This window comes from Fusarium falciforme, chromosome 10 (genome assembly GCF_026873545.1).
Source record: "Fusarium falciforme chromosome 10, complete sequence".
NCBI classification, from domain to species: domain Eukaryota; kingdom Fungi; phylum Ascomycota; class Sordariomycetes; order Hypocreales; family Nectriaceae; genus Fusarium; species Fusarium falciforme.
Window position 1 is genome coordinate 1,949,370 of NC_070553.1, and position 58,057 is coordinate 2,007,426.

At 52.4% G+C, this 58,057-nt stretch overlaps 16 protein-coding genes and 2 pseudogenes across 18 annotated transcripts, besides 2 other annotated features; 8 read left to right on the forward strand and 10 right to left on the reverse strand.

The window, feature by feature from the left end:
- Window positions 1–1,580: 1,580 nt before the first annotated feature.
- On the reverse strand, window positions 1,581–3,674 carry NCS54_01250900 (Hypothetical protein; the record flags this gene model as incomplete). The annotated part of the gene is made up of 1 exon (XM_053157741.1): window positions 1,581–3,674. The coding sequence occupies one exon, from the start codon at window positions 3,672–3,674 to the stop codon at window positions 1,581–1,583; it is 2,094 nt and encodes a 697-aa protein (XP_053013716.1).
- Window positions 3,675–5,129: 1,455 nt separating this feature from the next.
- NCS54_01251000 (J domain-containing protein) lies at window positions 5,130–6,803 on the reverse strand (the record flags this gene model as incomplete). Its single annotated transcript, XM_053157742.1, has 1 exon — window positions 5,130–6,803. One exon carries the CDS (start codon window positions 6,801–6,803, stop codon window positions 5,130–5,132), a length of 1,674 nt encoding a protein of 557 aa, XP_053013717.1.
- Window positions 6,804–14,327: 7,524 nt separating this feature from the next.
- Window positions 14,328–15,563, reverse strand: NCS54_01251100 (Hypothetical protein; the record flags this gene model as incomplete). The annotated part of the gene is made up of 3 exons (XM_053157743.1): window positions 14,328–15,247; window positions 15,299–15,359; window positions 15,429–15,563. The coding sequence occupies 3 exons, from the start codon at window positions 15,561–15,563 to the stop codon at window positions 14,328–14,330; spliced, it is 1,116 nt and encodes a 371-aa protein (XP_053013718.1).
- Window positions 15,564–17,989: 2,426 nt separating this feature from the next.
- Window positions 17,990–19,682, forward strand: NCS54_01251200 (Hypothetical protein; the record flags this gene model as incomplete). The annotated part of the gene is made up of 2 exons (XM_053157744.1): window positions 17,990–18,094; window positions 18,174–19,682. The coding sequence occupies 2 exons, from the start codon at window positions 17,990–17,992 to the stop codon at window positions 19,680–19,682; spliced, it is 1,614 nt and encodes a 537-aa protein (XP_053013719.1).
- Window positions 19,683–21,000: 1,318 nt separating this feature from the next.
- NCS54_01251300 (PSDC domain-containing protein) lies at window positions 21,001–22,537 on the forward strand (the record flags this gene model as incomplete). The annotated part of the gene is made up of 5 exons (XM_053157745.1): window positions 21,001–21,056; window positions 21,104–21,463; window positions 21,515–21,593; window positions 21,643–21,814; window positions 21,864–22,537. 5 exons carry the CDS (start codon window positions 21,001–21,003, stop codon window positions 22,535–22,537), a joined length of 1,341 nt encoding a protein of 446 aa, XP_053013720.1.
- Window positions 22,538–22,661: 124 nt separating this feature from the next.
- Window positions 22,662–23,621, reverse strand: NCS54_01251400 (Hypothetical protein; the record flags this gene model as incomplete). The annotated part of the gene is made up of 4 exons (XM_053157746.1): window positions 22,662–22,873; window positions 22,930–23,097; window positions 23,145–23,202; window positions 23,256–23,621. The coding sequence occupies 4 exons, from the start codon at window positions 23,619–23,621 to the stop codon at window positions 22,662–22,664; spliced, it is 804 nt and encodes a 267-aa protein (XP_053013721.1).
- A 1,635-nt stretch (window positions 23,622–25,256) lies between these two features.
- Window positions 25,257–26,540, forward strand: NCS54_01251500 (Hypothetical protein; the record flags this gene model as incomplete). Its single annotated transcript, XM_053157747.1, has 1 exon — window positions 25,257–26,540. The coding sequence occupies one exon, from the start codon at window positions 25,257–25,259 to the stop codon at window positions 26,538–26,540; it is 1,284 nt and encodes a 427-aa protein (XP_053013722.1).
- A 224-nt stretch (window positions 26,541–26,764) lies between these two features.
- Window positions 26,765–27,730, reverse strand: NCS54_01251600 (Fructose-bisphosphate aldolase; the record flags this gene model as incomplete). Its single annotated transcript, XM_053157748.1, has 3 exons — window positions 26,765–27,156; window positions 27,207–27,586; window positions 27,636–27,730. The coding sequence occupies 3 exons, from the start codon at window positions 27,728–27,730 to the stop codon at window positions 26,765–26,767; spliced, it is 867 nt and encodes a 288-aa protein (XP_053013723.1).
- A 3,210-nt stretch (window positions 27,731–30,940) lies between these two features.
- NCS54_01251700 lies at window positions 30,941–32,102 on the reverse strand (annotated as a pseudogene). Its single transcript has 2 exons — window positions 31,704–32,102; window positions 30,941–31,639 (listed from the first exon to the last, which is right to left on the reverse strand).
- Window positions 30,941–32,102: a sequence feature.
- Window positions 32,103–33,604: 1,502 nt separating this feature from the next.
- NCS54_01251800 lies at window positions 33,605–34,297 on the forward strand (annotated as a pseudogene). Its single transcript has 3 exons — window positions 33,605–33,800; window positions 33,873–34,096; window positions 34,148–34,297.
- Window positions 33,605–34,297: a sequence feature.
- Window positions 34,298–34,497: 200 nt separating this feature from the next.
- Window positions 34,498–36,359, reverse strand: NCS54_01251900 (MFS domain-containing protein; the record flags this gene model as incomplete). The annotated part of the gene is made up of 7 exons (XM_053157749.1): window positions 34,498–34,734; window positions 34,783–34,954; window positions 35,003–35,214; window positions 35,264–35,686; window positions 35,737–36,023; window positions 36,077–36,134; window positions 36,186–36,359. The coding sequence occupies 7 exons, from the start codon at window positions 36,357–36,359 to the stop codon at window positions 34,498–34,500; spliced, it is 1,563 nt and encodes a 520-aa protein (XP_053013724.1).
- A 1,084-nt stretch (window positions 36,360–37,443) lies between these two features.
- NCS54_01252000 (Zn(2)-C6 fungal-type domain-containing protein) lies at window positions 37,444–39,666 on the forward strand (the record flags this gene model as incomplete). Its single annotated transcript, XM_053157750.1, has 4 exons — window positions 37,444–37,692; window positions 37,758–38,122; window positions 38,169–39,127; window positions 39,176–39,666. Exons 1-4 carry the CDS (start codon window positions 37,528–37,530, stop codon window positions 39,664–39,666), a joined length of 1,980 nt encoding a protein of 659 aa, XP_053013725.1. The 5' UTR covers window positions 37,444–37,527.
- Window positions 39,667–40,129: 463 nt separating this feature from the next.
- Window positions 40,130–41,278, forward strand: NCS54_01252100 (Hypothetical protein; the record flags this gene model as incomplete). The annotated part of the gene is made up of 6 exons (XM_053157751.1): window positions 40,130–40,207; window positions 40,284–40,469; window positions 40,515–40,680; window positions 40,737–40,757; window positions 40,811–40,937; window positions 40,993–41,278. 6 exons carry the CDS (start codon window positions 40,130–40,132, stop codon window positions 41,276–41,278), a joined length of 864 nt encoding a protein of 287 aa, XP_053013726.1.
- Window positions 41,279–41,462: 184 nt separating this feature from the next.
- NCS54_01252200 (Na-H-Exchanger domain-containing protein) lies at window positions 41,463–43,273 on the reverse strand (the record flags this gene model as incomplete). The annotated part of the gene is made up of 3 exons (XM_053157752.1): window positions 41,463–42,119; window positions 42,167–42,984; window positions 43,033–43,273. The coding sequence occupies 3 exons, from the start codon at window positions 43,271–43,273 to the stop codon at window positions 41,463–41,465; spliced, it is 1,716 nt and encodes a 571-aa protein (XP_053013727.1).
- Window positions 43,274–46,053: 2,780 nt separating this feature from the next.
- NCS54_01252300 (Hypothetical protein) lies at window positions 46,054–47,364 on the reverse strand (the record flags this gene model as incomplete). Its single annotated transcript, XM_053157753.1, has 3 exons — window positions 46,054–46,794; window positions 46,845–47,094; window positions 47,144–47,364. The coding sequence occupies 3 exons, from the start codon at window positions 47,362–47,364 to the stop codon at window positions 46,054–46,056; spliced, it is 1,212 nt and encodes a 403-aa protein (XP_053013728.1).
- Window positions 47,365–48,870: 1,506 nt separating this feature from the next.
- NCS54_01252400 (Hypothetical protein) lies at window positions 48,871–50,208 on the forward strand (the record flags this gene model as incomplete). Its single annotated transcript, XM_053157754.1, has 3 exons — window positions 48,871–49,020; window positions 49,115–49,402; window positions 49,453–50,208. The coding sequence occupies 3 exons, from the start codon at window positions 48,871–48,873 to the stop codon at window positions 50,206–50,208; spliced, it is 1,194 nt and encodes a 397-aa protein (XP_053013729.1).
- Window positions 50,209–51,060: 852 nt separating this feature from the next.
- Window positions 51,061–52,985, reverse strand: NCS54_01252500 (Rhodanese domain-containing protein; the record flags this gene model as incomplete). The annotated part of the gene is made up of 7 exons (XM_053157755.1): window positions 51,061–51,660; window positions 51,707–52,067; window positions 52,118–52,178; window positions 52,225–52,315; window positions 52,364–52,487; window positions 52,553–52,745; window positions 52,793–52,985. The coding sequence occupies 7 exons, from the start codon at window positions 52,983–52,985 to the stop codon at window positions 51,061–51,063; spliced, it is 1,623 nt and encodes a 540-aa protein (XP_053013730.1).
- Window positions 52,986–54,176: 1,191 nt separating this feature from the next.
- Window positions 54,177–56,526, forward strand: NCS54_01252600 (MFS domain-containing protein; the record flags this gene model as incomplete). The annotated part of the gene is made up of 9 exons (XM_053157756.1): window positions 54,177–54,558; window positions 54,607–54,740; window positions 54,790–55,039; window positions 55,091–55,266; window positions 55,320–55,519; window positions 55,574–55,931; window positions 55,981–56,046; window positions 56,106–56,159; window positions 56,211–56,526. The coding sequence occupies exons 1-9, from the start codon at window positions 54,409–54,411 to the stop codon at window positions 56,524–56,526; spliced, it is 1,704 nt and encodes a 567-aa protein (XP_053013731.1). The 5' UTR covers window positions 54,177–54,408.
- Window positions 56,527–58,057: the final 1,531 nt, after the last annotated feature.

Genomic DNA, 58,057 nt, shown 5'->3' on the forward strand with positions numbered 1-58,057 from the left:
AGGGCAAAAGCCACAGGGCCAAGCAGAAGACGAGGAATTCGTCATCTTAGTGTACTAGTGCGTGGAGAAAGAAATCCCCATAACGAGTAAAGGTCATGGCCGGCCTTTCCGAGTTGTAACGCATGCTTCTGTCGTGTGCCAGATCTGGGCGGTGACTTGTCTCCAAGAGAAGCTTAAGTTTGGTGCGAAGCCCAGATCCAACGGACGACAGCCGAAGTTTGAAGTTGCTTTTGCTCCATGGGTCGAGTTCGAATCATGCAAGCCAGCACAGCGGTCAAACTTCCATGAGAGGGACCTGCGAGCAGGAGGGGGAAACACGCAGCGAAGATAAGGCGGGTTTTACGCTCCGGATCAAGGATTACGTCCAGGGCGTCAGAGCGATGGGCAAGTAGATGTGGTAGGGAGTGTGAGAGACTCGAGCTAGAGCCCAAGATGGGAAGTATGCCTGGGTGACACTTCCTGGTTCTTGCTTCTGGTATCAAGAAGACTGATCCCATCGAAAAGACGGCAGCCGAGCTTGAAGGAGAACAGAATGTCGGATGGAAAGGCACGCAAGCTTGCGCGATCCACTGAGTCCCAGACCAGCTTGTAAGTTGGAGTGCTCCCAAGTCGGATGGATAGATGTGACTGGGTAGGGGTGACAACAAGTCAATCCGGGACCCAAGAAGGGCTGAACAAGTCCGCGATGGTTGAGTCCGTGTGAGACAAGCCAGGGCGGCAGCCAAACTTGTCGGTTGGATGACTGCTAGGAGGAGGGGGAAACACGCGAGCTAATGAGGTCGCCTTGGTTGCCGAACCAAGAATTATAGGGAGCTGATGAGATGCCTCTGGTTGTTGAACCAAGAACTCGGGCGCCAGGAAGCAAAAGATGGATCAAAATCGCAAATGACGAGCAATGAGTGACCACGAGGTGGGCGTTGCCCCGGTACCATCTACCTAGGACCCGTGCAAAAGAGCCCTGTGACCTCGGCCAACCTCTTGGAGCCGAGCTCTTTCGAGTGATGGGTAAACTCAGATGGCAAGAAGTGTGTGAGAGACTCGACATATAGTTGGGGAGGTGGGATTGATGTTGATGAGATTTGTGATGCTCCTTGATCCGATCTCAGATCACTTGTGTTGGAGTTCTCTTCAGTGGGATGGGAGGGGTATCAACAAGTCAAGCTGAAGGGCAAGGGGCGGGCAAGGCTTTGAAGAGGAGCCAAAAGCGTGAAACCAAGTCTGGTAATGTGTATGTGGATGAATATATATAAGAGTGTGTGATGGTTGTGCTGGTTGATGAGGTTGAACTTGGAGGGGGAGGACTTGGGTCTTTTATGGACGATTCTCCCCCTCTCTCTTCTTCAATCTCTCCTCCTCCATCTCTCCCTCTTCAACTTCCTCTTCGCTTCCTCTCTCTCGATTCTCTCATCGTTGGTCATGACAGACCGCCTTTCCGTACGTTCCCGTCACGCTCCATCACGAGCTGCAACCAAGCATGCCGAGCCCCGTCCCGCTCAACATACACGTCAACTTTAGGATATTACATCAAACACGTCAACTCCCGTGCCGCGTTTCAAGATTCAAGATTGGAAATTAATTAATCACATGTAACGCCTATCGATCCCCTGCTTCCCCAACGGCACGGCCTTGTCCACCGTCGCCAGCGCCACGTATCCCTCCTCCGCGTCTGGCTTGACATCGCCTATGCATAACCTCATTTTTCTAAGCCTATACGTTCGATCTGCTCCATCCTCCATAGAATGCTCTCCCGTAGACGCACTTGAATATGGATTATCCCGTATAAATGTCGTTGCATAGTCCAAAATATCAGGTCCTCGTCTCTTCACACCCAAAGCTGCAGCAGCGAGGGCAGACAGAAACATGGTCAACGACGCAACGTACAGCATGGCCAGCCACGCTTTATTCACGGCGAGAACCCTCTCGTTATTCGTCTTGTGACCCGTTGCCGTCAGTCCCGCAGGCGCGGCTCCGTGCTTTGCGCCCAGGGCGGCAAACTTGTTAAACTGCGCCGCGCCGAGGGGCGTTAGGGAGGCGATCCAAAAAGTGTTGAGCAGCTGCGTAAAGCGCTTAGGAAACGCCTTGTAACCCCTCTCCCAGTCCTTTTTCGATCCCGAATTCCACGCGTTGTCCCATGTCGGCGTCACAGCGTATGGCTCATCGGAGCTGAAGAGGTACAGCTCCATGGGAGACGGCAGGTAAAAGCTCCCGTTCCGTCTCGGCTCCGTCATGTTGACAAACATCTGCAGAAAAGCATGATCCATCCTCTTCCCCTTTGCCGCGCCCTGCAAATCATCGACAAACGTCAAGTTGCTGGGCTTGGCGCCGGGAGTGTACCGGATGCGCACGGCACCGCACTGCGAGTGGTGGCACTCAATCTCGACCTCGACAAACGTCGTGTCCAGCTCGCAAAAGACGTTTGTGAGCTTTCCCGGCTGGTAGGACGTTACTTGAAACAGCCTTGCCTTGGTGCCTGACTTGTCGGGATTCGACGTCTCGATGATGAGCCCCTTTCCGTTGGAAAAGTCGCGGTGCTCGTCGACGTAATCCCCCCAACCATCCAGATCCATAGAGCGGTTGTTTGCCGTGCAACTTGTGGTTATGTACGACGTGTTAACTCTGAATGTGTAATTAAAGGCTGGGAGGAAGGGTTCCAGGGGTTTCACTGGCAGTCCAACCAACGACGAGTACACGTCAAACGAATCCTTCAAAGTGTACCACTTGTCAACGTCGACGCCAAGATACGGCTCAATCATGGGTATCTTGACGTTGCCCCAAATGTCCAGCTTACCCTCCTTGCTCTCGGGCGGAGTCGCAAGCGCGGCAGCAAACGTGGCAATGACGGTAGAGTTGGCAACCGACCCATCGGCCCCATAGACGGGAGGCAACTCAGGACGCACCTCGAGATAGCTGCAGTTCCACGGCTGCTTGTGCGCGTTGGGTACCGTGTCCAGTACCCGCAGCGCAGCCTGACCTCCCAACGGAGAGAGCGCCCAGAAAATGATGATGACGGGTGTAATCAAGTTGACCGACTTGAGGACCAGGGGCGAAGTGACGGCACTGAAGGTAGTACGGCTGCGGAGGAGGTACTCGAGGCTGAGGACAGAGATGCCGCGCTCGAGCTTCCACGCCGCGACGGCGGTCAAGAGGTTTGTCGCGATGGCAGCAAACACGATGGGGAAGATGGTAGGTCCGTACTTGGCCAGGTCGTACAAGGTTGAGACGGTACGCCAGCCGCTCTCCCTCAGCGGTCTCCCTTCGTAGTGACTGACAGCACCCGCATAGAGCAGAAATGCCAGGGCTGGGATAGCCAAGAACAGGTCAATCACCAAATGCCATATCATCGATCTCCTCTTTGATAGCTGTGACTTGCGAGTCGCCTCTGCGTGCTCCCTAGCGTTCCTCCTCAGAGTGTTGTCGCTTGGTAGACCGAATTGGTCATGTGCAGCCGATACATATTCATGGTTCGTGTATTTTCGATCGGCGGTATTTGTAGCGTCGAAGTCGGTGTTGTATGCATGTTGTTCTCTCTGCCAACCTTGACCAGTGTAAGCAGTATCGTAGTCAAACGGCACCTCTCCCTGCCTCGTGACTCGATCGTCAGGGTACGGCAGCCCCCTCGCAGACGGAGAATGCTCAGAGCCGAGGGGCACCAGCCCGTACTCTTGTCGAGGCATAACGGCAGCACAGCAGGCTGCTGCTGGCCCATGGATGCAAAAGGAGAGATGGCGGGAGGAGAAGGCGGGTGCATTTTTCCCAACAAAGCAGCTGCCCGCGACAGCTCACGCTGCAAGGCGCCGCCTCCAGAGGCTGCCTTGGCACAACAGTCTTTTCGCATAGAGGCCGATGAGGGCGGCGGTATTGGTTGCGTGAGAAGATGGCGTTCGGTCTAGACGCCTCATGCGACGCCATCTCAGCTGGCGTAGGACTTGACCACGCAAGCAAACAAGGTAATTCCATGGTCAGACGGGCTCAGGTATGAAGCCCTGAGGTTCCTAAATGGTCAAAAGCGCAAGTTCAAGTTCTAAAGCATCTGCTATTGGATATCAACATCGTAGGAGGTGTGAGCAGTTGGCTGTCGGTATGGTTCTCTCTTTGAGTCTCTGGCTGCCTTGTGGTGGCGTTGCAAGCCACTCCCACAAATGCAACTGCGAAACAGACGAGGCTGGGCATGAATTGGGTCTAGAGATGTGACCGGTTTTGGATCCAAGAGAGGACGTGTGTTTAAGCTTATCTCCAACCGGCTACGTAGGTTATTGTCGTTCAGTAGCTCAAACCCTCCTCTGTATGCTTCAGCCTCAAGAGAAGCTATTCTTATGTTATATCACGTCATGAGAAACAAGGACAGCAATATTGGTGTGCGGCATGTATTTACAATCTATTTACGGAGCAACAGTCTCCGTGACTCTATACTATATATAATGACAACACGTCACAAAGGCAATAGACTTTGATAGCGGGTTTGACATCATTGATAACCAGGTCAGGCTGTTGCAAGCCTGCCTTATTCTATCTGTTCGTCGAGACTCCATCTCCCTCCAACTCAGTAAAAAGAATCTCATCCAAGCGAGTGTGGTATCCCCAACGCCGTCAAATGTCGAAAAAAGAGAGCAAGGAAAATCTCAGACTGGGAACCTCCCACGATCCCGTCCCCTTGCATGAATGCCGCCTGTATATCTGCGCTCCTTGTGCGTCAAGCGAGCGGCTCCAGATGCACCAACTGTTCCCATGGGCCAGCAACCTGTTGACAGTGTATGTTGATATTCATGAATGTCTCCAAACACGCGAGCAAGTCTTTGTACCGTGATCCAGTCCTTTATCCAGATGCCGGGAGCGTAATCTCAAAAAGCAAAACCGTAAAAGTCAAAGAAATCATCAGAGCAGATGACCAACACAACCCATCACGCCTTATATCATCCCACATTTGCAGGTGCTAGTATGCAACCCGCAAGTAAATTTCGTATTTCGTTAAGACATATGTCGTTTCGTAAGTGTATGAAACCAGGAAGAGAACAAAGAATGCAAATGCCGATAGACAGAATCGTAATAAAAGCCGGTATGATGGAATACATGCGTTCAAACGCCGTGAAATGTAGTTGAAAACAAATGGTGGCTCATAGCCACTCTGTTGCTCACGCCGGCGTCGGGTGAGCATACTCCTCGCGGTAGGTCGGGTACGTGCTGTACTGCACGTCGCCATAGTCGTAAGCCTTGGACGTCTTGTACTTGTCGTACTGAGCGTACCCGGGCGAGTGCGCGTAACTGGCATCGCGGGACAGCGAAGGACGCTCCCCATAGTGGGAATAATATCCCCCATAGGCATCCGCCTCAGGGTCCGCAGCGCGCGAGAACGAGTTTTGTAGCCTCGTCCGACCGCTAGTATCAACTCGATACTGCGTCACATGCTCCCCACGGGGTTCGGGGGACCGATGCTTCTTGCTGCGGTGCTTGCGCTCTTTTCGGCGACGCTCATACTCGTCCTCGGATTCACTCTCAATGATCTGAGCGTGCATCTTGGAGCGGTTTCGACCACGGGAATCCACGTCGGGATATCCGCTATATGTCTGAGCTCGTGACAAGTTGGGAATCGGGCGACCGCCATACCCATCGCTGGGCATGGTGCTGGTCCGTCGGGGAGGGGAGCCTGACAAGATGCCGGTGCTGGTGGCCGACTTTTGCACATGCGGGCGACCCGAGGGAGAGACGTCAACCTCGATGGGGTCATCGAGAACCTCTTTCGAGGGCTTCTTCTTGTAGGCCTTCTCGCCTGAGGATCCACGTCGGGGCTTCGCTGACGACCGGCGCACATCATCATCCGGAGTGGCCGGAGCAGTAAATGGTGACCCGACGGGGGGAGGAGTGGGAGCTGCTGGAGGCTGCATATGGCGAGCATATGGGTTCTTTTTTTGTTGTCGCGAGGCGTTGATATATTTCAGAGCCTCCGATTCCTTGTCCTCATACGATTGTTCCGTAGGTATAGAGGGCATAGGCGGGGGTGGCACTGAATCTGTCGCAGGGGGCGCCTCTTCCCGGTGGGCGGAGCGATCGCGGTCGTGCTTCTTGCTCGACTTCTTCTTCTCCGACTTGGGAGCAGGCTCCTCGTCGTCGTACGTCTCGATATATGGCTTCGCGTGACGCTTCTTCTCCTCGGACTCCCGCTTGCGCTCCTTGTCCTTCTCCTTCTCCTTCTGTTTCTTCTCGGCGCGTCGAGCCTCCTTAGCTTCCTTTTCAGCACGTCGGACGGCGTCTTCGGCCTTCTTTCTTCGTTCACGCTCGCGCTCACGCTCCTTCTCTCTTTCCCGGATCTCGCGATCACGGTCTCGTTCCCTCTCTTCACGCCTCGAGGGCTTGCCTTGATACGACGCCTCCCTTCTCACGGTGCGAACACCCTCGAAGATATCGGCACCGCGAAGATCAGTATCTTCGTAGGAGCGCGAGTAGGAGAAGACCTTGGCGCTGGGCGAAGTGGTCTTGTACGTGCGGTCGTTGGTACGGATTTCGTACTTGAACGAAGGAGTGGAGCGACTTGATGATGAGCTCGCCACCTTGGCCCGCATCTGCTCGCGGAGTTCTTGAAGTCGGACCTGATCATCGTACTTCTGTCGTTGCTTTTCGTCGCTGAGGAGTTCGTAGGCTTGTTGGACTTGTTGGAACTCGTCCTGCTTCTGAGCCTTCAAAGTCGGGTCCTGGACCTTGTCGGGATGGCATTTGAGGACAAGCTTTCGGTGGGCAGATCGGATCTCGGGGAGCTGGGCATCAGGGGAAACACCCAAGGCCTTGTACGGATCAGGAGGAAGTGTAGACATGATTGATAAGTGGTTTGTATCTGGAGTCGGCACCCAAAGATTGCTTGGTGCCGGAAGGTAAGGTATTTAGCTGAGATGTGCGTGCGTTGAAAGTAGACTGCTATTGCATCGATCCGAAGGTCGTCGGAAGGGCGAGGCTCAGGAGGATGCTGAATGAGGCTGTCTCCTCAAGGGGTACGGCAGGGCTGGGCGGCTGTTTGTAAGTTGGGCTGGCTATGTTTGTTTGGACCAGCGATAGCGGTAGGCGGTCGCGGGCGGTTGTGTCCTGTAATGGGTGGTCTGGGCTTTGGGGGGGGCGGTGTCTCTGTGTCTCGTCGCCAGAGCAAGATGAGTGGGTGCTTGCTCGGGATTGCAGGGTACCGTAGAACCAGGCAGAAACTTGACTTGCAAGTGCTGGATCAAACGAGAGACCGGGGTAGGGAGGCGAGAGAGAGCGAAAGATGAAGTTTGCGTGATGCAGCCCGCTGCTGAACACGACCTGAGTATAAATCTGTAAGGTGGTTTTTGCTTGACTGTTCACGTCCACAGGGAACAGCAGAGCAATGCGGGAGAAAGGGACGTTCGAGAAAGCGGCCTTGGGGTATTGAAGAACAACGAGCCAGATGAGGTCACGGGCGACGACTGGCTGGACCAGGGAGAGGTGATTCGTCGATACCGGGGGGAGCGAGGGCGAGGGACTAGGAGTCGACGATCAGACGCCAGGAGGGGGTCCACGGCTTGGAGTGGACGACAGGGTTTGCTGCTTGGGGGTGGTCCAGGCGGTCCACTTGGCCCTTGGGTGGTGCTCCGAGGTGTCAAGCAGCTCTCAGTGGCTGCGGGTGGTCCTCAGGGTGGTCCCTGGAGGGGTGCTGCTGTGAGCGGTACTGGCTGTAACCGTAGGCACTTGGCAAGTGGTCCCTCCTCTGTTGGAGCTGGGCCTGGTCGCGACGGTGGAGTAGAGATGTCGACTCGCGGACTGGCCCTCTAGAGGGAGCAGGGAGGGAGTGAGTGGGCTGGTGAGGCCTCGGGACGAGTCGTCGACTGGTCCGCTATGGTCTATGGGCCTGATGGTCGGGGGCTTGATTCGCCCGACAGCAGTCTTGGCCTGTGGTTACTGAGTAGAGGGCAGCTGGAGGCTGCCGAAGACGGGGGAAAGAGACGAGCGCGAGTGGTTTGACTCGTGAGGGTGTGCGATGGCGCCTGAGGTGCGTGGGTGGTTGGTCTTTGGTGGTGTTGAGTCTTGTACCTGTGGTACTTTTTGTCCGGCTTCAAGGATGGATGCCCCAGCTGAATGGGCAATCACAGATTCCTCCTTGGGTGAGGGTGAGGTCAGGTTCTGATCGGTTGTTGCCTGAGGCGTCAACGACTTAAAGTACTCGCAGTGGAGGAGCAAAGCGAGATCCACGGGCTTCCAAACCTATCGACCCAATGCTTCAATCGGAAAGCACGACGCGACGGGTTTGTCGGCGTTAATCAGGTACAGTGGCAAAAATCTAAGAGATGCCCCTTGACAATCAGTCGTCCGGTTTATCTCTTCTTTCACTTTTGGGGTGGCTTATTCGGATTCTTTTGGGGAACACGAGTCGCCTCCGACGTCCCTTTTTGAATTGGCTTCCCGTCGGCGGTGGCGGCGACGGCGATATGTGAGCTGACTAGCAGCTTGGAGTGAACTGACGCACCGGAGGAGCTGCTTGGTAAGGGTCAGGATCTCAGCTCAGCAGCGAATGGCGGTGCCTTGCTCTGCCGGGCCGGCGATGGAAGAGAATCGAATGCCCTCAGCACTTACACACACCCACACCCAGCCCAGACGAGTTAGTGAGCCGCGAGCACCATGGCTGGTGCTGAAATGGCCCCGAGGCCCGCTGATGCAGAGCTGCGCCAGCGGCCGCGAATGCCCGGGTCTCAGTGGTCAATGGTCGGCTGTCCGCTGAAACGGTTGGAAATGCAGCCCGTCCTGGTTCATTCACTGGTTCTACAGGGAGTGGGATGTGGCGTGTAATGCGCAGGAGGTACGCGGTCATTACGAGGCCGCACGCGGGGAGATACAAGGGGCCTAGTGGCGACGTATACGACGACCGATGTAGCTGGCCTGTTGAGTCAGGTACCTGGTGAGTCAAGGGCTGCTGCTCCTCGCTCGCTCTCCGAGGGCTTCCATCGCTGCAGAGATGTGCTGAGAAAGCGGCTTCGGAGCGCGCGCGCAACGATGAGCGTCCGTCCCGTCACGATGAGTCGGAGCGAACAACGAGGAGCGACGGAGAATGAGTTCAAATGATGCTTCGGGGCCGGGGTAGTGTTAAAGCCGTCCACGACAGTCATCATGATTAATGTATCCGATAGAATGATTCATGGAAGGATTCTCGTCTCGGGGTGAAGGAATAATGCGCTTCCAGAAGGCGACTCCGTGGTGGTGTGTCCGGTACATGACATTTGCTACATCAAGCACCACCAGCAGATGTACCTCTGCATCTTGGTGGCTGGTGACCAAGTGGCGAGTTCGGCTAGGTATTGAATCGTTCGGTTCAGATTCTATCCCCAGCAATCGTCTACAGTGAACCCCATCCGCCCTTCAGTTCGGGGTAATCCGTGGACCTGCTTAGACACGGCCAGAGATGCGGTCGGTTGTGATCAGCAAACGGTGGGCTCAGGGTCCATTGTGGAGTGAAACACGGATCATCAGAAAAGTCACAGGGAGGAGGAAGCCGAGAGGAGAAGGTTCAATTGGAGATTTCCGTACGATTACTGCACATCAGTCGACCGAGGGCCGAACAAACTGACACTGACTTTAGAAGGAAAAAGCAATAACCGGTTCTCTGGGCCCAATGCCTGACGTTGGATACCAGCCCGCGGGCGTCCGCGTGACATGAGGGAGCTCCAGCAAACGGGACCCCGATGAGCTTAACAGCGCTGTAAGCCCGATCGGCATTGCTTTTTGATGGTGCGCGCGGGAACGAGGGGAGCGGAAGCGGGAGGGAGGGAGGGAGCGGGACGAGACCCAGAGGCGGTGTGAGGCTGACGATGACTACGCAGTAACTACCTACAGTGCTAAGAGCCGACGCCTTGGGCGCGCTGTCTTTTAATAGCGGTTGTTAGTACACAGCTGAAGGACGGAGACGGCTTCGTATCTCAGCATCCTCGGCAAGGCTGAAGCAATAGACTAGATGAACACGATGGGCGGTGCTTTGAGGCCAGACAGGTCGAGTGAAGCGATGTCAGGGTTAGCTTGACTTTCAAAGTGCAAACGGGGTTTGAAACTGAGGGTGTCGTCCAAAACGTGTCCAGCATAAGCACCGACACATCACATTTACAACAGACCATGGAAGTGCAAATGGGTGCTTCTTGGGTTGTTTAGGTGTCCTCTGATTGGGCCATTGACGCCCAGTTGGCTGACTGGCTTTGGCTCTCGTCTCAGACAGTCTGGGCTGGATTGGTCCTGATGCCGATGAGGCCATCCCAAAGTGAAGATGGACGGGATAGCAATAGCTACCCCCATCAACCTCTCTCAATGGGATAATGTGCAGTTGACAATGCTAAGCCCTAGCACGGATACATGGATCGTCGATCAGCAATTCAGGTCGGCTCTCGACTCTGGGATCGGCAATTCCCAAGCGTCAAAGCTCCCATGGAGCTCTCGTGGCCAAGCCAAGGCAGACCAAGCTCGAGAGTCGGTGTCTGGTGATGTCCCATTGATGCTCGTGCCGGCAACCACCAGAACAGCCAATTGATACCACCATCTCCATGGCGACGAACATGTTAGCTTGAGAGCAATGCCCCTTCCTCCAAGGCAGCTTGCTGAAGCGATGCAAGCTAGAGGGTAGCTCCAGGCAAGGTACCGCAGAGAGCTCCACGGAGGAGAGGCTATCCATCTTGGCTCGATATCGCTCTATCAACGAGACTAGCAGAGCAGCAGGCGACCAGGTGCAGCAGATAGCCCTGGCAAGGCTCCCCTCCTCGGTCCCCTTGCGAGGTAACTTATGGAGTGAGTGGGCGTCCCAGCGTTGCAGGCCATGGCATTCGCATCACGAGGCATGCATTTTCCCAAGTTCCACGGCGTCTCCAAATCTTCTCTCGCTTCACCCCCTGCGGCCCGCCAGAGGTGGATACAAAGCATCTGGTTGCCATGGCTTTCATAGCCAAGCGAAGGGGTTCATGACAGTAAACAGAAGATGGCTCCGTGTTGCGCCGGAAGTATAGAGAGACGAGAGGGTCAGACGGAGCCTCCACCCTATGGTCCGGCAGTCAGAAACCCCCACGGTGTAGAGGGAACCATGGCGAGGTGCTCTGTGGGGTGATGGTTTTCATGAGAGAGCGAGTGTCATGATGCCGATGGCACACGAAAAAAGAAGACACACGACCATCTCAGGGAATGTGTCCCTGCTGCCGACTCCTCATCCGATGGGACATGGACCTGCAGATGTCGCGACCAGACGAATTCGCTCAGGCCAGGCAGACCCAACCCAACGCCCCAGGCCAGCATCAGGTCTACTGGAATGGAAACAGAGGGAGGGTGGTGAGGGGCAGCTTGGCCTCTCTGCATGACACCATCCAACTTGTCGAGTCCTAGATTTCTACCCAAAGAAAAGACTGGCTGATGCAGTTCCAATCACATCACACTGGCTCGCACAATAAGCGCCTACACGTATTGTGACGGTGGACGGAGAAACCACGCATCCCCATCCGCTCTCAATAGTCAGATGTCTCCCAGATCAGTTGTAAGCATCGGGCTCTTATGACAGTGGAAAGGGTGGTCATCGGTCTCATTGGCGTCATGGCTCTGGTCGAACGGCTGGCCACAGACGACGCACACCAGAGACAGTAGCAGAGACAGAGATGGTTGTTAGGCACGCAATGATTGGAGGATATCTGCTCCGCTTGCTCGGGAAGGAGTGGAGCTTCAAACGGCTTCCCATTTGACAGCAGCTTCCCCCCAACGTCGTCCCTGGCCTTGTCCAATGAGGCCTCGCTCCCACGTCTCGCTGACTCTCTTCTTCTCGCCTTGCTGAGGGCTTTTTTCAGGCAATACGGACACATTCGACGCCCAAGAGCCCAAAGAGTGCGCATTAGATGCGATGCGCTGTGCGACAGGCCCATGTCTGTCTATGACTGGTCCAGCTCGCAGCCCGGCAGCTGAGGGAAGATCCTGGGGAAGAGAAAAAACGGCCACCGCCAGAACGAGCGAAGCCAAAAGAAGATGGTCGACGCCCAAGCCCTCGAGTCTTAGCCAGGGGGTCTGGTTCCCAGTCAGGACAATGGCGGTGGAGCTCGACGACCGAAAGAAGGAGCTTGCCGACTGCGATAGGAATAGCAACACCGACTATCTGCGCGCAGACGAATCGCGAGCGGGAGAGATCGATAGGGACCCCTCGACGATGGCCTCTCTAACCGTCTACAGGCAAGACCGGCGCTGCTCGGCTGGGGCCTGACTTGATCTGGTGGCAGCCAGTGGCTTGAGGATCACAGGCCTGGGCTCCTAGGTTGATCCCAGCTCCCCCAGAGCCCCCGGCAGCAGCCTCTGTGGTTGTTGAGAGCAGGTCTGTCTGTCTGGCCGCAGTCAGCACCAACACGAGCTGAGGTGACATACAGCATACAGAGCACAGCATAACGGGAGGCAAAGTTCTAGAAGGGTTCTGCCAGCAACACGCACCTCTGTGCCCCGAGGTGCACGACGAAGCTGCGAGGACGACGATCAAGACCAGTGCTGCAGAAGAGAGAAGTGCCATGACATCCAGGACGCACCACCATCATACGGTTGTGGACAAGCACCGCGAGGATCCAAAAGAGAGGGTGACCCGGGACGAACCCACTGCCTCTTGGGCCATGCCATCGTTGGAGCGGGTTTTTTCTCACTACGCTGTGGGTGCAGCTGGTGATGGAGGGCCACGCACCACGTGGGCGGTCTCTGCTAGACGCCGGACTTGGCAGAAGCTTGCTGTTGGACTCTGTTTGCGATGGGGCTTTTCCAAGTTATTCCTGCTTGTTTGCTCCCATGGTGACGGCAACACTTTGTCCATCTGTCCACCATGTCAGAGACGAGCCCAGAAACTTGGTATCAGGCCCATAACTTGCTGGAGCCCGACTGCATCGCTTCTACAGTACAACCTATGCACAACTAGTCGATCGATACCCTAGATCATGCCGCGATTGGCGATGGCATCCATGATGCTCTCCCACGCGTTAATGACCCTCCCTCTGCCAGGGAATATCCCGCGTCAACCCGCGTGCCATCCCCTGTCCAAATGCCTCACAGCTCTCCAAGTCAGCGGTCTCTTTCTCTGTCTACCCGGCGACCTCGTCGATCAGCCATGAGTCTTGTACCCGTTCCTGGGAAAATCCCCGTGTGCCATCTGTTTTTCTTACTTTTTCCCTTCCTCGCCGTGGCGGGCGCCAAACGCGGGGTGATGGCCCGGGCGTCTTGTGCATCTCGAGTCTGTCCCTCATCGTACAAGAAAAGAGAGGCTCTCGTGAACCGTGGCTTGACTGGGCTGGACCATGCTTCGCCGCTCCCAAGATAGAAGACCGCGTTGGACAGGAGACTCAGCCACGCCATCATTCTGGGCTGTAGCGCCCACCTTCTTGTTTCTCCTCTAGGGCTGAGGGCATCACGACGGCTTCCCCTAATGAGACTCCCCCGTAGTGGCGGTGAGAGAAGATGGCATCGCAATTGGAGCAGCTTTCCCCTGGCCCACACCAAGCTTTCTTCGAGTCCCCGCAGATTAATTGAATCCTCGATCCATGTCCCCGATGACCGACTACTGTTTTGTTTGGATTCTATACTCTTGTTGGTTTTCTGTAACTGCGACGACCGGTCATGGGGAGGGAGGGGCATTTCCTCCTCGGTGTTACCATGGGAGAGAGGGGCGTCATCATGGCTTCCCCCCTTCTGTTTCACCTCTGACAGAGGCAATTTGCTTTGTGCTTGGGCCGGTGTATCAATGGGAGGGGGTGATGGCACGACGTCGGGACTTGGGGAAACTATGCGTCTTTGCTTTGGAGCTCGGAAGAGCGCCACGGCGTTGTTCCTGCGGCGGACAAAGAAAGTGGCCAATATCGATTGCAAGCAACGTGATGATGTTCTAGATGGCTCCCGAGGCTGCTGCTGCGCTTACTCCAGGGTAGGCCGGGTTCGATACTTGAGACTACACGAGGAGACATGATGGCACGATGGTGGCTGTAGATGAAAGGGCCTGGCATTGGCTTTTCCTAATATTGGTGTTCTTGCCATCTTGATGGGTGTATTCTTTATTGGAACCACGTCGTCGTGGTCATAAATTACAGTTAATCCCGTCCGACGCTAGGTGTCGTGGTTGATGAGTGCCACGGTTCATCGACAACGTGGAACCAGATGCTTTGCTACCAGTCACATAAAGAACACGACCTAAAGGGGGAGACTGCAGACTGACACGGCATGGAGCTGCACTTTAATCATTTTACATCCGGCCACTTGAAAACTTGATAAGAAGCCTCCATGTCGGTCGCAATCTTCTCGCCGAGCTGGTTGGGCATCAACCCGGTTGAGTCAATGCCAAGTCTAGGGTAGCCAGGAACGAATCAGGGGCTCTCGTCGTCCCAAACAGGAAGATCCAAATCGACCACGATGGGCTTGTAGAACTGCTTGCCGCCTACGTGCGGATACCGGCTCTTCATGATGGCGGCGTTCACCACACACGTCTCTCGACGACCCATCCTGCCAGCGAGGGCGGCCTGATCGCACCGCGGAGACGAGGGATCGCCCCCCAGTCCGAGGGTCCCGTGGCCGGCTTGGACGTCTGCTCCAAAGGTATATGGAGGACAGTCCACCGTGGTGATGGGATCTGAGGGTGCCATTGCGTCAATGTTTCCTGCAGTTGACCCTGGTCGACCTGGGTGAGATCCGTCGTTGGCGAGCGAGGGAGCTTTCTTCCCGGTGAGATCTACCAAGCTCGTCTTGTTTCCCTGACCTGGGTCCTGCCAGCGGACGACGCTCTCTTCCTGGTAGACGACGTTTCGACAGCTCAGGTCCCACGTCACCCGCTCGGCGCCTCTTCCGCTATGGATGTGCCCGCAGACGGCAAGTTGTGGCCTCACGCGCCAGAGGGCCTGCCGCAGAGCCTCGCAGCCGGTAGCTCGACGCTCATCCGTCTCGTCGCAGTGCGTCCGCGGGGGCGTGTGCGTCACGACGATGTCCGTGTCGAGGGGGATGAGCTCCCAAAGTGAGGTCAGATCGGACCAGTTGCTGTGGTTCTTTGGGGCGTCATAGTAGAATGCCCACAATCCGTGGCGTGGAGAGTAGGGAGACCCAAAGACCTTGAATTCCGTGTGTGGTCCTGTGGGTGATCTCAGGCGGATGGTAGCCGATTCGTGATGGAGATATGTTATCGAAGATGAGGCAAACAGTCCGAGACACTCTTCTGACGACTGAGGGTTATTGTTGTGAAAGTACATGCCATGTTCGGCGTAAAAGTCCGAGTCTAGTGTGATATCATGATTCCCTTTTGCCTGCCGTCAGTCATCATGACTTTGATCATATGGAGTTGTCATACCCGCGATGACAATCTTGGCCTCAAAGTCTGCCTTTTCCAACCAGGCTATCGTCTTGGAAAGCTAAATCTTGTGGTCAGCCTCATTCTGTCGCCCCAAGTCAAACGCCTCAGGGTCCAAGGGGCGACAAACCTCGGAATAGCTTCCCTGGTTCGTCAAGTCACCCGCATGGATGAGGACATCTCCCTTGGGAAGTTTGACCGTGCAATTATGAGTATCCGAGATGCAGACGATCCTGGTCCTCCTCCTCCTCGTAGACGATGCCATGACGTTGGCTGAGCCGTTTTATGCAACGTCGTCCCAAAGGGTTGGTTGAGTTTGTGCTAGTTGGCAAGCCAAAAGTATGATGAGCCTCGGTGAAACCAGAAATGTGATGGCGACTGTTGGCCACGCGGGCTGCGGGGTTGTCTTAGACAAGTTCGTTCAGAGAGCGGATGCGAGAGTCATATCGACTGGCTGAGTTGATTGTCATGAATGTAAGGGAGAGCTCGGCGTATTTGTTGAAGGGGGTTGGCTGAGAGGTTGGTTCACGTCATTGTCGGGGAGTTGAAGCAACTGAGAGCTGATAGAGATGAAGTTTGTATTTTCAAAGCTATGTCGGTACGGAGTAGAGCATCGAGTAGACAAGGTGAATCGAGAATGAGATTCGAGCTGAAGATGAATGAGTCACGTCGTAAACTGAGCAGGTCGTGAGAATAATGACGAGCAGCAATACCAGAGGTGAATCAGTTGTTGGTCAAAAGGACCGAGGCTGAGCGGCCAAGACGGCAAATCTAGATCCAAATTCAGGCATTCATTGAGACCCAAGGGAAGGGAAGGGAAGGACTTTTGACGTGCTTAATGAAGAGCAAAAAGAATGCTAGTTTGATGAATGATGGAGGTTGTCACGGCCGTAACCGAGATGTTGGAGAAACAAGTGCCGTGGGATTGTGGGGCTGTTTCATGAGGACAGCACGGTGCGAGGACAGTGTGAGGCTAGCATCAGCGCTAAAACTCCAAAACCTGTGGCGGACAGGTTCTTTTCTGGTTGTCGACTTGAGTTTTGGTGAAGGATGAGTCTATTCGCAACGTGATGCTTGTACCGTTGTCGATGATGAAACTGGCCACGTTGAAAGTTTCTTTTGTCTTCTCTTCCTTCCTTGTTGCTCCTGCACCCTGTCTTGTCTGGGAAAAAGTACTCTTGCAGAACGATAACCAACCCCCTGTCAGTATGGACAAGGAACACGACAGGGTCAGAAGCGGCCGGTCCATTCCCAGCGCAACGGGACGGGCTCTGGAGGGAAGCTAATCTCGGCATCGCCTTGTTCAAGTCAAGGAGACGTCGTTCCTCTGGCCATGTCGAGGACGATTGTAATAACGACGCTGGTCGACGTTATGCCACGCTGATTTGTTTCCCCGCTCAGAGGCTAGAAGGAGGAGAGATGCCAAAGCTGAGCAAGGATACCTTGACGGCGCCAGACGCGAAAAAGCAACTAACCTCGGACCAGATGTTCTTGTCTCCCCCAACATCAACAACGCCAAATTTCCCCTCTGACCGTTCGTGTCGTCCTGCCCTTGTCTGTGACCCTGGCACGGGTCTGTTTCCTTCAGGGGCCGGGACTCTTGTCTTCCACTCACGGCTGGTCTTTATCTGCGCGCCATTCCTCCAGTGCGTCACCAATTGAGCAATCAGAATGAAACAAACGGCGGCGGCAACTAACATGGACGGGCCTAGCGTGCAGAGGGTAGCCTTAGAGGCTGTAGAGTTGCGCCAAGTGTGATTCTGCCGTCGACAAGAGGATGCAATCATCGTACATGAACCGTGGCGTAATCATGACTCCTCATTAGGTGGCCTCCAGCGAGGGGCCGAGAAGAGAAGAGAGGCTGGCCCTCCGGATAGCCCGTGAACGAGTCCTGCTGCAGACCACATGAACAGCAGAAAAGAGATCTAACCATCCTGGTACAAGATGTCTCTCCATCATACAAATTCATATCCCGTCTCAAGCCACCTCTAGGGTCCTGCTGCTCACCCCTGCAAGGCCGCCCTCCACTGTATTTCCGGGAGAGCCCACTGGAGCCCGCTGAAATCCTCCTCCGTAGCAGCCCCGGCCACAGCGGACGGGGAGGGCTGCAGGGGCCTGGAGGCACCGGGTTCTAGCGCAGTTCAGGTGCCCGTCTCCAGTGGACCGCTAATCCAACACAGTGCGGCTATCCCGACGCGCCCTCAGCCAACCAACCCCCCTCGGACGGGACCTCCTGTCTCCCGTCCTGCAGACATCAGTCCGAAAACCCCCCATCCTCATCTCTCTGCAAAGCTCCCTCTCCGAGCCCGACGCGCCTCGATTTTCTAGAGGCGTTCCGTGATCTTGACTGACGGCGACATCTCCATCGTCGGCTGTCGAGGTTTACGTCTGTCGTTGTTCTTAGAAGCGGCCTTTGTCTTGTCTTGTCGCCTCTTTTCACGATCCCCTCCTTCCCCCTTTATCGCCGGCTCCGACTCGTCGCGCACCTTTGACCCGCCACGAACCGTCTCTCTTTGTCCGACAGCGAATATTCCGTTTTACTAGTGATTAGCTCGAGTTGCTACCCATATATCCCGACACCGACTTCTCGTATACGATCGCGCATTCTCTCGCCGTACTCACCCTTCGTCTCTCGCTCCCACCGCGCCGCCAGATCCTCTACTCATTCAGGGGGTTGCGGGCGCCATCGATATGGCCACAATGGCACCCGCCCCGACTTCGACCGAAAACATTACTCCGCCGCGCAGCAGTCATGGCTATAGGGACTCGTGGGGATACGCCCATCCCCAGAAGGAGGTACGAAACCTATCCGTCCTGCAGGAGGTGTCGACGTCACGGGACATCTGCATGTGCTGCAGTACTGACCGCTCGCCAGGACCTGGACGACGATATGAATGCCACCACGAACCACGACTACACGCATAAAAATCACTACTCTAATCAGAACGGCAACTCGAACGTGCCATCCTACCACTCTGCCATGGACCGACCTAGTCGCAAGAGGAACTCACATGACAACCTCTCGAGCGGCAAGGTACGCAACTCGGTGGACGGGACACACTACGGTAGCGAGCCCAAGACGAGTCCAACTCTAGATGACGGCTCCTGGGCAACCTACGGACCTCACTTGAATGGTGATGAGTATAGTCGAAACGCCGTGCCCTTGGAAAATGCCGCCGTCCCCGACGAAGAAGAATCCAAGTGGATTCACCGAGACAAGCTGGCAAGAATAGAGAGCGAAGAGCTTCAAGCTGCAGGCTTCTTTGTCCCCAGAACGCGCAACCATAGCAAGCAGAGACGAGACAGGAGCCGCAGTGCTATGCGCCGAGGCACCGACGCGTCCGAACAGAGCCACGCCCCCAGGTCTCGCAAGAATTCGACCGCCGTCGAATCACGAAACGCCGAGCCAGTGGTGGAGAGCTGGGATCTGCGAACTCCCGAAGAGATCCGTGAAGAGGAAGCCAATGCTTACTTCACTTCAAACAACCACAAGGGAGGCTCTCGCATTCCGGTTGCAAAGGTTAGTCCAGTGCCTATCGTTGTCGACTGTTTTGAGCGAGGATCCATTGTTTCGAGGAAGACGAGCGAGAGCCCCGATGGAGAAGAATCATCTTTAACAAATGAAAAGACTCGACCTGGAAGCGCACACATGAAAGGGCCAGACACCATGTCGCTCAACGGAAACACGACCTTGCCTGCGCCGAAGCGCTCCGCTACCGATACGTCTCCGAAGAAGCCTGCGCCAGGCGTCCGGAAGACGTCAGGGCCGGGCAAGACGGCGACCACGACGGGTAGACCAAAGACGCGCTCTGGGTCTACCGGTGGAAGCATCTCAACCCGACCCTCTACTAGATCCGGAGAATTGTCTCCAGGAAACAAGGCCCCCGAGGGCGACCCCCCATGGATGATCAACTCTTACAAGCCCGATCCTCGACTGCCCCCAGACCAGCAGCTGCTCCCGACAGTCGCAAGGCGTCTACAGCAGGAGAAGTGGGAGAAGGAGGGCAAGTTTGGCGATGTCTACGATAAGGACTTCCGGCCGCTCAACGATCACGCCCTCCTGAGGCCCACAGAGCCCGAGAAGACCGAGAAGGCCGAAGAGGATAAGGATAAGGACAAGGAGAAGTCGCCAACAGAAGACGAATGGCCGCTCAAGCTCGAGCCGACAAAGAGTCCGACTCAACGCCCAGGCGGATACTCTACCATGCCCAAGATCTCGGACAAGCATCACAGCCCACTGCCGAGCCCAAGGACGCCAGTTACACCACATGCGCCACCACAAGAGGAACCGAAGCCTCAACCAGCTTCCCAAGCTCCAGTACAACAACCACCAGCACCCGCTGACGACGACAAGGGTGGCTGTGGATGCTGTGTGGTGATGTAGAGTCCCTTCAGCCTTTCCCTTCTGTCAACCGCGCGATCCAGAGAAAAAAGAAGACCGACACCGACCCAATGTGTCCCGACGACACTTTACGACGAAACGAATTTCCTTGCCAATTACCTTTCTGCTTGCATTCAGCCCTTGTGTTAGTTTACCGTACCATACCAAGCCAGCCGCCTGCTTAGCGACGCAACTGCCATTCCCTTTGTTATACCGTGTTAGCGATTTCTTTCATATACCTGGATGGGATGCTACCAGCCACTTGTCGCCGTGATGCAACCTCATCACGAGAAGAAGAGAAGATATAGTCACTGGCCTGACACGGATGCTCGACGACGACGAGTGGTGTTGGTTCCCGGCCTGCAGACGGGACTCTGATTCCTGCTTTGGGCGTCCTACATTCTCCTGTATTTAATTATCGGCGTTGGCGCTTCATTTTTATTTGTCCTTTTTATACAGTTGGTTGCGGTTTTTGCTTTTGACTTTTTTGAGGTGTCTCTCTTCCCGTTGCACTTTGTGAAGGGAGGAAAAAAACACCAGAAGGGGGAACGATAAAATGGGGATGGATGCTGGGTGTAGTTGGTTGAACTGGAGCGAAAGTCGCAGCGATTCTGGGTTGGATGACCCTGAGTTGAGGCCACCGGTGTGACAGCTCTCTTGAAGGGAGAGGGGAGGGGAGGGGAGGGGCTTTCCATCAGCACTCTTGGAGATTGGAGATGATGGGTGTGGGATGAATAACAAGACTTTAAGATGTTTGCCTTGCCGAGCCGAGAAGAGTGAATGATTTGATGTGACATGCTTTCCATGTGTCCAAAAGCGGCCATGATAGATGATGGGGACCTCGGACTCGAACTCAAAACATATTCATCAGGCCATCAGGGTGAATGATACATCAACTGTTCAGCTGCGTCGACGCAAGTGATCATGAAGTTTACACGAAATCCATCAGCCACACATCAAAATCCGGTACCGAAATCTTGGAGTTTTGACAAAAAGCTGGTCTTTCTGCACGAACCCCACAACGTCATCATTACACACTAAAAACCACCAAATGGCGATCCAAGTTTCGGCAGATCGGCACACGATGTGGTTGCGCGTATTCTCTCAAAAGTCTACGACCAAGGCGGCAGAGCTTTTATGGAAACGGATGCGACTAATCAGCTGGTGTTTTTGGGGTGGAGTTGGCGGTGCGTTTGCATCATCGATTGGGATGTGACGTGGAGGTCATGGGAAGATGGGGATTTATATAGAGGCCTGATCTCGGTGTAGATGAGCGAAGGGTATTGAGACTAGTTGTCGTATCTGATAAAGATAGTACACAATGGTTGTTCAGCACGGAGACGCTCACTACATCCCCAAGGAGCATCGGGTTCACAAGTAAGCTTATGAATCTCCAACTTAACCATCACCACTGACGCCCTCAGACCCGGTGCCTGGCTTCCTGCCGACCACCGCGTGCACCGCGAATACATCCGTCGCGTAAGCAAGCACGCCGACGACAACCCCAAAGACTTGGTACCAGTCCTCCAAGAGTTCAAGGATTTCATCGAAAAGACACCCCGCGTGTACATGTACTTTGTGCAGATGTTTGAAGAGATTCCCCAGAAGCACCCCTACTGCAATGATCCGACGGGCACGCCGCAGATTAGGGACTATGAACACATGTTGCAGGTGTTGAATCATATTCTCACGAGGGCGCCGGAGTGGACGGATGCGGCGGAGAGCGTGGGCATGGTGGGTGTGCCGATGAATGCGATTTTTGACTATCCCATGGGAACGCCGAGGTGAGTTGATGTGAAATTGGAGAAGGACTTGACTGATGAGATGGGGGGTAGTGGCTATGCTGCTTTCTTGGATCCTGATGTGAATCGGATGATCAAGAAGGTTCTCAATGAATGGGGCAAGTTCCTCCAGGTAAGACAGACCTTGATGCTCTTGAGTATAGTTGAGCTAACATTTCAAGACTCCCGAATCGGCCGAGGTTTTGGGAAACCACAGACTGGGCTGGTTTGGCGAGACTGGCCTGGGTGATCTCGTCGAGGTCGCCAACGCGCCCAAAAAGTCCAACCTCAAATTCGAAGAAATGTATGAGTGCGATCCCTCGGCTACACACTACGGCTTCAAATCCTGGGACGGTAAGTGTACACGCTCACTTGAACGATGCTTTGCTTACGGCGTGTTAAGACTTCTTTACCCGCAAGGTTCGTGATTCGGCTCGTCCGGTCGCGTCGCCCGAGGATGACCTCGTCATTGCGAATTGCTGCGAATCGCGTGTGTACAACATTGAGCGAGATGTGAAGCTGCGTGATCGCTTCTTCGCCAAGGGTCAGCCTTACTCGATCCTCGACATGCTCGCCCACGACCCCTTGGCCGAGAAGTTTGCAGGAGGCACCATTTACCAGGCGTTCCTTTCCGCGCTGTCCTATCACCGCTGGCACTCGCCAGTGTCGGGAACGGTCCGTCGAGCGTTTGTCGAGGAGGGCACGTACTTTAGCGAGCCTCTGTTTGAAGGCGTCGGCGAGCCCGGCGAGACCGAGATTTCGCTGGCGGGATTGTCGCAATCGCAGGGGTACCTCAGTGCCCTCGCTACGAGGGCGATTATCCTGATCGAGGCGGATGAGCCGGCGATTGGGCTGATTGCGTTCATCGGCATCGGCATGGATGAGGTGAGTACGTGTGAGATCACGGTCAAGGAGGGGCAGAAGATCAAGAAGGGTCAAGAGACGGGCATGTTCCATTTCGGCGGGTCGACACATTGTGTGCTCTTCAGGAAGGGCGTCAAGCTGGAGGGGTTCCCCGAGGTTGGGAGGAAGGAGAATGTGCCTGTCCGTAGCCAGTTGGCGGTTGTCAAGAAGTGAGCTTGTCGCTGAATGGACAGGGCACTATTCTGGGTCGTTTTATACCACGACATAGTCAGGCACATGGAACAAATCGAGGAATCGTACAAGTCATTCAATTAATCGTCAGCTCAGCTCGTTTCACTTATTTCTTCGCATCGTCCTTCATGCCAGCCTGGATCCAAGCCTTCGAAGCAGCAGCCTTGGCCTCAATCTCCTCCTCGGTCAGCTTGTTGGTCTCAAAAGCAGTGTGAGGCGTGGGCACATGGCGACCCGCTTCAAACCCAGGACGCTCCAGGAGCTTGTAGAGCCACTTCTCAAGGTGAGGGAACTCGGAGAGGTCTACGCCAGCCCATTCTGCGAGTTGCGTTAGTGGCTATATTAATAGGTGAGGGTCAAGAGGGCAAACTTACTGGCACTTGAGACCCAGCCCCAGCAGGAAATGTCGGCGATGGTGACCTTGTCGCCGACGATGTAGCCTGACGACGACTTTTCAAGGTGCGTGTCCAGGGTGCGATACAGGCGGCGTGTCTCGTTGACATAGCGGTTGATGCCATACTCAATCTTTTCCGGAGCGTATCCTAGGGAGGGTCAGAAGAGGCAATTGATGGGGATTGAATGCACGCACGCTTGAAGTGGTTTGCCTGTCCCTGCATGGGTCCCAAACCGCCCATCTGCCACATGAGCTGCATCTTGTTAGCATCGGATCGTTGGTGGACTCTGGTAATTGAGAACTCACCCAGCTCGTCGTCTCCCAATGCTCGCGAGATCCATAAGGATAAGAGACCTTGTGATCCTTATCATAGCGATCAACAAGATACTGCAAGATGGCGCCCGACTCAAAAACGCGAATCTTTTCACCGTTGAGGGTGTCGGTGATGGCGGGGATGCGACCGTTGGGGTTGATCTCGAGGAACCAAGGCTCCTTCTGCTCGTTCTCGCTCATCTTGATGGGGTACACCTTGTAGTCGAGGCCGAGCTCCTCGAGCAGAATGGAGGCCTTGATGCCATTGGGTGTGCCCACGGTGTAGAGGGTGATGTCTGTCTGCGTCTTGGAAGCCATGTTGAAGAGGTGTTTACCGAGCTGAGCGATGCGTGAAGTCATTGAGCAAATGAATGGGTGCACACAACTGCTTTATATGTAGATCATCCATTGTAAGTGAGGGGTTCCCCTTCCCGAGATACGATTATTCATTCGATTTGGATCCGGCTTAGAAATCCAATAGGAGCCCACATTCTGCTCTTTCCAGGTTCGGATTCGGAGGAATAACTGTGTACAGGCCGTTGCTGCCGATGGCGCCATCTTAGTAATGACGCTCCGAAATCTCCTTGGGGGGGCACGGAGTATTTGGGCCCGAGGGTCCGTGAGATGACTGACTACGTCTGGGACTTCAATGGCTCCTCTTGGAACGTCTATTGTTGTTCATCATCTGGGGCATTTCCTGAACCGACCAACCTCATTTTTATATCTTTTGGCGCATGAGTTTGTTTCAGCTTTGAAGAGGTCCCTCTGCTCGAATGGCCTTGGTCGGACATCTCATTTGGTAGATTACGGCACGTCGGAGCACAGCACCTTCGACCTTCGAAGACGTAGAGGAGGCTCGATCTTTGGGTCCTTATATTCCATCGTTGTATGAAGCTCGGAAATTGGACCTTGATCAATGCTGAACGAAGGCAAGCTGGCCAAAGCGGGCCTGGTCTGAAGGACGTGATCCTCTGCATGAACGATCTTGTGCTTGGTTGTGGAATCGGGGGGTCCCTTTGAACTCTACAAAAACGTACTGCCTATAGCAAGCTTAGGGCAATGCAGGTTGGGTTCTTCTTGTGGCATCTGCTGTTCTTCTATCGCGGTCTGCTGCAGCTGTCAGCACCTTGACTCGACTTGCCGATTCCGTGTCGTCTTGGAGGCTGTGGGAGGTGTTGCATCAGTAAACAATCTAGCTGCGACTGCAATAAGGCTAACTGTTTTGAGCACCTGTTCGAATTGAACACCCAGTACTCTCCTGCATTGTGACAAAATCGTAGAACGTGAACTGTTTGATCCCCGTTGGCTCGCTGGAAGATGCCGGCCATCCATTGCCGACTTCCGGGGACCAACGACACTCCTCGGATTCGAGTTGGCAATGACCATATGCCAACAAAATTTTGCGCCAGTTTGTTCCCAATGTTTCTAGTACCTAGTCATAAGGTTGGCGAAATACTAGCTCTTGCATACGTTCACGATGTACCCGCGTAAACAGGGGCGACCTGCGTTGTGTTCACGTTGACGAGTGCAGCTACTATCACGCCGCGTTTCCTGGGGAACAATGCAAGTTAAAAGTCTGTCAACCTAAACTCTAGGAGGTTGGTGATCTGGTCCTCGTGCTGTTTGAAGGAGCCTGTGTGTATCTGGCCCTTGACTGACTTGCGTTTATTTAGAGACGTTTGGGACCTGAAGGTTAAGTTCTGCATATGGCAGATTTCTAAAAAGCCAGAACAACCCGTTTGGCCTGATAAGGCGACAATAGGTGGGCGACCATGATTCACTGTCGGATCGTGGAACAATATTTATTGAGGAGTGATGCATCTCGCCCAGATTGTTTTTCTTCCCTCCACTCACCACTTCCATCGAGGAACCACGCTCCCTACTGACCCCCCAAAAACAACTGGGTTTCGATTTGGCTGCCTACCTCTACACATAAGATCCTTTTTGTATCGGTTTTACTCTGACACCTACCTGTCATTATTTACAGTACTCAAAATGGCCCGTATAGGGCTGGACAAGCTGGCACCGGAGCTGATCGAGCTTCTGGTGAAGAACGCATTCGACACGAACAAAGAGCATATGGGAAGAGGCTATGACGTCCCCGAGACCATCAATTTTCATACTTCGTCAGAGAAAGACGCCCAACTCGAACGTTTTCAGGTCTGGGGGGACCTTCTCAACCTGGCCGCCACCTGCAAATATCTGCGTCGCGTCGTCGCTCCCCTTGTCTGCCACTACGACATTGAAAACAACTACACTTCTTCGTTGCTTATTTCGGCCAAGCGGAACAACGTTGCTGGCATTGCCATGGCTTTAAGTCATGGCGCGGACCCCCATATCGGAGATCGGACGACAGCTGTATCGTGGACCTTCGGTGAGCACATCGGCCGCAAGGACTGGAAGGCCCTCAACCTAGAGGACCAAGCTACGCCCCTTCACTGGGCAGCCTTGAATGGCCATATTGAGGCAATGGAACTGCTTCTAAAGCACAACGACGCCAATATCAATCACCGCGTGAGAATCGATACGAGCGTGGCTAGATATCGGAGCATTGGTTGCAGAAGACGCGCGGCGAAGTTCTTGCAGGTTTTCCCCTTCCCGGATAAGCCTGTTCAAGAGGTCACCGCTTATATACGCCACGGTCTATGGGGAGTGGATGACTCCATCTGTTATGAGACGATTGAACAAGGCGCCAATCCTCTTTACTTCGCCCTCTTGGCCGGTAATGTCGAAATGTCCGAGTTTCTTATCAACGCAGGCTCTTCCATGGACACCCATCTTGGCACTGGCACCACCGCTCTGCATCAAGCTTGTCAGAGGGGGAGCGTTGAGCTGGTGAAGCTTGTGCTCGACCACGTCAGCCCCAGAATCGAGGACGCCATGGGGAATACCCCCGTTCACTACCTACCCGATGATGCGCCCGACAGAGACAGCATCATCGACCTCCTTTTGGCGAAAAGTGGAGATGCATTCGCAATCGGGCTGGAACATGAGGAAGTGGAGTATGACCAACTGCTCCATGTGTTCCAGAGGAATAGACGTGTAAACATTTGGTTTCATACCAGATTCTACGGAGAAGAGCCACGTGATGATCTGCTTGTCCGGAACGATGGGCAGTGGGGGACGTTCTGGAGGCTGGAAACCGAGAATATGACCGTGGCATCACCAATTTTGTGTGGTGGTCTTGTCGCCGAGGATGAGGACGAGGAGTTGGCTGAAGAAGAAGACGATGCTCATTTCGAGGAAGTTGGTCGCGAGTGGGACGAAGAAACCGCTTGATCGTTACGACCTAGACGCTGGAAGACGAGCTTGGGACGATGATACTATGAACGACGTGTGGCATCTTGTTTGTTGGACTTTGTACTTTTCGCACTTTTGTTCTGTATAATAATTGCTCCGCATCTTTGAAATCGGGTTTGTTTCTGCCGAGTCGACCAGTAAAGACTCTTAGGTGCACATCACTCTGGAGCCTTCTGCTTCCAAGATTACACCCTCGACTTCTCCTATGCCTTGCCACTGCTGCCGCAAATATCCATCCACCTCTCGACTTCCTCCTGCAACACTGCAATCCCCTCATCCGTCCGCTGCATAAAAGGCTTATCGGCATTCTCCCTCAGGTGCACATGCCACACCTCCAGCAGCAGCTTGTTGACGTTGAGCTTGACAGCACCTGCGTCGATGCACTGCTTCATGATGTCGGCGCTAAAGTCATTTGTACCGTGGAGCGCCATCAAGGCGCGGCCGCGGATTTGCTTGTCGATTGAGGAGAGGCGCTCAAGGTCTAGCTTGGGTCCTTCGGGAGGGTAGTCGCCGTGGATGTTTCCGACGCTTGGGGCGAGGATGTCGATGCCTGCTTTTAGGAAGTCTTCTACTTCTTCGGGGGTCGTGAAGAGGGCTGTAATTCATGGTTAATGTGGGACTTTAACTGGAGGGGATTGAGCTTGCCTTCGAGGTCACCAGTGTCGGCGATGCCATCTTCGCCGCCATTGATACGGCCACTCTCTGCTTCAACTGCTATACCATGCTCGTGACACAGCTTTGTGAGAGCAGCGGTTTTGGATAAGTTTTCTTCGTGGTCATAGTGGCTCATATCAACCATGATAGAGTCGAATGGAAGGCTAGAGACGACTTTCTTAATCTGCGACACGTCCTGCGCATGATCTAGATGAAGCGAAAGCGGAACAGTGGCAGATTTGATGGCAGCGGATGCAGCCCAGGCCATCGTTGGAAGTTGCTCCAATGTTGATGGGAATAAGAGTAGAATCAATGGAGAGCGCTTGGATTCGGCGGCTCTGACCAGAGCTGTGAGATGCTCGACGTTGTAACTGTCATCCGATGAGCATGAGCTTGGTGGAGAGGGGCAGAACAACTCGCCAGATGGCTGCCAATACCCCATACTTGCCTTTGACGGCATCCTCCAGAATCTGCAGCGTGCGATTCGACTCTTTTAGGGTTCCTGTAGAAGCCATTCTCAAAGCGGCGCCAAAGTAGATTCTGGGATGTTGGATTCAAGTCGCGACTCGTGAGCGACATCACATCGTGGGGTGATGCTGTTGAGATCTCAAGCGGGGCTCTCCGCTAAGCTCGAGATTGGCTATCGTGATGGTCAATCCGATGACCAACCAATAAGTCATGGTTCAAGCTTGACTTGGGGCCAAGTCTCCACTGAGTTCTTTATCAATCAGGGCAACTTTGAGATGCCTCAAAACTGAAGTTGGGAGGCTTCTTAAGTCCTTGGCCTGGGCGCTGTAGGTAGGCTTCAGCTCAACAGACGGATCGGGAAAATAGGACAGCACCTAAGGTCGCGAAGTGCTAAAATAGCATGGAGATGAGAATAAGCAAAGGCCGCGGACACCGTGGACCTACGGTAGCATCATGAGTCTATATACGTTCGACATTTGCTTTTTTCTTTGGTCCTTCATTCTTGCGCGGCCGCTCTGGCTCATGCGATATAATACAATCACGTGCCAAAAGTCTGGAATGGCCTCACGGCAACCCCGCTTTTTGCGAAAGTGACTGAACAATCACTCAATCTTTAACCTCCAGATATCAGGCAAAAATGGCACCTGAAGATCGCTCTTTTGGTACTGAAATAAGCAGAAATCGCGTTTCTAACCATGAATTTACTCCCGAGCAAAGAGCAGCGATGATGGCCGAGCTACGGGCCGGCAAATCTCAGAGCTAAGTTGCGCGCAATTTTGGCACCTCGCAAGGCACGGTCTCAAAGACCAAGAGACGATAGGAAAACCACTAAGACCTACGATCAAGGCCCCGAAAAGGGCGTCCAAAGAAACTCTCAGCTTTGCAGATTGTGAGGATCAATTCATATATTAACCGGCATCGCGATCTCATATGGCAAGACGTCTTAATTAAGCTAGACTTAGATATCTCTATTCGCACCTTAAAGCGCCGTCTTCATAGCCATTAGCGCCGCAAATAGCGGTCAAGAAGACGGATCTTTCTATTAGAAGAAGACGCAAAAGAGAGGCTTAAACACTGCCAATTTTAGGTACATCATCTTAACGATTATATCAAGGTTTAAGGCGTCAAAGATAGAGTCTTTTTCCCTTCCTAATATCCCTCGCAGATCTGCTTCACCGACGAAGTCACAGTTCAAAACGCGCCCAATAACCCTAACGGCTAGGTCTTTCGACGGCCTGATGAGAAGTATAGGAAGGATTTAGTAAATATACAGTCTCATAGAAAGCCTTATCAGTCGATTATAATATAGGGAGGCATCGCCGGGGCCAAGAGGATACATATCATCGCTATGACGAGAGATCAACTGGCCAAGAGGAAGGGATATTCATCTTAGAGCTATAGAAAGGCGCTAACAGAAGGTCTCCTTCCTTTCCTCGACGAATTCGAGCTTTTCCAGCAAGACAACGCCCATATTCACATAGCCAAGGGGTCAATAGACTAGCTGCTTTTACATGGGATCCGGCCCATCCACTGGCCGGCACACTCGCCGGATTTAAACCCGATTGAACATATCTAGAAGGCATTAAAGGCCAAGCTGCGAAGGTTATACCCTCAATTTATCAGATTACAAAGTAGCAAGGCCGATAGGAAGTTACTAATTAAATGGATCCAAGAAGCGTGGGAGGCCTTGCCTGACCATCTAATTTTAAAGCTAACGACTTCGGCCCGCAACAGGCTGCGAGCCTGCATCCGGGCGCACGGATGGTATACTAAATATTAATCTACGGAATCAGGGCTTCAAAATGGTATAGCTTTTATCTCAATCTGATTTCTATTTATTGCGTAAATGCGGTGTGAAGATGAAGGTTGAAAATGAGGTGTGTAAGTGGTGGGTGGGGCCATTCCAGACTTTTGGCCTTTAATTTTATCTGTCAATAGGAGGAGTCGAATTGGCTCTGATGGAAACACTTGGGGTGTCGGGCTGCTCATCGCCAACGCCTGGTGGAGGATTGTCCTCTGCGTCGTCGGCCAATTCAGCTCCGTAGACATCAGGGTACTTGTTAAAGCACTCTTGCATTGCCCTGGCGTCACATCAGTCGCGGGAACGTACATGTGTATATTTTGGTGGTCGACGTACTTGAACTGGTTGATGCAGTTCATTCCTTTGGGCTCATTGGTCGAGAGCGTGAATAAGCTGAATGCGCTCTTGAACTTCTCTACATATGGGCCGTGGGCCATTCCTCCAAGACAAGAGCAGTCCCAGTTGAACTCGCCCGTCTCGGGGTTGAACGCACCCTACTGACTTTTGTCCTCGGGGACGGACGGACGCATCATTGGTAGCCATGTCACTACGGGCGGCGCCCGATTGGGGCTTGCGGGTCTCGGTAGATTCGAGGTACTTCTCATAGTTTGTCTCGGTGTTGGCTTGGATATGCCTTTTCTTCTCGGTAACGGGGTTTTTGGCAGGGAGGTCGTCGTGCGGGTGGGTGGGAGTCGGTACTATCCAACAGTCAACAATGGCTCCATCAACGTACACCACCAGCAAGCACGTACAGGCAGCCTCTGCAAATACAGGGCTGGTATTGAAGTAGTAGAGAGTGCCAACGGCAAGACTAAGCTGCACTGCTGAGCTCTTCCATGATCGAGTGGGCCTTCGCCGAGTTGCTGTCGATGTGAATCCTCAAGGGGCGACAAAGCGCAAGTTCGTAACTAGAGGGCGCGAGGCTGAGCGGACTGCTGTTAGATACATTTTGAGATGAGAGGTATTGAAAACACACCAGAGAAAGCCATGGACAGGCCCCGAGGTAAAATATGAATGGCAAGTTGGTGGAACAGATGCCCTCGGACTGGGACCGGGTGGTTGGAAATGCCGGCCCCGAGATTTCGGATCAAACAAAGAAGATGCAGTTCCTAGATTCGGCCGAAGAGTTCTGTAAAGTATCGCCTTGGGCATGGCGTTGCCCCTGAGAGTGACATCCCGACTCTTGTCATGGATTTGTTCAGGGGAAAAGTCGGCGAACTTGGCATTAAGAAGCAAGTTTTAAGACGGAGCTTTTGTGCTCGGGGCATAACGGTAGCACATTAATGTAAAGAAAAAAAGAGCGAAAGCCTCCTTTTTGCAACAAAGTGTTGCCAGGGAGAGGCTTTATCGTTGCCCTTGAATTCTAAACTCGCACAACGAGCAACATTGACATCTATTCTTTTCATATTCTGCTATGACGCGGTGCATCTAATGTCAGGCACGCTTACTTCATACTCTTATATATACACCTCGCTGCTTTGAGAATCCACCAGCCTGTAGATTTCAACGTATAACAAAGGATCCTGTAGGTCAACAACAATGCCTTGTTCAGAAGGTACACGCCACCGATAACCCCCACGGTGCCTAGAACAAACCAGATCAACGGCTTGTTTGCGAGCCACTTTAGTACACGGGCATCTGTTCTGTACCAAGTGGCTGTTTGGAGGTCTGTGATGTAGGGTTTGAGATTGGTCGAGCTGATGACCTGCACTGTGGGTGACGGCCGCGATGGCTCTCCGTACAGGTAGGCCGCTGTAGCTAGGGAGATGAAGAGCGGTCCTGTTGAGAACATAATCGCAGCGTATGGTAGCAGCCATGCCCAGAATCGCGTTATTCGATGATGGAACGGCAGTCGAGAGATGGCTGATGCAAAGGCAGGGTGCCTTGCGGATGATATCATTATATCGTTGGTGATGCCGGTAGGAAGGGTGGCTTCGAAGAGGGAATTATGCTTCAGCTCGGTTTCGATTTGGTCGATCGGGAAGGGCTGGTGGCAGACAGTGTCCATGTCGAGGTAAATGCCGCCATAGTGATGGAGAACAAAGTATCGTATGGCATCGGCACGTTGGATAGGGAATGGGTAGGTGTCCCAAGTTTCTAGAAACCAAGGGTACTCGGACGACAGAAACTCACGAGCTCGCTTGTCGGTCCAAAGCTGGAATTCAAGTTAGAAGCCGATTTATTTTCACAGGGGGTTGGTCGTGGGCTGTCAAACGTACCTTGTACTCGAAGTCCGAGTACGCTTTGAGACAACTCTGCTGTGACTCGGCCCACATCTCTGGGATCGTCTCGTTCTTGCATGTCTGGTGCAGAATTCGTGGTATCTGCCTTGATGAATGAACATGCTTCGGTTGATCCTGGAGAGTGACATTGACGTGGGCACTAAACATCTCCTTGTTATGACGCAGCAGGGAGAAGAGATCTCGTAGGGAATAGAGCAAGAGACCAAACAGTGCCAAGTCCACTAGAATGAGGCATGTTGTTGTCCATCCCGGTTTTGTGAATCTTGGACGCTTGGTTGGCCACTGTCCAAGACACCCACGTTCCGGTTCTTGGAGTTGGCTTTCTTGGTCTTCTAGTTTTTGATAACCGGCAAAGCGGCCGAAGCAAGGTCTCATTGTGGCTTATCGATCGATCACGATGAGGAAAGATGGTGGTGTTTGGAGAACTTCACGTTGCAGCCCGAATGTACGAGCTAATAGGTTATATAAAATCACTCATCATGAAGCCCAAGTCCGACGGACAACCTCGAAATTACTCTCTGCCCCTGATCCCTAGATAATTTTCGTATCCCTCCTTCGTCCAAAAGTTCCTGAGGAATTCTGCGGGCGAGAAGGACCGCAGAGAGGCCCGATAGTGGCTAGTTTCTGGCCGTGATGGAGGCATTTCTGCTCATCTGGTATACGGGACGCGTAAACTGAGGCGGTGGTGATGGGCTCAAACTTAAGCTGCGGAAAGTTAATACGATGATGGTTGGTCATTTAGCGAAAAAGGGTGTCTGTGCCTCTCGCAATGCATGCCGAAACCCGCGGCCCCATGGGTGAATCTGGCGTTACCTCCTCAAAAAGGCGGTTGGGGACCGCTTGATTTTAATGCTTCTGCCTAGTGAGTACTTACGCGTCTATGCTCCTGGAGGATCAAAAATGGATATTGACGATCGAGACTTCCGGGCTGAAGCGTGGGATGTTGAGAGGCATTGCAAATTATCTTCGACGTAAATTGATTGGTTGCATCGTCAAAGTGAGTGGACACCTACCAAATATAGTTACCTTCCCACCATTGGATCCACTGACGAGGAAGAAACTGACCAATTGTAGCTAGTTTTTCCACCTCATGCTGCACCTCGACTCTTACAGTACTCCGTACCTTACTCCGTACCATGATCCGTAGGAAGTTGTTGTTATCTGATATATTCAACCGGTCAAACTTGATTCCACTTTTGTTAATGGAGGGTAGACTACGTAATTATGCGTTGGCTACTTGCGTGGCCTCAAGATGAGAGGGGATCGATTGGCACATATTTGACTCGGCCTGCTAACTATAGGTAGTTAGCTTTTCCACCTTGTCTGCAGACCCTTCCTGCTCCTCCTCCTTGAGCTTGGATGCGGCATCACTTGATCATCAACAGGGATATCATCCATTTCGGCATATCGCCGAGATTTGTTCCGAATGTCTCGCTCTCGCGGAGGTTGCTTGAATTGTCGACAACGCCCCTCTTGTGCAGCATGCAACCGTTGACACGTCCAATGTTGGGGCTACTCGACCGAATACTGTTGGATTAACCATGCTGCCGTGCCCAACGGTCCTCGATATGCTGTGTCTACTGCAGTGTGCGACTACAGTCACACACACCTTGCAACCTTCAGCCTAGTATGGCATTCACTGCGCCTCCACCAACGTACGATTCTCGAAGAACGCAGCCCCTGTTTAGAAATTGTAGGCAGCAAGATAACCCGCCCCTTCGTTTCATTGACCCAACACTGATTTGTCTGCCAGTCCTTCACTCTGGGCTGAGGCTGTTCCACAAGACCCAACCCAATACCTGGATTCAGCCCTCCTTGTCGACATGTCCCCTCGCACGATTGGCCTCAGAGTCTACTGACCAAAACCTTCACCCAGGCATCACGTCAACTCCTCTTTGATCTACCTGACTTTCAACTCGCAGCCGTGGCTATCTACCGCGGACAAGGTTCGCTTGTTGGAGTGGAAGATTCGGCTAGATCTTGTGCAGTATACCGCTCGGGGCTATCCTACCATTTCATTGGAAAGCATTGAGCCTTATGTCCCCAAGCAGCCGTCCGATGAATCTGTTAGAGGTGAGTAAAAAATCAATATGAAGACTTCTAAATTGCTCTGTATCTAGTGTGGCATCTGACTTCCAATCTTAGAAATCGGCATGAGGGTCTACGACTTTGGGGATGACGGCCATGCAATCAAACAAGCACGGGCTACGGCTGTATGCCACGAGCTGATGGAGGAGTACAAGGACAAGTCATGGGCAGTCTTGAAGGACGAGTCGGTTTGGAACAAGATTCAACACATGGTGGCTGATGCTGTCGAAGGACCTGGCGTGTTATACGTCCGTTCCACTGGCTTTGATGAGGCCTGGAAGGTAAATATTCCTGGGCTCCAACCTATGTACGTATGTTGACATTAATGCAAGGATGTCCCTGGCCAAGACTCACCGAAGAGATCTCCTACCCTTCTGTGCGCTCTACAGACTGGAAGTGGTAGCTCACCAGAAGCTCTTAAAACCATACTCTCAGTAGTTTCAACTATTAGCCTAGAGTTTCCTTTGATACTAACTCGGTGACGGAATTGTATCATAAAGTTGATGCTCTTCAGTCATAGGGGAATATCGAAATAAGCCCATAGCGTTGAGTCAATATGGTATCTTGGAGACGACGGTGATATTATATTTGTGACTGCAATCTAGCATATCCTTATTACTAACACACGTAATTGGTATTTAACCTATACTCTTACGTGAGACCAATATCTGAGAAGCTCAAACTAATGCATATATCTCCAGGTCAACGCCTTGTCGCCCTTGGCCGAGAGTTCCTCAGGAGAGTATTGATTGTGTTCGCCTCGAGCCATCTTTCGCTCACGGCTCTTGTTGATGCGATCGTAGCCCACGATGAGGATCAGAGCGGCAATGATACCAGCGCTGATGAAACCAAGTTCCAAGCCGTGTCCAAGAATGTAGCGAGGACCATCCTTTTGTCGGTAAAAGTTTGCAGCCATGGCCTATAGAAGGTTAGTGGTTGAAATATTGTTGTTCGCGTGTAAACTTACGCCTCCGAGGTTGCCGACTCCGATTTGAATAGCCATACCAACGCTTCGCTTGTAACTTCCTGCAAGGTTGTTGGCCAGCCAGGTGATGACACCTGGGAAAGCTGGGTAGATGGCACAGGCCGCGATAAAGACACCGCCGTAGACGACCTTGGGGTTGCTGGTAGAAATACACCTGAGAAAGTGTCAGCTCTGGGCTTTGAATGTTCAGGGGAAAACTCACATTGAGAAGCCGACAATCATGATGCAGAGGAACACGACGATGAATGGGCTTCGCTTTCCGACTCGGTCTGATGTCCAAGCGACGATGACGGCAAGGATTGCGGCCGTGATGTAGATGGGAACAGTCATGAGTTGAGAGTGGCTCGAGGTGTAGCCGAGGTTGCGAATGATCGTTGGGAGGAAAAGGCTGATGCCGTAGAGAGGGCACACAATCTGAAACTAGTTAGTTTAACCCATTATCAAAGGTAGAGCTGCCACTTACGCCCCAGTAGACAAAGATGTTGACCCAGATCTGCCAATCCTTGAAAGCACTCCAGACATACTCCCACCTAAACTCATCCGTCTGAGCAACCCGCGTGTGAGTACCCTCCTCCTCGCTCGTAGCCTGTCTCTGACCCTGATACTTGAGCCGGAAGACGACAAAGGCACGCTCCTCCTCGGTCAGGAATTTCGCAGTCTCGGGAAAATCGTAGAGGGCGTAAAAGGCCCAGAGGGCGACGAGGACGGTGACCATGCCCTCGAGGATAAAGATCCAGCGCCAGCCTTCGAGGCCGCCGACGCCGTCCATCTTGGCGATCGCAAAGGCGAGGAGACCGCTGAAGGCGCCGGCGATGGAGGCAGCTGAGAAGAAGAGGGCTTGGCGGAATTGGATCTCGTGTCGGCAGTACCACATGGTGAGATAGTACTATAGAGAAATTAGCGGCTAAGATGGAGATGAGGAAGATGCAAACTTACTGCGACTCCAGGGAACAGACCAGCCTCTGTCAGTCCGAGAAAGATGCGAGCGACGAGAAGACCGTGGTAATTCTTGACGATACCCATAAGTGTCATCACAACGCCCCAAGCCACCATGATGGTGGGTAGCCAAACGCTGGGACGGAGCTTCTTGAGGAGGAGGTTCGAGGGCACTTCGAAGGCGGCGTAGGTGAAGAAGAAGACTGTGAGGCACCAGTTGTACTGGTCGGGCGTCATGTTGAGGTCCTCCTGAAGGCCTTCGATCTTGGCATTTCCAATGTTTCCACCTGAGAGAGTGCGTTTTAGTGGTGAGTTGCGGTGGTGTTGAGGGTCGACTTACGGTCGAGAAATGAGAGGAGGTAGAGAAGCGCAAGCATGGGGATCAACCGCATATCCATCTGCAGACAAAAGTTAGTAGCTTGTTGTTTAACATGAGGGAAGAGACAGACCTTGCGAAGAATCTTCTTCTCATCAAGGTGCGAGAAGGAACCGAGCGTCGTGCCAGGTGCAGTAGCGAGAGCGTCGATATTGTCGACTTCGCCCTTTCGCGGATGGTCAGAGCTGTTACCCATCTCGGCCTCGACAACGTCTGCCTTTTCGTTGGGGGGAGTGTAAGAAGCCATGATGGCAGCAAAAGAAGTCAAACGTCTTCTGTCAGGATGAGATCTGGCTGTAGAGATACTGGATCTTGAATCCTTTCGAAGATGGGATCAGGGTCTTAAGTACATCTTGAATCATACCCATGTCTTGTTTTTTCCCCATGTTTTTTTTTCCCCGCAGCCCTTGTCAACGTTTGTGCTGATCCGAGTTGATGAACAAGCGTAAGCGGCTTGAGTATCCACTGACTCGGCAAATGGAGCGGACAAGTTTGTGTTTTGCGGGGGAAGACCAGGGGACGCTTGTCTCGAACAAGAAACTCGAACAAGCGAGTTGGCGATCTTTGTCTGTGGGGATCGGATCCGAGATGAGGTTGTGCGAGTCAGGCGTGGGTGCATCGTCTTGTCGCTTGTGTCAAGGGCTGCAAGGTTGGTTCGATGATGGCTTCACGTTGCATGGGAAGTGGGTTAGTTGATCCTTCGACAAGTTGACTGTTGAGCTGGCGTTTATTGAGATGACTGGAGATCTGTTTACTATTGATCTCTTTACAATTATCTATTCTGAAAAAGCGATATAGTAGATTCTGACGAGAAACAAAGCCAAAGACCTGGCAACTCCCCAAATTGCGTCATGGACAAACAAAGGCTTTGTCTGTGAGGGCTTGCCACAACCTTGAACTGGCGAGTCACGCCTCGGTTCCGATGATCCCTGCTGGCACATGGCGGCCGCACGCTGGCAAAAACCGCTACGGAGTGCTCCGTAGTTAGTCTCAGAACCGGTTCCGGGCTTAAAATTGGAGTTTCTCTCTCTGGAGAAGCGTCCTTTACCTCTCACCTGTGTGGCGTCGTCTAAACAATCCCCAAGATCAAGGAAACGGGCCGTCAAAGCGAAAACCTTTGGCTGGAGGTCAGCCATCAGCTGGGAGACGCTACTGCAAAGGAGGTCATGAACTGATGGATGCATCTTTGCTGTCCCCGGGACAAGATTACCCCGGTCTTTTTCATTACCCCAGAAAGGGGATCTGCATTACCCCGCATCTTGGATTCTCATATCTTTACAAGAGAGAGGCCCGGTTCCGTTTCTCTCTGCTGTCTCATCCCCACATGAATCCTTGAGCCTGAGATTGGCCTCGCAGCAACATCCCTTCGGATCCGTCTCTCGCAGCCCCCTGTTGAAGCTCGAGTGGATCCGATCATGCCAGGCGGCCTCGTCACGCGCCGCACCCAGTTCTCCAGCTGCGACGAGTGTCGCCGATCGCGCGTTGCCTGCGACGCGGCCCAGAGCCGCAACGCCGCCGCTGGAGAAGCGCCCGCCTCTTGCACGCGCTGCCGCAACCGCCACAAATCATGTACCTTCAAGGTAACTTGCCTATGCAGCGAGAGCTTAAATCACCACGTGAGAGCATGTGCTTACCCCCGGGATAGTGGATCCAAGATGCCAAAGCGAGCGGCGGCGGCAGCTCTAGTGGAGCGAAGCGCAAGGGACGTCGCAGGATTGCATCTCACCCCTCAAGTGACACGTCGTCGACCCAGGATAGCAGAGCTTCCGCGGGTAATGAGGGGTTTGCCCTCGGCTCTGAGCGCGGTGCTCACCGGGAGAGCCTGACAACCTCGGTGTTTTCGACTGGATCGACTCCCTTTGTTGTACCCTCGCCGACATATTCGACTATTACGGCGCAAAACACGGGCCTTCTTAGTGATGCCGACTCTAAGTGGTTGGAGACCTTGTATAGGGAAGGCTTTGAAGCTGTGTTTGGGTCATGGATGGGGAGATATAGCTGCCCTTTCTTGTGAGTGGTCTCGCCTCGGCTCTGAGTATAGTGTTGACAGTCTCAGGTTTGGGCATAACCTCGCCGACAAGTATGTCAGCATCTCGGATCTATGCTGCCATCTCGATGGATGCATGACTGATGCCGCCGCAAAAAACGGGCAGTCACCAGGGAGAGGGAGCCAGAGGTGTTGCTTGATAGAGCAATCACTTCAGAGCACCATTGCCTCATTCTCTGCACGATGGCTACCCATTAGCTCTCGAACCGCACTTTCAGACAATGATTACCGTGTACTTGTTCAAGCTCTCTGGCGGCATGCACGAAGAGACATGCTTAGAATCATCAACAGACCTTCCTATCGATCTATGCTATCGCTGCTTCTGTTTGCCCTGACTCCGATTCCAGACGGAATCTCGGAGGAGGAAGAGGCTGATGGCATTTCGGGACAAGCTTGTGTTCACACAGCTTTGCAGCAGATCCAAACTCTGAGGGCTCGACAGAAGAATCTTCAGTTCAGTGGTTCCAAGGTCTCGCCATCACTCAAGTCACAAGGTATGGTCACAACACCAGAGTCGATCGAGACATCAGGCTTCATCAATGCCGAGAGCACTGCATACTGGGCTGCCTTGACGTTTGATACCTCGGCTTCCTTGACACTCAACTGTCGCCCACTGCTTTCTTCAGGCTTATTTGGATTCGAGTCTGAACTGCCGTGGCGGCTAGTCAGAACCTGTGCCAAAATGTTTGACGAGACTGCGCAGCATTGGAGTCGAGGAAGTTCTGATATGACGGACGAAAGGGCGAACCAAATCATCGCTGCCGCAGCATCTTGGAAGTTGTTGGGATGGAAGTTGACTGCCATCTTTAAAGAGGCTCTCCGAGATGGGCATGATGAGTCTGAAGTTCGCAAGGCCTACCTGGCTGTGGTGGACTCCATCAAGCAGTTTGGTACAGTCTATCGCCCGATGCTTGATGAGTGTCACAAGCGGATGCAGTTTCTGGGGCAGCAAACGAAGCTCCGATGGTGTAAGTGTCTTTGGCTTCCAAAAGTAGTGCATCTGTTGACTTGAACAGTTTCTCTCATGCTCCACTATCATCTTAGCATCCTGATGCTCGTCGATGTGATTGAGGTCACAGATCGTCATGACCTACTGGCTGATATAGCAGACATCAGCACAGACGCCGAGAACACTGTCATGAATACTCTGGCCTTTGGTCTGCACAACACTTTTACACTGAGGCGGCCACCGGACCCGGATACCCTTGGCCAAGAGGGAGCTCGCGAGGCAACCTTTACGGTTCCGATCGTGTCCATAGACCCCTATCCGCACCATGCTGTTGCGGGTGTGCAGCTTCTACGGAAGGCTATTGACAGAGACTTTGGGGTTGGCAAGATAACGGATGAAACGTATCAAAGCTTGCTATCCACGCTGGAGCGAACGCTGAAGCATCTTCCGCAGAGCTCCAAGTCTGTGCAAGCTGCTATTGCCAAGTTCTCTTTGGGAGCACAGGATGAAGCTGACGTGGAGAGGCGTTATTCGGCTGTGATTTTGGGTGTGCAATGAGTTGTAAGATACTGTAGTTTGCCACAAGCTAAGAACAATCTGCAAGGAGGATCAACAAGGTTATGGTTGCCACATGTTGCATTGCATCCTGATCCGAAAGCTCCAGGTGCATGTGTCTCTGAAACCAGACATCGGGGATGATGATATCATTTCAATATTGCCGTTCCGCTGTGCGGAAAGCCCTAACTAGTCCCCTCCCAAAGGAGCAAATGCTCTGCAGATTGGCCTGCAATCCTGATTGACCAAGCAAATCTCGGATCCGATGATGCTCGCACTTTGAGTGGAGATGTTTGCCACTGCGGGTCGACACATCTAGATCGGATCCGACTTGGACTATAATATTGAATGGTAACCACTTGCGGAGTTTTTTGCTTTCTTTGGACAAGTATCTCGGTTTCTTTTGTCTTCATTCTCACTTCCTATCTATCTTGAGTTTGATTATAACCTCACATTCACTGACAACATGGTTCTCTCGGTAACACCAAAGACCTCGGTCACTCTGATCGGGGCGGGCACCCAGGGCAGGCGTCTTGCATTCATGGTATGAATATCACACTCAAAGTCTTTCTAAAACTGCAGGAAATTTTCCTGAAATATTGCTAACGAGATCTCTGCAGTGGTCAAGTCGAGGAAACGACGTTCACCTCGTTGATGGCCAAGAAAGTCAGCTCAAGGCCAGCCAGAAAGCCATCGACGGCTTCCGAAAAGACGCTGGAAAGAAAAATGGTCAATGGGGAAGGATCATCACACACTCACCAGAAACACTACGAGAAGCACTCAAAACAGCATGGCTTGTTGTGGAGGTGAGACAACCGCCCTGGGGACCGATAGCTGAGCTGACTTGACAGTGTGTACCTGAGCAACTTACCCTCAAGCAGAAAGTGATCGTGGAGCTGGATTCTCTGGCAGGAGAGGACACTATAATTGCTTCAAACTCTAGCAGTTACTCTTGTTCCGAGATCCTGAAGGGGATCACCCTGAAGAACGAACGCCGCTTTCTGAGCGCCCACTCTTGTAAGCGTCCACATGTCTAGTGAGTGTGAGATTGCTAACTATGGAAATCTGTAAAGATTGGCCTCCTGAGACTCCAGGTGAGAAATTTGATCTTTCCCTTGAATGCCAACTTTGATTAACACGCTTACAGAGATTGAAATCATGGGTCATGAAACTACCAATCCCGCTTACATCCCCCTGATGATGGAGCAATGCAAGGCACATGGTTTTTCTCCCTTCGAAGTCAAGAGCCCATCCATGGGCTATATCTACAACCGGTAAGCTGAAACACAGCATTTTCCAAATGTATATAGACTGACCTTTTTGTCGTAGTATTTGGGCGGCCATCAAGAGGGAAGCCCTACTCGCGGCATCAGAAGGTGTTGCAACTCCAGAAGAAATCGACGCCATGTTCAAGGGGGTTCTCAAGACGCCAAAGGGTCCATTCGAGCAGATGGACGTGGTTGGCCTGGATGTGGTTCTGGATATCGAGCAGCACTATGCTGATGCCCGGGGAGACATTCCTAGCGCACCTCGTGAGTATCTTCAAACGTTCCTCCAGAACGGCCATCTGGGGGTAAAAAGCGGTCGCGGTTTCTATGATTACGGGTCATCTTAGAGGAGTTTGGTATTGAAAGGGAGATATTGGTAGAGCTATTCAGGCGTTGAGGGTCTCTTGTTAGGTGGCCACGTTTTGCAGGTCATGGAAGGCTTAAACATCTATATGAGTAGAATAGATGGGGTTTTCTCAACAAGGGACATCTATCTGTTTTCCTTCATGCTTGTGATGTGCATACAAACATCTAGCTCACTCCCCAGGCCCCAAGAACATTCCGCTTACCCTCGCCTCTTTTCTTCAAACTTCCAGCCTCCAACTGCTTCACTCTATTCACGAGAAGCCCAACGCAGATAGGTCCAATGACTGTGCAGAGAGAGATGGCCCAAGTCACGATAAGGAACAGCTCTGAGGGCTGACCATTTGGCGGGCGGCCAAATACCCCTTTGCTCTCTGCCAGTGCAGCAATCAGAAATCCAATCTCTCCTCGAGCAACCATGCCGAGACCGACGATGCATGCTGGATACAGAGACACTGCCTTTTCAGGCTTCGGTGTTGAATTGCGAAGTTCAGGAGAAACGGGACGCGCACTTGTATCGCCCAGTGCTCCCAGAGGCACGGCCTCTCGCTCCTCTGTCGGATCCGATGTCGTTGCTCTATCCTGACGGGCTAAGTCGGGGTCTGCGCACTGTGCTCCAGGGACAAGGGGCTTTGGATTTTGCTTGCACATGACGGCAAGCCTCTGCGCGATCTTTTGGAAGGGTCGGAGGGGGTTTGCAAAGGAAACCAACCAGATGCCACAGGCTAGCTTGCTAATAGTCATGAGAATTGTGTATATGATACCTCGCCACGCTATAGGCCCGGAAAACAGTCTAGTGATGGGGACAGAAAAGCCGATGGATGCCTGTGCTGGTTAGCAGTTGTCCTCGAAGTTGGTCTTTAAGTACACACAAAGAAGAAAGGCTTCAAGATATGCTCGACGGCAGTCTTGTAGTAGCGCTCATAGACGTCCATGCCGGATCCGCCGCCCATCGCTAGGGGTAAGCTTGTTTGCTCCGAGATTGCGGGGGCCGCTTGATCCGTGGTGGTATTATCACTGCTCTGATTTCTCTCTTCTGTGATCTCAGCTCCGGGAGAAGTGCTTGGTACTCGTTCTGGAACGTGAAGAACCTCAGAGTCCCACCAACTAATGGTTGCACCAGCGATGTATGCCGCTAGGAGGCTCGAGGTGCCTGCAAAGGTGGCACCCACGACAAGACCAAGAAGGAGGGCTGTGTGGATGACAAAGGCAGTCTGTCTCAGCCTGAGTAGCTGGGCTACCTTTCCAGAGGGGTGTGCCTCACGGAAAGTGTTGAGCTTGGCAGTGACAGACATCACCACGAATCTGCCAAGGAGGGGCATAAGAGCCGCAAAGGCGAGGGATACCATGACGGGTCTGACAACAGTGATGGCATCAAACGAGTCTCCTCCCAGATTCGAAATGACCTGAACCATAATGAGACCTACCACATCATCCATCATGGCGGCACTTGTCAAGACGACGCCAAGCCTTGTTGTTGAGAGGCCACTGGTGCCTAGGATGGTGAATGTGGTGCCCAGGCTTGTTGAGCAGAGAGCAGCGCCTGCAGCAAAAGCCTGCAGTAGAGATGCATTGAACATGGACTTTAAAGCGAAGGATAAACCGATGGGTAAAAGAATACCGGTTATGGCAACGCCAGAGGAGAGACCAATATTGGCCTTTAGTGATTTGAACGAGGTTGCTAAACCACCTACTCAGCGTTAGCAGACAAGCCGTAAATTCATTGCCTAGCTCCTACCCTCATAGACGATAAGAATAAGTCCAAGATATCCCAGCTGCATGACAGCATCCTCGACTTCACGAGAGAGCCATTTCGCACCAGGAGTACCCCAAGCAATGCCAAGAGCAACCTGACCGATAAGGCCACAGTACGCGATCTTGTCTAGGCCATAGTTGAGCAAGTTCAACAACAGAAGAAATCCAGAAAGTATGGAGATAACGGTGATGGAAGGTTCGTGATATGAGAGCGAAGACTCCATCGTGATGGTGCGAAAAGTCGGAGTTTTGGGATCGACAGTCGCGTGAAGGGAAAAAAGCGTCATTTCGGATTCTGGATTCTCCGCTCCGTCTGGGCAGTTTTGGGTGCCTGACCTAACAAATCATCAAGGACGGGATGTGACAATCGTTTTTTAGTTTCTTACTTATTTATTATCGATATTGTGTTTTTGGGTGTCCAACTCCTAGTCCTGTTTCGAGAAGTCGGGGTGTTTCCACACAACGCGTACGTGGAATCAATGTCTGCGAGGGAAATCATGCAGCCAAGTTTTTGCCGCCCGTCACGCGGAAATAATGAAATTCGTGTTTAAATTAGATCTGGGGAATTAACTTGGAATGAAAGAAACATGAAAACTATAACAAGAAACTGGTTCACGGCGTTGCAAAGCCAGCTGAGTTTAATATCCCTAGGTATGGGACTAGCATCAAGGCCATGTTGTGGATCACCACAAACAAGAATCAAATTGTCAACAGAGAGGATAAAACATAAATAACACTATCAGATGGCCTATATAACTGTCACAGAACATGTTGATATTGCGGCATTGGGTTTTGAGCCAGAAGAGACCAGCCGCATCGCCTACCCTACAGTGCAAAGAATGGTTGACGGGATAAAAAAGAGTACAGTGACGAGGTATGTAGTCAAGTCAATCTTACCATAAATTAAGTTTAATATTAAGGGGAGCCTTTCTGAGTAACGTTGTTAGAGCACATGTGAACAAGTAGCGTGGGAAGTTGCCAGAGGTTGTCAAGACTAGGTAGTCATCACAGAGCAAGATGCCTCCTAATATTTGGAGACTACAAACGATGAAGTGCGCCTCTAGAGCCCCTCTTGATATTGAAGCAAAACCTGTTTTTGTTCTTATTATTCATCACTGCCACACTTCCCATCCCGTACCTAAGGAGAGTGAGCACATTAGCAAACGGCACATGGCACTTTACAAGTCACGGCGCCAAGACCCTGCCGTAAAACACCAAAGTCTTATAAGACGAGTCCGTTATATTCACCAGCTGGGTTGCAAACACTAATTCGATCCATGGCCGAGATTGACTGCAATGTCGCAGCCAAGAATGCACAGCTTGCTGGAGTTCCTGGAAACCACATTCTACTTCAAAACTCGTGATTGACAACGTACACAGTTGACCTGAAATTCGCCAAAGAGCTTACTAGGACCCATGTATCACGATGCAGCGCTGTAACGTTTCTGCTGAACCTCTATATGGCGATGACGTGTATCCCTGGCCATATCTACCCGAGGAGTCCAGGGGTATTGATCCGCCCCGGTTGGATGCCTACAAACTCAATCGACCGGAAGATTTACCTAGAATAAACGCCGCTTACATACGAGTACGATTGAGGAAACAAGACGGGTAGACCGAGGGTATAACTTTATCCTCGAGAACATGCACTACCCAAACAAGCATATAACCCGCGACATTAAGCTTGTCCTCTCACCTGAAGGGATAATGCATTTAAACACGCACTAGCCATTAACAACATTTTATTCCCAGTCCAGTTCCGACTTTGCCGCACCAAGCCCGGGCATTTTAATTCAGCTGGTTAGTCACTGGCTCGCTTAACGGGTCTGGTCTGTGCATGAGGCAATTCCGGTCGCGGGCTAGAGTGCTAGCGTTGGAGCGGACTCGAGGTGTTAGCGTTGGTGTTTGGACGAGATGATGGGATGCGGCTGAGAGGGGGACCTGACACTAGAACACGCTAGAAATGATTGACAAGGGACGTGAATACAGAACTCAACTGAGAGCCTTTATCTGTGCAGCATGTTGGTTCTGAAGAAGTGAGCTTGAGTGAGAAATAAGCGCGAGTCAGAAGTCACACCACTTTGCCACTCTGCGGCCAACATGAACTAACCCAAGTGTCAACGGCCTGTCAAGCGATAATGTGGCTTGCTCCTGGCTCATCTTGGCCGTCAGCAAGCAGAAATACGCCTAAACGCGCTTGCTTCTCGTTACTGCTTACGGTACGCCGTTCCTCGGCCCCCCGTTGTTAGTGTTCCATCCCGTCCATGCCGAGGCAGCTGTCATGACCCGTCATTTCCACGTGCTTGGGAGAGCTTACAGTGGTTCATCCCTTCTTCGCCTGCATTTCCTCCATCTAACAAAACCCCGTTCTCCACTGGCATGGGCCGTATCCACGGTCATCCGGGGGTCGTTACGATTGGCCCCTGTACAGGGTCCTGATATGGAACCTCGTCCGTGTAGTATCCATGACACCCGGACGAGACGTACGATCATGCCAGGCATGGGGACGCACTGCTCAGGAGAGACCACTGGATCTAGATAGCACAGCGTTGCATCGAACTCTGGATCTAGGAAAGCGCCTCTCTATCTTGGAACCCCTGATCAGACCCAGAGTAACTACGCAGTATCCCTGCTGCATCTCCCTCGCTTGGTCAGCGCCTTGGTAAGAAATCGGAGGCACCACCTGCGCTAGGACATTTTCCGGCCCTTGCCGCAATCTTGGCGAGCAGGTCGATGCGATGGCACAAGAAGCGAGATGGCGTCTGTATGCGGCTGAGACTGGAGGATTTACAGGTACAGTTCCCTGCTTCGCTTCCAAGTTTGCCAACTACTGGTCGGGATGATTAACGGCTACGGATGGATCAAGTTGTTGATTGACGAGTTAAAAGGTGTAATATTGTGGCTCTCTAGATACTTGAGGCTAATACAATAGACGATGCCGACTCGGGCTGAAGAAGATGAACACGTGCTATATACAATGACTCTCGCTTACACGCTCGCTCGCTTACAAGTAGACGTAGCAGAAAGGGCCAGACAGGGTACTCATCAGGTCCTTGATCTGGCGGGACTCGCCAGCCCAGCCAAAGTTGACATAGTCCTCAAAGGTGGTGGCGTTGCTGGCAGGGATGTCGAGGAAAGTGTTTGTACCCATGAGGGCAGACTTGCCGTACTGGCGCTCCTTGGGGTCCAGCATCTGCCAGATCCACCACACGCGGTCGATCATGGAGTGGTGCAGGTAGAATGCAGGGTCGCCGGGGGAGGTGAAGACGTCGTTGCCGGGGTCGCCGCCGAGGGAGTAGTGGCCGCCGCCGTGGATGCCGATGTCTCCGGAGCCGGGGACGCCCTGCATCTGCATCTGGAAGTCGTAGGCGTTCTTGGGCTGGAGGATGTTGCGGAGGATGGACGTGGCGTTGGCGTACCGCCTGTTGACTGCGTCACCCAGGTCGCGCTTCAGGCAACGGGGGTTGTACTCGAGGGGGTTGGGTCGGGCTTCGACCACGCCGCCGGGGAGGTCCAGGGCTGCGGGGCCGAGGTTGACCTTCATGTCCTTGAAGGGACCCGACTTGACGCAGCCGCCGCCGTTGCCGGTCGGGAGGTAGACCGGGGGCAGGCCGCTGGAGGCTCCGAGGATGACGTCGGGGCGGTCGGGGATGTACTCGCCGTCGCCCGACATGGAGTACTCGCTGCCATCAAAGATGGAAGACTTGGAGAGGCCAGTGATGGCAGTGAGGGCCCAGTCCCAGTACTATTAAACGTTAGCAAGGTTGCATTTACAAGCGTGATGTGGTTACTTACAGGCTGAGTGCCCTTGTATCCGCACTCATTCCGAAGAGCCTCCTCGTACAGCCAGGTAAAGTACCGATGCCAGACCAAGAAGTTTCCAGTGTAGTGGATGATCTGGGTCTGGTCGACGTGAGTGGCTACCCAGTCGTCGAACCGAGTCTTTGCGCCGGGAGCGAAAGACGCGGGAGACTTGGCGGGCTTGGACTGGAGGCACTTGACGGCGTTGATGTAAGCCTTCTTCTCGTTTTTGGAGAAGGTGTTCCTACTCTTGTCAGTACATGCAAGTTGAAGAGGGGTGCTGTGAAACTCACCATTCCCTTCGCACGCGGACGTTGCTCCAGTTGCAAGTGCTTCCACGCTTGGCCTGTGTCTCGACAAACTCCTGCGCATTCTCATACGCAGAGGCAGCGAGGTCCTTGATCTCGTCAATGTTTGTCACCTCGGGGGCAGACGAGGCAATGGTGGTAGCCTGAGGGGCAGCCAAAACGCCGGCGGCGTTGAGGGCCAGGAAAGAGACGAATCCGGCGCGCATGGTGGGCAACGTTCAATCAATGCGAGGCAAATAGCCGACAAGGATGAGGCACTTGAATGGAGTTGAGCGTGGTAGTATTGCAGAGAGGCGCGGATGCAAGAGGGGATATATACTGCAGGCTTTTAGGCCAAGCGCATAAGGAGGACCCCTAAGAACGCATTGCATTGTCTTTGAATTTCCGTCCTTTGAGTGATTTCATCCCCGAGGACAAGGGCCGCTGTTCCCGAGAGCAACGTCGGCGGAGACGCGATGAAGGCAAAAGAGACGGGATTTCTCAAATCGGCGCATTTCACCGGCAGGGAAGATACAGATGAGAAAGGGTGGACCAGGGGGGGACCTAGGCATCGACTTCCGTGGCAGGGGAGGGGGCCATCAGGTACCCTACCATAGATCCCGATTCGAAAATCTGGAGTCTGCCTCCCAGGGTTGTTGGTGTGTGCAAGCGGCGCAGCAAGGGGTCCCAGCGGGCCATGTCAGGGGAAGCGTGCGGCGTGGTTTTGCTGGCATGAGCGTCGAGTCATTGGATCGACTGTTTGGTAAGCCGTTATAGGATCATGTTGCTGCTGTTGGTGGAAGAGCAGTTTGATGTTGAACAACGTCTGTCCCTACTGTTCAGCCCTCTGAGGATGACGCCGGTCGAGGGAATAACGGGTGGCGCGTTGTGCCCCGCGCCCTAGAAGGATCCTCCTGAAGGAGCAGGGATCCAGATGGAGACCGTCCACTGGCGCATTGACTCCAAGGGGCCTTGCTTTGCTTAGCGATGCTGCTACGTATGGGTCTCGAGATGGGTTGTAATGATGATCCGGAAGTGTTCCGTGCCCGCAGTGGGTTTTGCTTTTTCTAATCAAGCCCGAAGGATCAGACAGTGTGTCATTCCTGAGTTGAGTTGTCTCTGCTGGAATGTCGATCCTTTTGTGACAGCGCAGGGAATTCGTTCCAATCTCTCGGGAGCAAATGTGTTGGTCGACCAACAGATTCTAGATATAAAAAGTAACAAGCCTCAAGATAAAATGACCTGCATGCATACAATGCCGTCGACTGATTCCGGCGTCTGAAGCACTGCCGGATCTTACGACAGGCGCACAGAACCCCCTTGATCTTGGGTGTGCGTCCCCTCTCGTACGATTCACTTGGACCGTCATAGTAGCAGTGTTAATGATGGCCACCTCACTGTAGCTGCTGCACTGTATAGAGCCTTTCCCAAGTGCGGCTCAAGCCTTCGGTTCCGCGGTGGCGTTTCTGGAAGCAGCTTAGACGCAAATCGGCCATGCCTACCTCGGCGGTCGTGTGCAGGGCATTGCAACTCTTTCGGTGGCATCTGGCAGGTAAGACAAAGGGTCAAGGCCCTCCTCCTCTATTCCCCCCTGTCAAATCCGTCTTGCTGGAAACTCCACGTGGTTCTCCTCCTTCCTGCGCGTGTGTTCTTTTTTTCCTCATCACCCTCCCCCCTCCCCTCGTCGCGCGGCGGCTCTTGTCGTGCCTAACGTTTCTTTACATGTCTTCACAATGGATCTACCACCAGCCCCCTCGAATCCAAAGGAGAATGGAGTAAAAGACATTCTTGCGGCGACTGTCTTCATCATCACATTGTCTACAATCACCGTCTTGGCTCGTTTATACGTGAGACTGTTGGTCATTCGGAATACAGGCTGGGATGTGAGTCTGCAGCCCCTCCACCCGCATCCCCCCCCATCTGGGTTAACTTTTTACTTTTCTTTTTGCAGATGGTGACTGACTTTGCGTGTTATAGGATTGGTTCATGGTATTATCTCTCGCCTTGGCTTGGGCAGGTCAGGGCGTCATCTTTGGACAGCTGAGCCATGGTGCTGGAAGACACAAAGGCGATGTTGATCCGGATGTCTACATGATCGGCATGAAGCTCAACTTTATCAGCCAGCCCATCTTTCTCATAGCCATCTGCGTCGTCAAGTTGGCTGTTGGCTGCGCGCTGCTGCGCATTGCCTCGACAAAATTCTACCGTTACTTGATCTTGTCCATCATGGGCTTCATGGCCTTTTACACCATTGGATGTTTCTTTGTACGCCCAACACTCCATTCCCTCTCGGAGTGTATTGCTAACAATAACAGACCCTCGTGTTCCAATGCACGGATATCCGCATCCTCTGGGACACGAGCGTAAAGGCGACCTGCTGGTCCCAGTCGACTCTCCAAGGCCTTTCATACACAAACTCTGCGCTCAACATCATCACCGATCTTCTCTTCGCCATCGTCATCCCCACGCCCATGCTTTGGAAACTCAACGTTCACTTCCGCACACGAGTTACCCTCATCGGCATCCTGGGCCTCGGTGTCTTTGCCTGCGCTGCCGCCTTTGTGAAGCTGGGCTACATTACAAACTACGGCAAATTAGGTGACTGGCTCTGGGACTCTCGAAACATTACCATCTGGACAAGCTTGGAGCTTAATGTCGGCATCATTGCTGGTAGTCTTCCCTGTCTGCGACCCATCTTTAGACGCTTCCTCGGCAGCACCTACGGCAAGAGCTCGAAAAAGACGCCGACTACTGGAGCCACCAACTACGGTCGTGGTACGCTCCGTAGCGGTAACAACTGGCATACCTTGTCGAGCGGTCGAAGGGGCGACGATGAGACGAGCAGCCAAAAGGCCATCAATACCGGTGTCATGGAGTATGAGCTCCGCGACCGGATAGCCACGCCGGCTGGCATCACAAACAAGACAACAATCTTGACAGACGTTGATGCCAGGTCGAGCGATGAGAGCGTGGATCGACTTAGCCATGGCCATCAGTACCCTCCAGGTATCACCAAGACGACGACAATGACGGTCGAGGTGATGAAGTCGGATTCATCGTCGTCTCGATGAAATATTATACCCTTTAATTACTTCTTCTTTGTATCTTATACCTTTCTTGCCCTAGTGTCCGTCATAGTTAGATGTGCTGGGTTATCAACGGCGCACGTCTAGACGGAATGGCTTGTATTTGGAGCCTGTTGATGGTATATACCCTTTAACCTCGACAGGTCCATTCTGTTGAATATTTTCATAGTTTTCTGGCAATTGGGTTATGGTTGATGAGATAGAACCATAATTAGATATGAATGGAATGAGGATACCCAGTTACCTACCTTTAATTTCTTATTGAATCGTCTATAGTCCCTGACTTGTCTAATACATGCAGTGATTGAGTTGCTATTGATTTGGTGATGTCTTGAAAAGACCTCATCGGCCACAATGACAAAGAGTACAGGCATTGAACTGTGGACAGGTCTCCCTACTCACACGTAATGCCATTCTATATCCTGTTGTGGCCTTACATACCATTACTGGCTCATGCTGCTAAATAGATTCCGGTGCTCATTCAATTAATGTTGGCCAAGTCAGTTTACTCTCGTACAATGGAGCCAATCTCAACTTGTACGTGAATAATACATGGCACATCTGGATACGATGTTATCCTCTGGGGCAGATCATCTATTAAAAAGATGATCTGAGAGCAAGCGCAACACAGTGAAAGGACTATGACATGATTGGTTCGAAATGTGTGCTATACTTCATGTTAAAAAGAAATGTCATATGTATCTCATCCTTATCATCTACCAAGTCCATTGTCGTAGTCCAACCATCCAAATATTCGTTCCAGGGTATTCCTATCATTCCCGTCTACCATTCTAGCCCTTATGAATACCAGTCCCTCTCAAAATATCCTCGGCCTCCTCAAAGCGAAACTGGAGCAGACTGGATCCCATAAGTCTCTTGACTCAGCTCCATCCACGGCGAGGTCTCACGACTTCCATCCAGCGTAACCTGACTCGAACTCTGCCGCATCTTGCTCAACGCTGTGAAACCCCCTCTTATGCTGTCAGCCTCATAACCCTTGGCCCGCAGGACGCTGGTCGCGACGCGAGCGCTGTCTCCGTCGTAACATGTAAGAAGTATTCGCTTGTCCTGGAGGAGAGTATTGAGCTCTTGGCTTGGGGCCTTGAACGTGGCTTCGAGTCTTTGCCACAGAGATTCGAGGATCTTTGCGTCTGAGAACGGACTTGGCGAAGACTGCTGGGTGAAGGGCATGTTGACGGAGCCTGGGAGATGGAAGGCTCCAAAGTCGTCTGGTTGTCGGAGGTCGATGACGACTGTGTCTTGTCGAGAGCGCAACATGTTCTGAAGTTCAAAGGCGCCCATCGATCCACTCTTGGGATCGGAGAGAACCATGTCGAGGAGTGCCCCTCGGTCAATGTCAAAGAAAGCATCGAGCGCCTCTGAAGCTGGCCTTTCCCACTTTTCGTCGTATCGATAGAGGTCAACCTTGAGGAGATCCTGCCTCGAGTTAGCTAAATTCAATCTAATGGACCTTGATACACACCTCATTCTTGATGGTTGGAAAGTAGCTGTCGCCAAGCTTGTCAAAGTACTCATTGATGTACTGATACGGCAAATCGCAGCACAAGAACACGCAGTGCACGGTGCCATCTGGTCCAGCCAGCTCGGAAAGCGTGCCCTCGGCCTTTCGTTTCTCGAGGAATTGGTAAAGGCCTCTGAGGTTGAACCCAGACGAAGGACCGGACACAATACCCTGTCGGCAGAGGTCGAGTGACAAGGAAAAGGAGTTGTGGGAATCAACTTCTTCGATGTGGTCGATGGCCTGTTTCCAGGGGAACTCGACAGGTGCCATGAGGGCGAATGATCGTGGGCCGGGGACTCTGTCACCTGGCGCAGTGCATACTCTATGAAGCAGTGAGCTTAACGTGTATTCTTCATAGGTATATGTACTCACCCTAATCGATAGACAGAAGGCTTGGCTTCTTTGAAATAAGTGCCTAGTCCCGTCATAGTTCCTAGTCTTGTTAGCAGTTACCAAGGGCATCTCAACATCAAACCTACCTGATGTGCCCATTCCAGCGCAGACCACGTTGATCTCTGGGAGCTGCTTGAAAATTTGAGGTCCAGTCCATCTGATGTGAGCATTCCAGTTCTGATTTCCAGTTAGTATGTGCCCAGTACATACACCCATGTAACTCACCAAGTCATTCTCGTACTGGTTGGGGTTGATGACAGAGTCTGACTCATGAGCCAATCTCTGTGCTGCCCTGATACCACCACGCTCATCAATAGGCTCTGGCTGAGAAGGACCACCAAAGAGTGTTCTATGAGATGTGAGCAGGTCGACATTCACCAGTGGTTCCGAAGATGTGACGGGATAGAAACTCACATGTCAATACCGAAAAACTGCATGAGTCGTAGCTTTGCTGCGCTTGTCTTGTTGCTCAGAAAAGCCCTCACGTCATCGATATCGTGAATTGCGCGGGATATCAATGACATGGACAGCACAGTTGAGCCAGAGCTGTATTCAACCACCGTCTTTGTCTGTCCAGGCACCACGCATTTTTGCAAGAGGTTGAGAGCTAAAAGTGTTGGCAAAGAACAGAAATAGAAGATCTAGAAACGGTACCTGGCATGGCTTTCACGTTGTTTGCGGGATGCATCGTCATCATCTTAGCGTAGATGCGGACTCCATCTTCACGGAAGGGGTTCAGGCAGTCTGGGATCTCAACGAGAGGGAGTGGGGGCGACGATTCGGGGTCGAAATACTGCTTGACAGAGTCGGGTCCTTTGTACACGTTGAGGGGATTTGGACTCGCCATGGTGAAAAGCTGTTGCTGCCTATGGCTTAAGACTAAGACCTCGGATAATGTCCAGAATAGAGAAAGAAGAGAGAGACAGGCACCACTATATATATGAAAAATCTCAGCACTATAGAGTAGTACGAAGCTCCTCCTTTTCACACAGAATCTCTCAGGTTGCAGTGAAAATCGCTCGGTGTCTGCATACAAAGCGTGGGATGTCTGGCAGTGAACAACACACTTCCCTTGGAACGAGCCTCTTGTATGCCAATCAGAACATGAATGGCCCACCACCCGACATTTTCGGCGCTAAGATCATCGTCGTTCAACGGGTAACGGAGGTGGATGCGTTGGTCAGACCGGGCAGAGGAAGAATGGGGGTTACGGTTCCTTTGTTCAAGAGAGACTGGCAAGATCGGCGGCTCTATTTCTCGTCTCTAGACTTGGGGGTTTCACTAGTTAGGCTCTCGGCTCTATTTGGAAGTTACCTTGTTCGGAGAAGCAGCCCAAAAGGCCATGATTGCTTCAGTCGACGTCGTCTTGGGGAAGCACAAGTGGGTGGTGACACGATGGCTGGTTGCCCATCAAGGTGGGCGCAGCTAGGATAAAAAGCCCACGCATCATAAGCATAAGAAATAGGTGAGACACAAGTCGTGGGATGACGGGAATATTCCTCGAGAGTGCATAATGATTTGCAATGCATGGGCTCTCGTGCAACATGGCTTCAAGCTACCCCTGCCCCTGTCCGACCCTGATAGTTAAGGGGATCCAGGTGGAGTTTGACGCAATGTTGGGTCCGGTTTAATGATTCTAGACGGGACCTTGATGGACAAGAGGGCAAAAAATGCTGAGTGGCTGGTTTTCTTGGCATGATTTGCAGTCTCGCATCGTGAACTTCAAGTCATGAGAGAGGCCGAGACGAGAGTGAAAATCAAAAGACCAAACATCATGTCAATGAGCATGTTGATTGCGTATTCTCTCAAATGGGCTCAAATAGCTTGAACTATGTCCTGACGGCGCAATTAGACTTCCACAATGACACCCTAGCCTCCTCCGATCCTCGGGGATCTGCGACGTCGCTAGTTCGCCAATTTCAAAATAGCGAATGTCTGACGGGAATGCAACTCCCTGGTCCATACAAGGGCCCTGCCATGACATCGCTATAAGACGGGAGCGCACGGTAGTTGCCCGGTAGTTGAAGCGGTGTGTTGTGTCCTCGACCAAACGGGTTCTGTTCCTCAGCCAAACGGGTTCTCGTCATCATGTCGATCATCTAAGCAGGCCTGCGAAATAGGAGATGCATCAAGTTTGAGCCGAGGGTGTCTTGGTTTGGCATCAAGGTACCTCCGTGCGTCCCTTGCTTCCGCTTCTCGAATAAAGGTCTTGCAGCTGCTCTAACGCCTCAATCGTCCCCAAGACGTTTCTCATCACGATTTCAGATACAATGACAGACCGTGAACCGAATCAAACGGCTGTCATGAGCCATAGCCTGGGCTCGACCAGGACGATTGTCGTCGATGGAGGCTCCGATGACGGAAAGATTCATCAGTTCAACGAGCAGACCAACTATGTGCCCAGAAGGGCCATCATAACGGTGAGATATCTTGATTCAATCGATTGGAACTCGAATTGACTTGTCTAGATTTTTCTTGCGTGCGCAAGCGTCGACCTGTTGGCTCTCATGGACCAGACCATGCTGGCGACCAGCTTGTACATCATTGGAAACGCATTGGGCTCAACAGCCGAAGTCTCATGGATAGCAAGCGGTTATTTCATGTGAGTATCCTGACTCCCCCATCATACATAAATCTGACAGCTGCCATAGAACATCGACGGTTGGACAACTGATGTATGGAAGACTGTCCGACATTTGGTCCCGCAAGATTATCCTCCTGACAGGCCTGGCAATCTTCTTTGTTGGCTCCCTGGCCTCATCCCTTGCCCAGTCTGTGCTTCAGCTCACCATATTCCGCGCGTTCACCGGTATCGGAGGAGGTGGTCTGATGACTGTCGCCCAGCTCATCGTGAGCGACGTCGTGCCTCTGCGGGAGAGGGGTAAATACCAGGGCATCCTGGTAAGTAAAGACATGATCTCTTTTTGGACCAAAGCTGATGGTTTTGTCTAGGGTGCTGTCGTGGCAATTGCCAATGGTGTTGGCCCCGTTATTGGTGGCGCGCTCTCTTCAAAGTCTGAAGATTCGTGGCGTTGGATCTTTCGCATGCAGCTGCCGCTGACGATATTCACTACTTGCTGCGTCTTGTTTTCTATGCCCCTGAAGAAGGTGGAAGGGGACTGGAGATTGTTTGTGGACTCACACCTGAAGATCGAGTGAGTGTTTTGCTGATGTAGAACAGGAAGCTCAAAGCTGTCGATTTCTTGGGCATATTCCTCGCCCTGGCTGGAATGACTGTTGTCATTCTGGGCCTAACCTGGGGAGGCAATGAATATTCCTGGAACTCAGCTCAGGTCATAACCACATTGGTGGTTGGCACAGCAGTTTCGGTAGCCTTTATCCTGTGGCAGTGGAAAGGCCCTCGATATCCCTTGATCCCTTGTGAGTAAGACCCGAGGGTCAATTTTGAAGCTGATTCTCTAACGTTCGGACTAGTGCACATCTTCAAATCCAAGATCGTCAACGGTGCTTGCTTGACCATGGCCATCAACGGCTGGAACTTTGTCATGCAGGTCTACTACGTGCCCTCATTCTACCAGCTGGTGTACGGCTACTCAGCTACCAAGGCAGGTGCAATGCTACTGCCTATCACTCTTCTGCAGACCGTTAGCAGCACACTTTCTGGCCTGGTGGTACACTGGGTAGGCCGCTACCGTGAGTGCATTCTCTTTGGCTGGCTGTGCTGGGCCGTTGGGCTTGGCTTGATGTCGACTCTTGATGAGAACACGGGAGTTGGTAAGCAGATTGGATATTCTATCCTCATTGGAGTGGGAGTTGGAAATACTCTCCAGCCGTAAGTTTATATCATCACGACATGATTTTCAGACTGACCAAGACCACAGTGCTCTTATTGCCACGCAGGCCGGCGTCGAGCGACGTGACATGGCCGTTGTGACATCATTTAGAAAGTGAGTGACGACGTGGAAATGCCCAATTTTTTATCAGCTGCGCTAATCATGCCTGATAGTTTCGTGAGAAACTTGGGGGCTACACTTGGCCTTGCAGTCTGCGGGACAGTTCTGTATGTAGATCCTCGGTCTGAGGGTTGATCTTGGCTAATATGGCATCGCAGAAATAATATTATCGCTAATTCTTTATCCGTATTGGACCTTGACAGCAAAGAATCCAAGACGCTGATAGGTAACCCTCAAGCATTCCTGGACACCGTCTCGTCGAGCGAGGCCGAGATGATCCGCTCTGTCCTTATTCCCGCATACAGAAAGGGGTTTAGGGTGATTTTTCTCATTGGGGCTTCTGTGGCTGCCCTTGCCTTTGTCCTGGCCTTTATGCTCATGCCGCAGGTTGATCTTGCAAGACCGGATGACGCTAAGCTGAAGGAGGAGGGGCGCAGGGCATATGAGGAGAAACTCAATAAGAGCGCGGCGTAGGGAAATACCTCTGACTGAGTGGCGAGAGAATGATTGCCGTGTGGCTGTTCGGTAGTTCGGAACATGGCGTCTTCAGAGAGTGAGGCGATGGATGGCAAGACTGGTATTTGAAAGGCTGAGCGTTTTAATAGAAGTAAAAAAGAATGGGAGGTAGAGGAATTGGAATTGAGGCGTTATCAATAGAGTAGAGTTCGGCTAGAAATAGGACTAGAAGGTCACAATGAGATACCGGAACGTCATCCCGTAGTTTCTGGAACTGTGGCTTCCCCGCCTCAATATGCGCTCTCCTTCGATTGCCTCTCCTAGAACGATTCGGACGCCCTATTACCGAAAAACCGGATCTGCAAGGTTCGTCTTGTGAACAGTCCATTTGCTCCAGGGAGCACGCCGAGATCCGCTCTTTGTTGAATACCTACAAGGAAACCTTATAGACACGTCCTAATATCATCTGTTTTCAAGGCAATTTTGAATTTCAGAACTCAGTATGGAGGATCGTGGCTCTATAATTAAAGATGGAGTTCACGGTAGCTAATTACAAGACTAGATCTAATGGCAGTACGATGAAGTGGCTGGAGTCGAATGTGACTTTCAAAACGAGATAGTGTATTGTGCTTTGAGATACTCTGGTAGCCCCCAGAAGCGGTCTGTGGAGAGACTGGGTGACAAGGAGATGCCTACGGAGTAGTGTAGAAAGACATCTGTGAGAAGGCATATCGCATGACCCAGTGGCATGAAATAATGTGTCTGCATTAGACATGGGAATGCTGAACAAGATATTCGCCAAGGTAGAATTAATGCAAATGTACGGATCAGGTTGTCATAATACTCTGTCGAATACTGCCTGGTGTTGGTCCCTAGTTTTCAGAGCGCGCAAGTTGAACATAGCAAAAAGCCCGCTATGAACAGCCTATTCGTTCAAACCATCAAAAAGCAAGGTCTTCACATCGCCTCGCCCTTTCCTTAGATGTTGTGTTAAGGGCCGCGAGCAGAGTGATCAGTCAACAGCAAAAAGACTCTCGACGGGACAAAAATGACTCGCCCAGAGGCTCTATGCATTGCGTAATCTGGGAATCGAACCCAGGGCTCCCCGACGCTGCTCGAATGGCAACGGAGAATTTTACCACTAAACCAATTACGCTGTGGTTGTTTGATGCTGTCCCCGGCGGCGGAAGAGCCCTCATCAAGGCCACAATGGTGTTGCAACGAGGCCATGCTTTTCCACGTGGTAAGCTCTTGTTTAGAGCTAATTCGATACTTCCCCAGCCAGTTTCAATGGCTGCAAGTTGCCGGGACAGAATAAGAAGGTTGCGGCGTTGACCGCTAGTGAAACTAGTAGACCCTCTGCTACTTCACGAGAACGGGCTGGATTTCCGGATAAGAAGTCTCTTTTTATATCTATATAAAAACACATGTCTGTTCAAGGTTCGTGATGAGATAACATAATCTTCGTGTGTGTGTGTGTGTGTGTGTGTTGCTGTTAATGCCCCACAAGCAGAATAAAGAAGTAAAACAACACAGACTAACCTTGACA